The sequence below is a fragment of the Trichosurus vulpecula genome, chromosome 1, assembly GCF_011100635.1.
Source record: "Trichosurus vulpecula isolate mTriVul1 chromosome 1, mTriVul1.pri, whole genome shotgun sequence".
Taxonomy (NCBI): Eukaryota; Metazoa; Chordata; class Mammalia; order Diprotodontia; family Phalangeridae; genus Trichosurus; species Trichosurus vulpecula.
Genome location: NC_050573.1, coordinates 9,785,748 through 9,856,485, shown reverse-complemented (window position 1 = coordinate 9,856,485; position 70,738 = coordinate 9,785,748). Strand labels below are relative to the sequence as shown.

General features: G+C 47.1%; 1 protein-coding gene and 1 pseudogene across 4 annotated transcripts; one reads left to right on the top strand and one right to left on the bottom strand.

Moving 5' to 3' along the window:
• Nucleotides 1-8,133: 8,133 nt before the first annotated feature.
• On the bottom strand, nucleotides 8,134-9,555 carry LOC118849204 (annotated as a pseudogene).
• Nucleotides 9,556-31,890: 22,335 nt separating this feature from the next.
• DGCR8 (DGCR8 microprocessor complex subunit) lies at nucleotides 31,891-66,228 on the top strand. Of its 4 annotated transcripts, XM_036761941.1 has the most exons (14): nucleotides 31,891-32,086; nucleotides 40,836-41,825; nucleotides 42,354-42,513; nucleotides 44,699-44,841; nucleotides 45,086-45,368; nucleotides 51,643-51,840; nucleotides 52,376-52,477; nucleotides 53,162-53,260; nucleotides 55,211-55,293; nucleotides 59,696-59,796; nucleotides 59,923-60,029; nucleotides 60,193-60,320; nucleotides 62,433-62,546; nucleotides 63,666-66,228. In XM_036761941.1, exons 2-14 carry the CDS (start codon nucleotides 41,106-41,108, stop codon nucleotides 63,747-63,749), a joined length of 2,322 nt encoding a protein of 773 aa, XP_036617836.1. In that variant the 5' UTR covers nucleotides 31,891-32,086; nucleotides 40,836-41,105; the 3' UTR covers nucleotides 63,750-66,228. The 4 variants fall into 4 exon arrangements, with proteins under 4 accessions (XP_036617836.1, XP_036617859.1, XP_036617852.1 ...); XM_036761957.1 differs by lacking the exon at nucleotides 53,162-53,260 and having other exon boundaries at nucleotides 31,916-32,086; XM_036761948.1 differs by lacking the exon at nucleotides 31,891-32,086 and having other exon boundaries at nucleotides 40,799-41,825.
• The last annotated feature ends 4,510 nt before the right edge of the window (nucleotides 66,229-70,738 follow it).

Here is a 70,738-nt window from a genome sequence, read left to right as displayed (position 1 = left end):
AAAACCTGAGTGCTCAAGGTCTCACAACTCTGAAACTATAAACTCTGACATCCACTTTCTGTCTCAGTAAATGTCCATAAAAGTTCCTTGTTGAACGTAACTTCTGCGTTAAACAGATACTTTCACTGATAAGCTGAATTGATCCATGTTGTTCTTGACTAACACCTCAATGAGCACAAGGTCAATCTATTAGGTGAATTCTCTGATTCTAAACCGTTCCTCTGCTCCATTGGATTTGCCCCTCAACAGCAACTATAGTAGCCATCACTTCCAGCTTCAGACTTACCAATGCAGTTCCAAAATCTGTCCTTTCACCTCTCTTTTTCTCTTAGCTTTCTGGTTTCAGATTCTAGATCCTTTCAGCAAATGTCCTCATCACAGTTTATGGCTAGGAATCAAATTCTCATCTTCTATGACCAAATAAATTACATTTGTCTCACACCCATCCATATCATTCCCATATACCACTGTTTGTCATGTTCAAAACAAACAATTGTCTCAGAACTCAGAATAACCATGTCTTAGACCTCCGAACCAACTTAACTCAGCCACAAATAACTCCATAATTAAAAGGCAATTCTTTAAAGGGCCAGTTCCTTTCATAAAAATGGAAGCTTTGGTGTCCATCCCCAGCACTTTCTACATCATGACCTTTATTTATTTAGCCTGGGTTTTCCTGAATTTGAGAAGGCCCTGTGATTTGGAAAGAATTTCAGGGGAGAAGTGCCTAGGCTGAGTGATAGAGTTAGAAGCCACATGGGGGAATTAGGGGATGCTGTTCAATAGGCAGCTAGAGCAGAAAGGTTTCTGTGTTTCATGTCTAATGCAAAGCCAAGCCCTGATAACATAGTTCCTGACACCCTCTGATGCCAGGGAGGGAAAATGAAACCACCCACTGAGACAGATTCCCACCTTCTGAGATCTCCACTTAAGGTTGGCTGTATTTCCTGCCAAAAATGTTGTCTTTGTAGAGAAAATGGGAGAGAAGGGAAGGTCTTGGCACACACCTGATGATGAACTTATGAGTCCTAGTTCCAGTGACTGTCCAGCCCTGGGAATAGCTGGGAAATGGAATGTTCCCCTACCCACAGGGAGATGTTCTCAGGGCATCTGTGAATGGTTGAGCAGTGAATCTGAACCCCAGGGGGTATGCTTGCATCTGGGTACCCTAGGCAGCTGGTGACACAGTGGATAGAGTACTGAGCGTGAAGTCGAGAAAACCTGAGTTCAAACCCTGAGTCTGACAATAGCTGTGTGACCCTGGGCCACGTCACCTGACTTCTGTCTGCCTCAGTTTGCTCAACTGTAAAATGGGGATGGTAATAGCGCCTACCTTGCAGGGTTGCTGTGAGGATCCAATGAGATAATATTTGCACTTAGCACCCTGCCTGGCATATAGTAGGCACTCTATAAATGCTTATTCCCCTTCCCTACTTTGTAGAGAATTGCAGTCATGTCTGACATGTTGCTAGAGCAGGCAGGACTCTGGGGGGCTAGGGGATTCACCCAGGGGAAGCTCTCTGGGGGTCAGTTTGATCTCAGACTCAATGGTCTGCTGTGCGTAGCCATGCTCAGACTGACCCAACCTCCATTCTTTCGGCAGCAGCTGGAGCCGCCTAGGGCGCCAGCCCCAGAGCATTGGCAGCAGGGAGATCACCTAGCCCCAGGTTCCTTCTCCTCTTGCCCCGGTGTCCCTAGGCAGTGGCTCCTGGGGAGCTGCCGGGCTCTGTCCTTCTCTGGTGTTTGCTAAAGCGAGCAAACTGACCAGAGCAAGGAAAACACCAGCTCAGCATTCACCAGTGCCCTCTGCCTTGTCTGCTTTCTTTGCCCCATCCTCTCTGCCTGTGCCACAGACAGACTTTGGTCTTCCCTGGCTTAGACTGTTACTGAGGTAACAGAGAAGCCTCCACTTCTCACCTGGTTCCCTCAGGTGGGGTGTTTCCCAGAAGCCTGCAGGAGGATAATAGGCCCCAGGGGAACCAGGGGAGCAGGTGATTACAGGTATAGGCTGCTCCCTGGCAACCAGGGTTCAAGGGTGATAATAATGGTCCTGGTTGAGAAGGGGTGGTGACAAAGGACAGGTTGGATGTGCAAGAGAAATTGATAGGACTTGGGGAGTGAGTGAAGCCATGGGTGGGAGGTGAGGGGGAAGAAGAAGGAATAGGGACTTGAGAGAGGGGGCAACCTCCAATCCCAGGTCCCCTCAATTCTTTCTAAGGCCATTAACCTTGACCTGGCTCCACAATCCTCCCTTCCTCGCATTGATGCCTTCATGCAATGGATAGAGTGTATTAACCTGGAATCAGGAAGACCTGTGCTCGAATCTGTCCTGGTGCATGGTAGGCATTATACAAATGCTACTCTTCATCGTTAACGTTAGCATTGGCATTAACCTCTCTGCAGCCTTTGACACTGTCAATCGCCCTCTTCTCCTGGATCCTCTCTTCTCTCTCGGTTTTCAGGACACGGATCTCTCCTGGCTCTCCTCCTCCCACAGTCCCCTTTGTTTGATCTTCATCCCGGTCACTCCCTCCAGCTGTGGATGTCCCCTGGGGTTTTGTCCTTCCCATCTCCCTCCATACTGCTTCCCTCGGTGATCTCACCAGCCCCCATACCTTCAGCTATCATCTTCATGTGAGGATTCTCAAATCTATTTATCAGCCCTAACCTTTCTGCTAATCTCCCACTTCACGTTTCTAATTACCTACCGTATTGGACATCTGAGGGCAGCTAGGTGGCACAATGCACAGAGTTCCCACTCTGGAGCCCATTCAAATTCAGCTTCAGCCTCAGATACTTACTGGCTGTGTGACCCTGGGCAAGTCACGTCACTGTTTGCCTCAGTTTCCTCATCTGTAAAATTAGCTGGAGAAGGAAATGACAAACCACTCCAGGATCTTTGCCAAGAAAACCCCAAATGGGGTCACAGAGAGTTGGACAGGATTAATCGACTAAACAGAACAGAAATTGGTTATCTCAAACTAGATGTTTTATGGACACCTTAAATTCAACATGTCCAAAACTGAACTCATTATCTTTCCTCAAAAAATCACCCCACTTCCAACTTCCCTATAACTGCTGAGGTCAGCACCAACCTCCTGTCCCCCAGGCTCATGATTGGCTGTATCCTCGGCATCTGACTCTTTCTCACCCCTTCTGCCATATTTAATCTGTCACCAAGGCCTATCCTTTACCTCTGTCACATCTCCCCAGTGTCCCCAGTTCTCCCCTCTGATGCTACTACCACCCTCATCACCTCCTCCTCCCATCCATCCTCCACTCAGCTCAATGATCTTCCTAAAGAGCAGGTCTGACCCCAACACGTTCCTCCTCAATAAACTCCTGTGGATCACTACGCCCTTCAGGATCAAAAAAAAAAATCCTCCGTTTGGAGTTCTAAGCCCTCCTAAACCTGTTCCCCCTCCCACTTCCCCACCCTACCTTCCCGGTGTTTTCATAACTTCAGTCCAGTGTGGCTGACTTAGTCCCCATTCCCAGACCTGTGAATTGCCCGAGGCTGCCCGGACATTATCACCCCCAGCCTCTACTTTACCTGAACTCTCCCCTCCAAGATTGCCAAGCTTTCTCTAGGAACTTTCAGTTGGTAAGGAAAATAACTTTCCTCATAAAACCATAGAATGTCCCAACCCCTGGGCACCTGCAGCCCCTCTCCCTCTGCCCAAATACTTTCTCAGAGCCCCAAGTCCAGCCCCGGGTTGCGGCTCCCCGGCACTTGCTGCTGGGAGGGGGACCCCAGTTGCCAACTCCTTCCCGAGAGCACAAGTTTTGCTTAATTCAGGTTGGCACTAGTTCCACAGGCACTTGGACACTGGTCTCCTTCCTGCTCCATAAACAAGGTAACTCCATCTTCCTTCCAAATCAGAATTGAGCTGATTCTGTGCTAAGAGGTTGCCCAGGTCACACAGGAAATCAGTGGGAGAGCCTAAAACTCTAGTCCAGTGAGAAGGTCGCGACACGTAATAATAAAAACGATCATCATTACACTAATAGTGAGCCAAGTTAGGTGTCTGGTCTATATACAGTTTGATGGGATGACGGAAGGGGAGCAGGGGAACAGGAGCAGGAGTAGAGGAGGGGCGTGCTGCTCCGGAATATCACATAGTCCATACAGATAAGCAAAGAGAACAGGAAAGGGGAAGGGAAGGGCTGTTCTGGAATGGCAGGTAGTTGGGAGGTGCTTTGTGAAAGCACACAGATAAGCCCAAAGTGGGGGGCTTCGATGCATAATTTTGGTCACTTTTCTGGCTGGCCACACCCTGCATCCTTTCCGCTATCTCACATCCCACGTCCTGCTTGCTCCATCTACCCAGAGTACTTCTTTCTATCTCATCACTCCCTCTAAACACAGAGGGATATCTTCAGTTGAAGTATACCAAATGCAATCGATCAATAAGTTATCAGTGATGTTCTAGGCCACCATGGTAGGTGATTTGGACACGCTCAGCAAAGCCCAGTTAGATTCTTGCCTCCTGCTGGAAATATTTGCCCTTCCTGGCAAAAATTCGGAACGGTTCTCTGGGGTCTCTGGGGAGGTCTAGACAGCAGTGTCCTCCACTTGCAGCCCCGGTACCATGTAAGAAAGAGTAAAAACAGTAAGTGTTGTGTGGTTGTTCGCAAGTGGTGTCATGGAGCCCACTAATCCAAGCATGAGGATCCCTTCAGGCCTCATAATGACTTAGTTTTCATGTGACATATTTTCTACATTTTATCGTATTTTAACTTTATGAGATATTTCCCAATTCCCTTTTGATCTGGTTCAGATCTCACTGCGTGTTGCAGCTGCTGACACCTCTGACATAAGATCCCAATGGCACACACAAAAATCGCAATTATCCATAAGTACAAGGTTTTTCCAGACTCTGCAAAACAAGAAACATTTCACAAAGTTCACCAAGAATTTCTGCTTGTTTAGCCTTAAAAGGTGCCTCACGGAGCCTTTCTCAACCTCCAAACAAAAGACAGCAAAGGCCAAGAACACTTGGTCCACACTGACCTTTCCCTGCTACTCAGAGCTCTCGCCACAGGAATCTGAGCCTTGGGGTCACCCAGGCATCTCCCTTCTCTGAGGAGAACAATGTCCCGGGTGAAAACTCTTCCACATTTCCCTCCACGTATACACAAGTCCATCCTACTGGGGTCTGATGAAAAAGTGTCCCTTTCTACACAGGACACACCAAAATTCCCTAGGGATCTACAGGCAAATGCCATAGAAGTTGTGGAGGAAATAGATAAAAGCTGTGCTGTGAGTTTGGGAGAAACATCTTTCCCCAAGAAAAAATAACCTTCAAGGTCAAAGAAAGGGAGCTACAGGAGCTACAGTATCCCCGCATACTAAAGTGCTTAATAAATGCTTGTTAAATGGTTGAATGAACAAACAAATGAATGCCAAGAGCAGTAAAGGGAAACTCAAATCACTAAGCATTTATTAGGCTCCTACTATGTACCAGGCACTGTACTAAGCACTGGGGATACAAAGAAAGGCAAAAGACAGTCCCTGCCCTCAAGGAGCTCCCAATCTAATAGGGGAGACAACATGCAAACAAACATATACAAAGCAGGGGATGTATAGGATGATTAGGAAATCATTAATAGAGGGAAGGCACTTGAATTTCGAGGAGATGGGAAAGGCTTCCAGTGAAAAAAAGAAGAGGTCAAAGGCGCTTCTCGTGGCAAAGGTGCTCCTACCTAAAGGTGGGTGCCTACGCTCATGGACGATCCCAAAGATGCAGAAAGAATAGGTAATATACTGTATGCTGCATAGGCCTACAACTGCCTTCCCAAGAAGCCCATGCTCAGAGCCCCTTGGAAATTCCAGTGTTTTTAAGGACATGGTAACGCACTGCTCTTGCCTCTTGAGGGCAATGAGTTTCTTGGTTGTTTCTGGTTACGAAATGGCCTAGCACCAAAAGGACTTGGAACACCTTAACTGGTCCCTTGATCTTCCCCCTGCCCTATGAGAATGTCAGGGACCTGGGGTGCTGCTGCATCTGTTAATAGCCAGGGCTGCCCCCAGGTGGGCTTCTTTCCGCCTCTATCCTCCAGGTGACTCCAGAGAAGCATAGAGAAATACGGGCCCTTCTCAACCACAGTATCATGACAACCTTGCCCAAATGACAGATATGGAGTGGCCAAAACTAAGTTTGACCTGGGCCCCAGATATCTTCGCCTCCTTTGTTTGTGCTTTCCTGATCTTAATTATTCTAAGGCAGACATTTCCAGGATCTGAGAAAACCTTGTGGTTACTTTGAGAGGTCCCAAGGCCCTGTGAAAGGCTGGAGGTGAATGGAATCAGACGAGAGTCCCCACCACTGTTCCAATGTTCTCAGAGAGGATGTTCACCAATAAGAGAAGGACTGGCCCACGCCTGGATATTTTATCTGCAGAGTTGTAAGGATAGTGCCAAGCTAAAGTGAAATGTAAAAGGGCTTATTTGCCGTATGCAGTGTGCTCTGATAAAGTAAAGTATCAATCTCCCACCAGATTGGAGCAGTACTTAGAAGCTGTTACGGAATTCTGTTTAATACATTCTGTGAATGCACGCTTGGGACTGTTCTGTGTTTGGCATTCTTTTTGTGTGTAGCAATAAATTGCCCTTGCCAACCCTGATCCATATCGCACAGTGAGTACTTCTTTGGGAAGAGCTAGACACGAGCAACAGCTCTAGCCTTAAGTAGATTTTCCCAGGGGTGCTGGAGTGGGGGAATGCCCAAGTAATATAGTAAGTAATCCCCTTAAAGACAGCCCCTCCCCCAGCCTGGATAGGACCTGATCCAAACTGCATGCCTGCTTGGAGATGGGGGGATGGCTACTAGGTCTCAGCCCCGTGGGCACAGTGGCAGCGCCTCAAGGGTAGAGTTATGTAACCAAAGAAAGGATGCGATTGCCCCATGGGTGCTTATGACTGATGGCTGAGATCACATAGTTCCCTGAAAGGATCAGCCAAGTTGGGTTAGTGTAGGAGAGCTCGCAGAGTGCTGAATAAAGGTGGCTCCACGTGTTAACACCACAGAATGTCTTCAAGAGGGTGGCCACTGGAGTGATTGGGGCACCCCTTTAATCATGCCACACCCGCCTATCTACCCTCTCGTCCTGGAAAACTGTCAAGCACAAGAGGAAATAGCTTCAGAAAAAATTTAAATGACACACAGCTAGCTATTGCTGCTGCTTTAATCAACCCCTGCTAAAACCTGGTTAATATTGGCAAGGCTAAGACAGAAAATGAGTCCATTATTTCTTATTTTTTTTGAAAGAGCAATTTTATTAATGTCCTGCTGCAAAGTACATTAATAATTTGTAACCGAGCAGTAACATCCTCATCGTGCGTCCTAAAGAGTTTTCTTCAGGGTGCATTACGTTTTACTGAATTTCTTATAGGGGCTACTGACAGCTCCCCAAGATGCCCGATGGGCAGGCCTATTTGCCTAAACCGGTTTCTTTGAAGACAGCAAAATGTACCAAAGTATTCTCCTCCAAATGCAAAAGCTTTGAGTTAGAAAGGTGTATAATAATAGTATATATTCTTAACTATTCCCCCTCCTGAATACTAAGAGTAACAGTTCCTGCCTTTCTGTTGTTCACTGATGAAAGCACAAACCTCTCAATCACAATGCAAAGTTTCAATCATTGAAACAGACACAAGATCAAGATGTATAGTGTTACATGCATAACCTACTCAGGGGGGAGAGGGGAGAAAGGAGGGGGGAAGGGCGAGATAGAGTTTGGAACTCAGAACTTTAAAAACAACAAGTTTTAACATATAATTGGGGAAAAAATAAAATATTATAAAAAAACCGGAAACAAAAGATATATGGTGTTAGCAATCTCTTTAGTTATAGTTTGTTTTAATTGAAACTTATATTTTAAAAAAAGCAATTAGAAATAATGCTTCTGGAATGTAAAAGCATCTTCAACTGAAATACAAGCTTGTTCTCATGCTGATATCACATGGTCGGGTTTAAAAAAAAATCTATCTTCCCATAGCATCAAATATCAACATCATATTAAGGAAATACATTTGAATGAAGAGGAAGTGTCTATGATCTACAGAAGTCACTTGAAGAAGAGTTAGTTTGGAGAAAGTGGTGGTAGGTGGTGGAAGTAGCCAAGGCTACTCTAAGTACTGCCCATTGGGCTGAATTCACCAAGGGCCTGCACAAGATTCAAATGCTTCTTCTGAGATGCCCACTTGATTTATATTTCATCCTGCTTCTCTCTCTTCACCAAGAGCTTCATTTCTGGGGTCTTCATCTTCCAGAACACAGCAGAAAGGGGGAGGGAAGCCATTCTCTGGGATTTCTGGTACTGGGTGGAGGTCACATAGCGTGCCTTCACAATCTGTGCCACAGCATTCATCAGGTGCTCGGCTGCCAGGCTGGGGACATTGCACCGTCCACCTCCAGAGACAACAGGGTCCCCACCCAGGTTCTGACCTTCTGCTTTGACTTTATTGCAGATGTTGAGCTGATGGTGGTACAGAACAACATGTTGGAAGTACAAAAGGAGGTCTGGACAATGGTCCACGATGGTTCTTCCCAACTTATCCATCCTTAACCCTGACTCAGCAATTTTCTTAGCTGAACAAATTGCATCTGATGTATTTTTAAGTGGTCCTTTGCCTCTGGTGAAATCAGTCATCTCCATCATGATTATGTACATCTGTCTGGGCAGGACAATAATATCATAGCCACCATCATCCCACTTGGATATTTTGGCATCCTTGCTCTTCTCTTCCTGAAAGCTGGCCATTATTCTTGGGGAAGCTCAGCTCTAATAGCTCTTTGACTATCCCACGTGCCATCATAGATCAATTGCAAGGCATCAATAAATTCATTTTCATCCATTGGTTGGGAAGGATTAGAACTGAGAGCTCCACTTGTTCAGTAAAACATGGCCTGACTGTATTAAGAAAGCATTCTGATGGCCTCCAGAAGCATTTCAGTCTAGGCTCCAGGGTCACAGTTATCCATTTCTGAAGTGAGAACATGAATGACTGGCTGCCCAACCCCAAATGGCATCAGCAGAATGGTCTAGAAGATCATTAACAGCTCATTCTTGAAGAATAATTACACACTTTCCATCTTCCAAAATGGGATTCTCTGAGACGACCAGGAAATTATCAATGGAAGTTAACGCTATCAACGGCATCTGTTAGAACCCAGACTTGCTTTTCCCCCTATTCTCTAAAAAGATGCATGTTCTCCTGGGCCAGTTTACTTTGTGGTTTTACAGCCAGAGCCGATGCACAGTAATAAACTGAGGACCAAGGGCTTCCGGGTGGCTTGCTGATGTGGGAACCAGCTTCACACCTTCTTCATTGCGTGAAATAGAACCAGCTACGTTAGCAATCTCGGTTAATTTGTTAGCATGTTCATGGAAAACTTGAGCGTACTCATTAACTTATTTCTCATTTCCATTCTTTGCAGACTCACTCAATAACGCCAAAAGTGGCACATTAGTTCCCAAGAATGAATCTGAAATGTGGTCCATAGCAGCTTTGTGGAGCTGTCTGTGGAAATCTTTGGCCTTTTTTGTCATTTTGTGTGTTGAAGAATTAAGGGCATCATTTCTTTCTTTAGATCCAGCATTCCCCATGTATTCAGAAAGTAGATCCTGTAAGGCCTATCACACAACATGAGTACCAGATGAATCTGTCACTAGGGCTGCTCCACTGATGATGTTCTCCGGGTGCTCCTTAAGGGAAAGCCTGAAGTGCCCTTCACTGAAGCCCAGAGGGTCAACAGTTCCTTGTGTATCAAGGTCATTGAGTGCACGTGCCAATTCTGCTTCTCCTCCACCCTTCGATGTCATCAGAAACTGTGGCCTGGACTGCATTGGAGATCGCAGGTAAAGCTTGTTGCAAATGTCTGTACATCGAGTCCCTGTTGGCTTTATGAGCAGCTACATTGGGTGCTGAAGGCAGGCCTGGACAGCTGTATATTGTATTGGAATTTTGTTGGTAGTTTTCCTCTGGCTGCAGCCCATTTAATCCCGATGGCCCATGTCTTTTAGTTCCTTTTGTCTCCTGGCTGCCATAATGTTCAATTTATCCACTTCAAGTTTTAGGGATTTATACAGTATGCCTAAATCTTGCTCTGTGCCCCCATTTCTAAGTTTCAAGATACCATTTTCATAACTTAAAGCTGAACAAGGACTTTGTAGACATCTGCCATGTCCACCAAAATAAGTAATTGGGTAGCAGCTGAGATCAAGGAGCAGGCAACTTATACCAGGTTGCCATGCTTCTCCAAAGAATAGGGGTCATCTGCAAATTCTCCAGAGGCACTCTTCATCAAATCACCTTGTTTCCAAACATCTACAGCAGCCACAAGTTCTTCCTTGAGAAACTGACTCTCTTTGGCAATTTTATCTCTCTCCAAGAAATTCTCAGTTGTTCTCAGATCTTAGCTTGTCTGCCTAATGGGTTGGAGGCCCATAGATGCCAAAATGGGGGTAGGACCAGCTGAGTGTTCAAACAGGACCAGTATAGTGGCTAACAGTGCCACCAGCTGGCAGCCAATAAATGGGTTTCCTTAGAGCAACCTCTTTTCTCATTAGAGAGTCCCCTGTTACTAGTGGTTACTAATGTTGTAACCTGAGTAACCAGAAGCTCCAAAAGTCTTTCAACTACCAGAACCCTTATCTCCAAACTTTTGGGATCTCATTTGAAGTTCATGTTGCCTGTATGTGAATCATTTCTGCAAATGAAGGGAGTGGGAACAGAGGAGGAGAAGAAAGAGGATCACAAGGCCACAAATTCAGGTGCCCCTGTGGCTGCTTTGTCTCCCATCCTGATTGTATTTAAGGATGCACTTAAAATGTGAAGATCCCTTTAGAACTATCTTTAAGGTTTCAAATCATAAGGCAATTCTTTCTTCCTTTCTTTTGCTCAGCAGTAAATGAACCCAGCTGCAATTAGGGGAATGATTCAGGATGACTAAGGGGCAGGGGGCAGCAGCAACCTTTGTCTGAAGAGCTGAACAATTAGTAACCAGGAGAATAGAGGCAGATTTGGTGACACAGGGAAGGCTACATGGACTGAGGGGCCCAGCAGCCGCCATACCTTATGCAGCCCCTCAGCCTTAAATAACAACCCTACTCAGAGGCACAGCCTAGACTTGGCTAGGTGAGGCTGGGCATTTCACTTGAAAATCCCTAGATCGTGTGGAAACCCAAAAGGAAAGAGATCTACTGGGTTCAGCATCGTCATGTAACATCATAGGTTAAATCATTCAATTAAGAAGCCTTAATTAAGCATTTACTATTTACCAGGCATTGCGGTAATCACTGGGAGCACAAAGAAAAAGGAAAAGCCATCTCAAGGAGTTTGCATTCTAATGAGGGAGAAGAAATGCCACAAACAACCCTGTATATACACAAGTGTAATGGGGGGACTGGCCCATGAGCCAAATCCTCATGAGCACATACTGGGTGCCCAGTGGTATTGGGGATGTGACCGAGGAGCTTGCTTCCAAGACAGTCATAATAACATGGAATGGAAAGCGTGCCGTAGAGAGATTTGGGAGCATGGTTAGATATTGTGTAATTGGTCCGAGCCTTCACTTTAGGGAAACCATTTTGAAAGCTGTCTTAGATTGGAAGGGGAAGATACTAGATACTAGAAAAACACTAGATACATAGAAGGTAGTGAATAGAAGCCTCTTTGATTGGCTTTCAGAAGCTCATTGATTTTTCTTTGCTTCTCTCTCTTTCTGTCTCTCTCTCTCCTCTCTCTCTCCTCTCTCTCCTCTCTCTCTCTCTCTCTCTCTCTCTCTCTCTCTCTCTCTCTCCTCTCTTCTCTCTCCTCTCTCTCTCTCCTCTCTCTTTTCTCTCTCACTCTCTTTTTCTTTCTCTTCTCTCTCAGTTGTACCTCTTCTCTCAATTTGACTCTGCTCAATGTATCTGGTGCAAGATATTGCTATAAGGGAAGAGTAATGAGGGTCTCTTGAAGGCCAGCAAGTGGTCCCATAAATATGGGCCTTGGTGGTTTCCTTGCCTTGGTATTTGTTATTTCATTTTTGGTGAAGGAGAGTCATCTGGAGGCTCTGATCATCTGCAGGCTTTGACTTAATGAGCTTCAAAAGGTTAAGAGAGCATGCCTGGAGGAGCCCAGCCACTTAGGAGTCCAGGAGTCAAGTGTGTACCAGGTTTTTGCAAGGAGACCAGCATCAATGCCCCAAGATGTAAAGAATGACCTTTAGGATCCTTCCCAGCTCATGAAATTGGTGAGACCAATGCTATATAGCTAAACACATGATTCAACCTAAGCCCACTCTCCCCAGAGAAGGTCCTGCCAGGTGTTAGAAAGAAATATCTGTAGTTTTGTTCTTGCTAGGTCTTAGAAGTAAGCACCCCTATTTAAAAGCTGATTGATTAAAATGCTAATTAGTTGAGGGGAGGGTGGGGGAAAATATTTGAAACTCCAAAGCTTGTGGAACTGAATTTTATAAACAAAAAAATAAAGAAATAAATTTTTTTTAAAAAGAGGGAAAAAGAAAAAAGAAACAATTTACTTGGTTGTGTATTTAAAAGGAATTGCAAGTTGTACATAGTGAATGTAGTTTCATGCACAATCATCTTTTTATCATACTGTTATGGAAACACCTGTTTTATTCATAAATTTAAAAAAATTTAAATAACCACCTCAAAAATGCTGATTGGTTAAATTGACCTGGGGCTCTAGTCCCTGGTGGCTAATAGTGGGGGGACACAATAGAATGGGGCCTTGAGCTGATGGCATTAGAGAAGAGACCCCCAAACCCTGAAGGAAGATGTAACAGCCTGCTTTTGATATGGTGAACCCAGAGAGACCTCCCTACCCAAAATACATCCAAAGCATTCTAACAGAAGGATGCAATCACAGATCTGGAGCTTGAAGGATCTCTGAAGTCCCATTAGATTGTGAGCTCCCTGAGGGCAAGCACTGTCTTTTGCCTTTCATTTGTAACACAGAGCCTGGCACATAGTGGGCCCTTAATAAATGTTAACTGACTGACTGATTTGAGGTCATCTGGCCCAACCTCCCTCACTTTACAGTTGAAGACAGTGAGGTCTAAAAAAACTAAATGACTTCCCCAAGGTGCCAGAGGTGGAAAGAGACCCTTGTCTTCAGATTCCAGACCCTCACTCTCTACTGTTCTTCATGATTGGTTGGTTGCTGTCCTTCGTTCTAGAAGAGGACCAAGATGACATCACTATGCCAGAGTCAAGTTTCAATGTGTCCAGCTGTGGCTGATCAGACCAATAGGAGCTCAGAATGCTCTACCACAGGTCGGGAACAAATAGTCTGTGTGAACATTTGGGGTGGATCCTCTAAATTTGCACAACCTGCATTTCCTTTGAGCTGTTTCAATTCTGCTTTGCTCCCGGAGCACAGCAAACAGGGCTGTGTGCTTGCTTCCATGCTTTTTAGTGTGATGTTTTCGGCATGTTGTCAAATGCTTTCAAAGAGGATGAACATGGCATCAAGGTCAGCTACTCCACTGATGGTAAATTCTTCAACTTGAAAAGGCTACAAGCCAAGACCAAAGTGGAGGGAGTGTTGGTGCATGATTTCCTGTTTGCAGGAAATTTCCTGTTGTGCACTCAATGCAGCCTCTGAAGCCAAGATGCAATGAAGTATGGCTGACAATTAACACCAAGAAAACACAGGTGCTCCATCAGCCAGCACCACACCATCCATACGTGAAATCATAGAGCAAATGGAGAAGTTCTGAATTCTATGGATAAATTTACTTTCCAGGGATGTACACGTTGATAATGAGGCTAAAGCACACATTGCCAGAGCTAGTTCAGTGTTTGGGAGGCTCTGAAGGAAAGTGTGGGAGAGAAGAGTCATTAGACTGACTACCACATTGAAGGTCTGCAGAGCCGTGGTGCTGACCTCCTTGTTGTACGCCTATGAAACCTGGACAGTCTACCACTACCATGCCAGGAAACTGAATGACTTCCATCTGAATTGTCTTACGAAAATTCTGAAGATCACCTGGCAGGAGAAGGTACCGGTACCAGACACTGAGGGCCTTACTCAAACTAAACTGCCAAGCATTCAGACTCTGCTTCAGAGAGCGCAACTCCGAAGGGCCGGCCGTGTTGTTCAAATTGCAAAACATACGCTTGCCAAAAAGACTGTTTTATGGAGAACTCGCACAGGGCAAGCATTCACATGATGGTCAGAAGAAGTGATACAAGGACACTCTCAAGAACTTTGGAATTGATTGCGTGACACAGGAGACACTAGCACAGGACCAATCAGCAAGGCTTGTCCACATAGACAGAAGGTAACCAGTATTACTGAGGAAGGTACCGGCCCTAGAAGCAATGGGGAAGCCACTGGACTTTACCAAGGAGAGTGAGGTAATTAGACCTTCACTCTAGGAAAATCATTGACAGTTGAGATGGGTTGGGATGGGGAGAGTCTTGAGGCAGGGAAGCCAATTGGAAGGCCACCATAAGAGTCTAGGTGAGAGTGGAAGAGGGCCTGAATCTGAGTGGTGGCTGTGTGAGTGGAGAAAAGGAGAATGTCCAAGAGAAGTCACGGAGGCAGAAATGATGTTTGACAGATGGTTGAGTATAGCAGATGAGTAAGAGTAAGGAGTCCAGGATGACTACAAAGATGACAGTGTCCCCAGTAGTAGACTTCTACTGACCCTTTCTCTCTGGTGATGTTGTCAATGGAGGGGCTGGGGTGGGGAAGGGGAGGAGAAAGAGAGAGTAACTGTTTCTTTTTCCATCTCCCCCAAGCAATTCATTCCTTAGCAGGAGAACCTAGAGTCCCTCCCTCTGGGCCTGTCTAATGATTAACTGACTTACCACTAAATTGACTTCTGTCTATAGTCTAAGACATGACGTGGTCTTCTCAACTAATCATGTTTCCTGTGTGGCCTGTCCAATAGCCCACTGTCCTATGGTCCTTTCAGACAGATGAAGGCTCATCCACATGTTTTGAGGAGATAGTAAAAATAAAATTACTTATTATCTGATTTACTCAGCCTACGGATGGATTGTAGTGCCTGTCCCTTTTGTGATTACATGAATTGGGGCTGGGGCAGAACCTTCAACATTACAAGCCAAGACCAAAATAGAGGGAGTGAGGAAACTGAGTCATAGGGGTGGGGTGTCAGGTGATTAGGGAGAGAATGTATTGCCTTGGGGCCTCAGGCTAGCCCAGGGATGTTTTCTCTGTAGTTAATCTCATCAGAATGTCAAGTCACATAGAAGTGGCCTCCATCTAGACAGCCCCAGTGGTGGTGCATGAAATTCTGTCTGAGGGTCAGTCTCTCTACAACCTACTTCTTTGACCTTGAAGGTTACTTTTGCTTTTGGGGGAACATGTTTCCCCCAAACTCACAGCACACAGGTTTTCTCCATTTCCTCCACATTTGATTGACCAGGGCAGAGTGAAATCAGGAGGTTATTTTCCTCTGAATGAATGATAAGCATTTATCAAGCTCTTACTATGGCCAAGCACCTCATAAGCCTGTCCTGACCCTCTGGGAGCTTATCTTGCCAACACATATAGGGATCGGTGGCCGGGGAGAGGGGTTTGGTGCAAAAAGTCCCTTTACCCAGAGCTCAGGCAGCTGGGCCCCACATAAGTATCTGCCAGGGAAGACATACAGAACAGGGACAATTCTGTGCAGACACTCGGCATTCCCAGGGAGGGGCACAGAGCAGAGTTTTTTCCTAGTTCTCCTCTCCCTCCCACATTCTAAGAGTCAGCTGCAACAGAAATTCCAAGGGCTGGTCACAGCCCAGCTTTCCCTAGCTCCTCGCCTCCAGCTGCAGACAGTCAGCTCTTGAGTGGGAGGGGGAGGGTGCCGCCGGTCAAGGTCTAGGCTGGGTCAGATGTCCTCCCAGTTACATTCCCACTCTGAGATTCTGGGATGCGGGGCCTCAGCTGTTGCCTTTCACCTCATTCTCCCATCCCAGCAGCTCAGGGCCCAGCCAATCTTCTTCCTCGCTGTGCTAGTGACTGAAGGCTTTGTTAATGCCCTAGTGTCCTGGCTCTACACCCCACAACTCTTGGCTGTCTCTTTGCAATTCCCACCCACGTCTGGTCCAGAGCACCCCTGGAGCTCCTGACGTCATGCCCTGGTGTCTTAACCCACTCAGCTTTGGAGCCTCTCCCCCAGGCACAAAGCCACTCTGCCTGGCCAGCCCCAGACCCTAGACCATGCTTGACGTCTCACATGACCTCCCCACAATGCTCTTGCTTTCTGTCTCTATCTGGAAACAGTCATCAGAGCAGTATTAGCACCCAAGCCTGGTGATGTACAAATGTGACTTGTCATAGGAGAAGGCCCTTTGTCCCTGTCTCTGGATGCTTAGCCAGTGCCACTGACCACCCCTTATAAGCTCCAAAAAGTGTCCAAAATGCCCTCTGCTCCTCACTCCAATGATTGAGAAAACACATGGAGTGTACAGACCAGGGGTGGGAAATCTCTGGCCTGGAGACCACATGTGGCCCTCTAGGTCCTTGTGTGGGATGGATTTTACGAATCCAAGAATTAAAAACAGAGGCATCTCAAGGTGAAAGTAGAAAGGAAAATTTATTACGATCCCGCGGGAAAGGGCCACCCCGATACCGAAAAGACTGGGGGTCCTCTCAGTGTCAGAGCGCACTGGACACAGAAAATTGGGGTGTTTATATAGGTCCCTAACCGCAATTCCCCCTCCCAACCTCCTTCCTCTCAGCTTGCAGACATAAGCTTTGAGGGTACAATCTGGACGCGATAAATCTACCCAGGGACAATGGCAAGGAACAAACAGTACGGTTATTTTTGACAAGCAGGTGACGGACATAACCTTCCCACTATTCTTATCCCATTCTACTATCAATCTCAAGGTAGTAAATCTGTCTTAATGACAATGACAATGACGATTGAACAAACAGCTCGGTTATCGGTGACAGGCAGGAATTAGTTGTTAGTTACCTCATCTTCACATCTGTGGCTACGACGGATATCCCCAGCACCCTTACACCTTGTCTCCCATCATTCATACCTGACTGGTCTTGCACGTCTACATTGCACCTGGCTTTCCGGCTTTTCATTCATTTTTCTGCTGAGCTGAGGGTCCCTTATCCTGGGGTCAGTGCACAGGGGGTGAGCATCCTGTGTCCTATCCTTACTTTCAGAGGATTTTATGGTTGCTGACTTATTCACCTCAACCCTTCTTTCTTTCAGGCCTCTCGCCATTAGGTAAATACACAGGACCTGTTCTTAACCTCGGGGGGCCTTACGGTCACTAGCTAAGCTTGTGGAGGGGAAAACATCTAAGGAGAGATGGCTTTACAGAAAGGAAAATATCTAAGTAGAGAAATGGGACTCACTATCCTACTTATTCCTATTTATCTAATTTGTTCCCTTTTTATGAGAGATCTTCACTCGTCCCACACATCCTCGAGTGTGGCCCCTTAACCGAATCCAAACTTCACAAGATTGTGAATATGTGGCCTCGACACTGCAGGCTCCCCACCCCTGGTATAGACCTAGTCTCTCAAAGAGGACATCTCCCCTTCCTGGTGGTGGTGGAGGTGGTGGGGGCCTCTTCTAATGCCATTGGCTGAAGCCTGCACAAGCAGAGTGCCTCCTTTCCTCATTGTTAGGGGTCAATTTCAGTTCCACTTAACTATTTACCATCAATTAACTTACACAAATGGATCTTTACTTCAAAGGATTAGGCAAAAGTACAAACGTTTCTCCCAAAGCCTTTGGGCACTTCCCCCACACTAAGTCCCTAGTGAAGTCTGAAGGCTCAAACTTAGCTCGGTTCCTACAGAATATCAGTCCCCCCAAATTTATGTGCCAAAGGCAGCGCCTCTGCCACCACACAAATCCTTGTTTTAGGTTTTACTAGCATAATCACAGAAGGTCACTCTTTGTTCCTCCGTCCATCAATGCTGGGGTGGCTGCCAGAGACCCAGCCTTTGCAACACTGGGAGGAGCCCCCTCTTGACGGCAATTTGAGCTTCTGGGGTCCTGTCCTGATGTTCTGCTCCCTGTACCTAGAACCGACAAAGCCCAAGCCACATGGCGAAGGACCATGGCCTCACAGGGGACGGTGTGATTTCTTACCAGATGACTTGAAGGAAGGCGTGACTGTGCTCCCACAGGTGCAAAGAGCAGATTCAGCTTTTTTGAAGGTGATGAGCGTTCCTGCTCCTCCCAATGACATGGTTGGCCAACCAGAACAAGCTCTAGAACATGCACACATGGGTCACAAGGCACCTCTGCCATACTTCATCACCCTCCTGGAAGCAGCCCCTCAGTGTCCTCCATGTAGAGAAGTTGTATCAACTAAAGACACTCCTGGCATCTGAGTATGTGCCAGATCCCCCTCCTTACATATATGTTGATAAAAACCTCGCTATAGATGCTGTGGGCAGCTAAGTGGCTCAGTGGATAAAGCGCCTGGAGTCAGGAGAACCTGAGTTCCAATCTGGCCTCAAACACATACTAGCTGTGTGACCCTGGGCAAGTCGCTTAACCCCGTGCCTCAGTTTTCTCATCTGTAAAATGAGCTGGAGAAGGAAATGGCAAACCACTGCAGTGTCTCTGCCAAGAAAACCCCAAACAGGGTCACAAAGAGTCAGACACGACTGAAATGACTGAACAACACGAACCAAAACTAGAGGCTGTGAATTTGTATTTTATTTGCTACAGCAGCACCTACACAGACTGAATCTGGGATTTCACTAGCATAGGGAAGTCCCAGATAAAGAAACCCCCTCTACTAATGTAGCTCCATCCTCACCTCTTTTGCAACTTGTAGCCTCAGGGTGCTGTCTGCAGCATCAAACAGACAGGTGACTTTCCCAGGGTCACACAGCCACCCTGGGTCCAAAATCAATCTCAGGCTATTTTGCCTTGCTGTCTCTTATAAGACTGAAAAAATAGCACCAATAAAGAGATGTGTCGGTCATTATTTACTCAGTCCACAGAAGGAATGTTTGCTTATTTCAGGATTTGGGGTTCCCCCACATGCCCCCTACAGCCCACAGCTTGGGAAGCCCTGTCCTAACACTGGAGATAGAGAATGATCTGGTCAGAGAACTTCAGAACTGGGAAGAGACTTCAGTGGCCCCTAGAAGAAATCCGCACCATGATATCCGTAACACGTGGTCATTCAGCCTTCACTTGTAGTCCCCCAGTGGTGGAGACTCCCCTCCGTTGAGGTTTTGGGGTGCTGGGCCCCAAAAATAGCAACATAGGTCCTGCCTTGAATGAATTCAACCCAAGCCTTCTTTCAGCCAAAGATAAGGTTTATTAGAATACCAACGGGGGGGGGGGGGGGGGGGGAGGGGGGGGGAGGGGCATGATTCTAAATATCCGCCATATTGGCCAGACTCAAGGAATCTGAGCATTTGTGACACTTGTATTGACAAGCAGGCCAGACTGAATCTGAGCGATTTAATGGGAGGCAAGATGGACCTTATATACAGAAAGTGGTGGTGGTGGTGGTTGTCCTTTGTTCTCAAAGAGGACCAAAATGACATCTCTACGCTAGAGTCAAGTTTCAGTGTGTCTGACTGGCTGGTCAGACCAATACAAGCTCACAATGCCCTACCACAGGTCAGGCACAAAAAGTCCACGTGAACATTTGGGGTGGATATTCTAAATTTGCACAACCTGCGTTTCCTTTGAGCTGTTTCAATTCTGCTTTGCTCACAGAGCACAGCACCTTCTCTCATGTGGGCACCCCATGCTGAGCGGTCTCGTGCCAATGTCTCCCATGTCACACAATCAATTTCAAAGGTCTTGAGAGAGACTTTGAGAGTGTCTTTGTATTGCTTCTTCTGACCTCCATGTGAACGCTTGCCCTGTGTGAGTTCTCCATAAAATAGTCTTTTCGGTAAGCATCCGTTTTGGTGTTCAGCCCATGGGAGTTGCGCTCTCCGGAGCAGAGTTTGAATGCTTGGCAGTTTAGCTCCGGTAAGGGCCTCAGTGTCTGGTACCTTATCTTGCCAGGTGATCTTCAGAATCTTCCTAAGACAATTCAAATGGAAGCGATTCACAATCCTGGCATGGCGCTGGTAGACTGTCGACATTTCACAGACATACGACAGTGAAGTTGGCACCGCGGCTCTGTAGACCTTCAGTAAAAACCCGTGGGAATAGAGAAGGGGTCTAGATAGAATTAAGGTAGTGGGGATCGAGGGTGTGGGGCAGTTAATTAACTGGGAAGGGCTGATTACCCCAGGCTAACACCAGGGACCTGGGCTACCTGGGAAAGTCCAAGGGCTTTTCCTTTTTGGGGTGGGTCCAGATCCCAAACACATGGTCTTTTCCTTTTGAGGATTCAGATTCCATCCCCATCACCTCCAGAGTAGGGGACAGGTCGATAATGACAGAGTTCATTCCGGCCTCGGTGCCTTGAATCAGCTCCTCTGACTTGGCCCACCTCCACTCTCTCATAAAACTTCCGGCCCTTGACAACGGCCTGTCATTTTAAGCAGCAGCCTGACCCTGCCTCTGATCCTTGGGGCCTTTGGGTTCCTGTACTTCTGGATGCTTTGGGATCCCCGGTTTGCCCTACCCTCTGGCTGTCTGCTTCCTCCTGGGTGGGATCCTTTATGTGGAAAATATTATACTATTTTATATCATTTCTTATTTCAACCAGACCCAGAGCCTGTATTAATGAGTAACTGGATGAAGATCCAGGACCCGGGCTTCTTTGTTCTCTCTAAAAGTTTGCTCAGGCAATACCCTTACCTCTGTCAGCAAGGCCAGATCATTAAGGACATTACCCTAACCCCAAGAGACATTACCTTGCTTAATATTCTACAGGTATATACTGTGTTATGGAATGTAATGAGACACAGAGACGCTGGGCTGTAGTCTCAACTGACTTTTGTCAACATCCTTTACAACTCTATTCCATTAAGGAAAATCCTCTTCTTGTATCATGGTTAAACATACATGGGGGTCATAAAATGAGGTCATACAGGCTTGCTAGCTCTGCTAAAATAACGTATATAAGTTTTCTCATTGCTTTGTTCAGGCAGCCAGAGTTTATACTCTGACTCCTTGTACGTACAAGTAAGCTAGATTCGCTATGCTTTAAGGGAAAATAATAAACAACATGGATTTTTCTATCACCTAGCTCTGTTGTTTCCTTCAACCAAATTTTCAGGTTTAACACTACCCAGTGGTTACTGCCACCTCCCTGGCCTTGCCCTCTGCTATCCTAGCTCTCTCTGCTCTGCCTCTCCCCTCCACTGCCCATAGTAACAGCTCTGACGTTAGCTAGCCTTGGGAAATCCTCTCCCCTCAACAACCATTAGCTTCACAATACAGTTTTATTGGAACTCAGTGAAGATGGGTTGAAGAGGCTAACCAGAACATTGCCTGAGGGAGAGCGAAGAGCCTGCTCCACTGAGTTTTATGTAAAGGTCAAATCCAATTATCCCAGTTGTCCACGTGGCTACTCTCCATGGGGAGGGGCTTCCTAAATGACTTTTGGTCCTGACTGCCAAGCAATCGAATCACAAACACTTGTCCGTGCAAGAGAGACAGAGACAAAGAAGCAAGACAGTCCCTGTCCTCAAGAAACTTACCTTCTAAGAGAGAAGACCACATTTATACATCCAAGTAGATGCAGAATTAAAATGTAGGTGAAGAAGGGAGGAAGGGTACTAATAACTGGGAAGATCATGGAGAAAAAGAAGTAAGGGATTCTGGTAGGCAGAAATGAGGAGAGAAAGCACCCCGGGCCCAGGGTACGGCAGGGGGGAAATGCCTGGAGTCGGGAGATGAGCATCATATATGAGGACCAGCAAAGCAAGTAAGCCAGGATGGCTGGACCATGGAGTGTATAGCAGACTAAGAGGGCTGGAGTGAGCACTGACCTGGCTGTGAAGAGCTTTAAGCGTCAAGGGAGCCCCTGGAGTTTATTGAGTAGAGACGTGATATGGTCAGAGCTTTGCTTCAGGAAAATCCTTTTGGCAGCTGTGCAGAGGACAGGTTGGAGTGGCACAGGAAAAGGAATGAGAAGCCTATTGCAACCGAGCAGGCAAGAGGTGATGAGGGCTTGGGCTGGAGTGGGAGCCCAGGAAGTGGAGAGGAGGGGATGGGAACAAGACCTATGGCGGGGAGCTGCAATCGGCCAGACTCTGCCAGTTGACTGCTTGGAGGTGGCCATTGGGCAAAAGGGCTCTGAGGTTGAGAACCTGGGTGCCTGGAAGATGGCAATCCCCTTAACAGAAACGGGCATGTTTGACAGAGGAACGCTTGGGGTGGAGGGCAGAATCACGAGCTCTGTTTGGGATCCCAGATTTACAGCTCTAATGGTTCTTAGAGGTCATCTGCTCCAATCCCTTATTGTATACATGAGGAAATTGAGACCCAGAGAGGTGCCTCCCCCCTCAAATCCACACAACTGTCCTATTAAATCACAGACAATATTCTAATGTCCTAAAGGCAGCTAGGTGGCTTAGGTTGAGGGAAGAGTCTGGACCTGGACGCAGGGAGATCTGAGTTCGGGTCCTGCCTCACTATCCATGTGACCCTGGGCAAGGGACTTAAATTCTGCAGGCCTCAGTTTTTTCATCTGGAAAGTGGAGATAATAATAGCCCCTTTCTCCCCAGTTGTCATGAGGATCAAAGGAGATCCTCGGAGCCCAGGAACTCTACAGTGGCGGTTTCTTTCCCTGAAAGGGTTGGATTGGGTGGCTGCTGAGGTCCTTTCCAGCTCTAAAATGATGTAATTCTGGGATTTTTATAGATGAGGAAATAGAGCCTTGGAGGCAGGAATCCCACCTCTGACGCTTTCTAGACCATGACTTTGGGCAATCCCCACCTATAAAATGGGTGCCTCTGTACCCCACTGGCTGGCAGTCTGCGGAGAGGACCGTGGAGAGATCACCTCTGTCTGCCCCTTCGTTTGATATGTAATAGGGGAGAGACTGGTGAGAGTCCAGCCCTCCTGAGCAAGCCCAGCCTCTGGGGCCTCAGGCCTCCAGCCATCCCCAGGTGGAGGATTCAGAGTGCTCCCATCAGAGGATGAGAATGCTCCAGAAGCCTGCGAACAAACCCCCCAACCACATGACCTTTTCCCCTCTTAGCCACTCCTAGCTCAGGGGTCTTTGGGTTCTGTTTTGTTGTGTGTGTTTTGTCCTGTGTTTGGAGGTGGGACAGAGTGGGCTTTGACCCTGTGAGCTTTGAAAAAGGGAGCGTGCGAGGGGTGCAGGAAATGGAGTCTGTCCCACAGTCTGGGGCAGCTGAGACTAGAGAGGAACGAGCTGGACCCAGCCCGGAGAGGCCCGCTTCTGCCAGCAAGGGACGGACTTTCTCAAGTCTTTCATTTCTGAGGCTCTGCACGTGACCTTGCAGGGTAAGAGCATTGTAACAACGGCTGAGGTTGAGCCCACTTTCCCCAGGAACCAAGGAGGTAGAGAGAGAGGTTTTCTACTTCTGCTTTTGCAGTATCTTCTTGGTAAATATCCTTCGTTAAAGCTAAGAGATATTAATCACGTAAATGAGGCTGGGCAACTATTCACTGAGTTATCAATCAAGCATCTTAGAGAGATACCAGCTGTGACCATCGACGCTGGGGAGAACACATCGGAATGGCAGCTCCAACCATCCAAGGACATCCCCAGAGCCCTGAGGGGAAGGGACAGAGCTAGCTCAGTGGACCTGATTCACCAGTGAGAGGCAGGCAGAGCTGAGAGAAAGCACCCCAGAGCTTGTACAGGCTTGTACAAGGAGAATGGAACTGAGGCTCCCCTAAGGAGGTGACTTGTCCAAGGTCACATAGGCAGCAAGTGGCAGCAAGTGGGAGCAGGGAGGGAGTTTACAGAAGAATGTGACTCTGACAAAGCCTGCGGCTGCCCTGGGCTCATTGCTTCCCAAGCCAGAAGACAGGCTTGGGATTTCTAGGGGAGGTGGCGAGCCTGAGGTTCAAGAGAGGAGACTGAGTCCTGGCGAGGTCCTGAGCATGGTCTGAGCCCACACAGGTTCAGCTATTGACAGAGCTGGAATGCAAACCTGGCCTTACACTTCACATCCTGGGCTCCTTCCAAGGGGCTTCCTCATGATCCAGGCCCTACGTCCTTAGCCCAGTGACCCACGATTCACTGCCCCGTATGACCAGGGACATTGAGGACAGCGGTGGGGAGGCATAAAGAAGGGGGAACTGGGAAAATTGAGAAGACTGGTAGGAAAACCATTCAATTTGTAGTCAGACCAAGTGTGGAGGAAACATCCCTCCCTTCCTTCTTTGCAGAGGTGGTGGACTATGAGTGCAGAACACTGAATACTCTCAGACTAGGTTGAAGTGATGGCGAGTTTTTCTGAACTTTATTTCTTTGTCCCTTTTTATTACAAAAGATGACTTGGGTGGGTGGGTATGGGGAAGGGACACATACATATATATTTGTGGATGTATGTATATATATATTTTTATATATGTATATTGTATATGTACATATATATAAATACATATATATGTGTATATATCTATATAATCTCTCCTATGATCCTCACAGTGGCCTTCAAAGGAGGTGCCAGAGACATTATCATACACCTCTCACTCTCTCTCTCTGTCTCTGCCTCTCTCTGTTTCTCTGCCTGTCTCTCTCTCTCTGCCTCTGTCTCTCCTCTGTCTGTCTCTGTCTGTCTCTCTCTGTCTCTATCTACCTCTCTCCCTCTCTCTTTCTCTCTCACTGTCTCTCTACATCTGTCTGTCTCTGCCTCTCTCTGTTTCTTTGTCTGTCTCTCTCCTTCCATGTGAAAGTTGTATGAAAATAAAAGATAAAAAAAGACCTGAGTTTGAATACTAGCTCTGCCACTTGCTGCCTATGTGATCTTGGATAAGTCACCTCCCTTTGAGGACCCTCAGTTCCATCATCCATTCCCAGCCTTCAGAGGTCAAGTTTTTACAGGGGCTGGGCTTGGATTGGGGAAATAAAGGAGGAAAGCCTGGGTCCCAGATTGGTTAGTAATATGATAGTAAAATTAATTGATAGTAATTAATAAAATTACTAATAAAATTAATAAAAATAAACAATAAAATATGATCATAAAGTAACTTCTTTCACCAGGGGATCAGGACACAGCGCACCCGCAGTCAGGTGCCCAGTGGAATTGTCAAGGCTGAGTCAGCACTCAGTTAGCGAGGGACCGAAGGAGATCCCTATGTCACAGACCTTTAATTTCCTGAGGATTGCCTGAACCTGAGGGCTTCACTTGAGGGATCTGGATGGGGAGTCCAAGGGCCTGGATTAGAAGCCTGGTTCCATACTGCATGTGACTTAGGGCCTCAGCATCCCCGCCTATAAAAGGACAGGCTTGGACGAGGTCATCTCTGACAGTCTGCGAGTCTTTGAAGGGCCTTGCCAAGGCCTCAGTGTCCCTATCTGCCACATGGAAGCTCTGAGGCTCCGCCCAGCTTGGATGGCTATACTTCAGGGATCCAGGATGCTGCTGCTGTGAGGTGGAGGGTGGTACAGGGAAAGAACCATTTTAAAAAATCTGTTATCCTGCAGCCCATTTGGTGGTGAGCTCCTCTGAACTTAGCTGGGCTGGTCCTTGGACAAGAGACAGCCCTTCCTCCGAGTCTTCCTAGCTGTGTAAGCCAGGAGCTGAAGAGGGGACCTCTGCCCCATGCAGACTGGACTAAGCTTCTGAGGTTCCTTCTACCTTAGAGATTCTGAGTCAGATAGATTTTTCCCCTTCTCTTTGCCCAGTCCTGTGATTTCATCAATGATGGGAACTTTCGGGTGTGAGAACTCCTTCCATCAGTGCAGACGCAGATAGAGAACTCCTCAGTAACTTACCTTCTTAAGAGAGCTGCCTGGGGTACAGAGAGATAGATGACTTAGCCAAAGTCACTCAGCCATAGGGGTCACAGGCAGAACCTGAACCCAGACCCCTAGGACTCCCATAAGCAGCTGGGCTACCCCGTTCTCCACCAGGAGAATACTCATAGTAAAAAGGTGGGCCTCAATGGGAAGGAACAGCCAGGAGTCTTCAAGGCCCATGGGCTCCCAGAAGGAATCTGACCCCTTCTCTTCTCTTTTCTGGGCTGGCTCATCCTTTGTAAATCATGGGACCGCTCTGTTCCTGGTTTCCTAAGGATCTCGGGATTCTGAGCTGGAAGTAACCTCAGGAAGTATCTAGCTGAGGGGTTCCCAGACTGGGGTCCTTGACTTGTTTTTGTTTTTTTAACCCTTTTGATCATTGCACTTCCCTCTAATTAGTTTCCTTGCTAGTCCTAAATATTGGAATTACTGGCCTCTCTTCCCCCTATGGAACATTAGACAGAACTGTGGCTCTGAACAATTTTAAGAAAATAAAAGGAGAGGAGAAGGAGACCCATAGCAGGAGTGGAGAGGGCAAAGGACCAACATGCCTGCCTGTTCTTGACCCCATCCCAGAGATCTCTGAGCCCTCCACCCAGTGCCCTCTCCCATTTCCAGCTGTAAGATCCAGAACCTCAGATTCCCTGTCCCTGGTCCCTCTAGGGAACCCCATCTGAGGAGCCTCCAGCTTCCCTTTGGGCAGGAGAACCCCCCTGAGCCTCAATTCTGGGAGCTGAAGCAGAAGCCCAGAGGGAGCTGCCACCCGCTTCTCTAGCTATGCACTGGAGGTGGGCATAACAGGGAGGTTTGTCTAGTCTGGTAGAAATAGCCAGAGGCAGCTCGGCAGCAGGAGCCCCATTACATAGATGGGAACTTAGAAGAGGGTTAGAGGGTTTCCCCAAGGTCACACAGAGCCAAGACTTGAAAAAAGGTTTTCTGACCTCAGGACCTGAAGGCTCAGGCTCGTTCTGCTGGGGAGTTTTATGGTCCAGGCCAGGAAGTTTAGCTCTCCTGCTGAATCCCTTCTTTCCTCAGCTAATTTCCTTGGAAAAGCTGTTTACACTCAGCAACTCTCCTTTCTCAACTCTTTGGAATCTGACTTCCCAAACCATCACTCACCTGAAACTAGTCTCTCCAAAGTCACCAATGGCCAATCTCAATGGCCAAATTTAAAGGCTTGTCCTCAAGCCTTTGTTAGCCTTCCTGCAGACTTTGACACCGTTGCCCACCACTCACTCTGTCTAAGCCTTTCTTTTCTCTCTGAGCTTTTGTGACCCTGCTCTCCTGGATCTCCTGTCTGTCTGCTGCTCAGTCTCCCTGCTTGGATCTTTCTCCCAACTGTGGAGGCTGTCTTTTCTTTCTATGCTGTCTTACTTGGTGATCTCATCAGCAAACCAAAGGGTCAGCTATCATCTCCATGCAGATGACTCCCCAATCTATAGATCCAGCCCCATCCTTTCTCCTGAGCCCAGTCCCCCATCATCAACTGTCTTGTGGATATGTTGGACTGAATACCCCATAGGCATCTCAAACAGAACACATCAACACCATCTTTCCTCCCCCTCCCCAAACCCATCCTTCCTCTACATTTCCTTGTTACTGCTGAGGAAACCACCCGTCTTCCCAACACCCAGGTTCACAACCTTGGTGGTGGTTGTGTGATTAGAAGGACAAGAGCAGGAGGGAGAAATGTTGTGGAAATAGAAGTGAAGAGGCTTGGCAGTAAGGAGCTGTGGATGAGACCAAGGTTGATAGCCTGGGAAAACTGGGGGAGGATGGCGGTAATAGGGAAGGCTGAGGAAGGGCTGGCTGGGTGGGAGGGAAGGAGGGAATTAGTTAATTATTCGGTTTGGGGCATGTTGCATTCTAGATACTTTTGGTAAACCCAGTTCAAAGTGTCCAATAGGCAGTGGGGGATTTGGGACTGGAACTCAGGAGAGAGACTGAGGCTCCTAGGAATCGATTTGGGGCTTGATTACAGAGATGATAACCAAATTCATGCGGACTGACAAGACCACCATGGGAGACCGTAGAGAGAGAGACAGAGACAGAGAGAGAGTGAGAGATGTCCCCGGACACAGCAACGGAGAAGCAGGACTAGTCAGCCAGGTGGGAGGAGGAGCGAGAGAGAGCAGAGTCAGGACAATCCAGAGAGGAGAAAGTTATCAGCCAAGTCAGATGCTGCAGGAAGGTTAATGAGGATGAAGATTATCAGATCTGGCAATTAGGAGATATTGATGACTTTGGAGAGAGCCATTTCAGTTGGATGAGAGAGTCAAGGGAAAGAGGAAGTTGAGAAGCTGGGAGCCCAGGAGCAGGGAGTATAACTCTCCAGCCTCAGCCTGGACGTGGACAGACTGATACTACGGCGGTCTGGGAGAATGTCCTCTGTATATTCAGGGGTAGTAGCAAGGAGGGTTGGGGGGGGGGTTGGCTTCTGTGCTGCATGGATCATCAGCATGATTGACAGATGCAGATTCCCCACATGGAGAATCGTGATGACGTGTAATAGAGGCTTCAGCATGTGTAGACATTCTGGAATTGGTTCCAGTCTGCAAACTACTCAATAAGGAGAAACCTTTTTCGACTGGCTAGGTAGTTGGCATGAGAGGCATTTTTAAAAAGGCCTGAGTCAGCCTTGGCCCCATCTCTTTAGCTGCATTCTCTTGATTCGACTCCTTTGGGGACCATTATCCGGAGAAACAAGAGTGTAAGGGAAGAGGCCTTGGGGCCTTCTGTCCATCAAGGCCAGGTGCCCTTGAGAAACAAATCCTAGTCCTTGGTCCATTGGTTCTTCTCCATTTCAGGCAAAGGGGTTGGAGCCTCTGACCCTGTAAGTTCCAAAAGGACAGGAGAGCGAGGCTCTGAGCTTTCCGGCCCCTGCATTTTGTGGCCAGCTCAGAATAGGAACAAAAAGGAACCTTCGACACCCAGGAGGAGGACTCACCTGCCAGCGTGCCTCATCCCGCTGTGAACTTGGTGGCGCTAATGTCAGATAGGAACTGAGTTCAGTTTGAGCACATTTTCCCTAAAGACTGAGGTGCTATAGGGAAGGTGTCGGGAATATTTTTGTCCTTACTTTATCTTTGAAGTAAATATTCCTTCCTAAAAGCTAATTTATGCTGAACATAAATGGAATTGAGTCACTTGGACCCAACAGCGGAAGGAATACATCTGGTAGGGGCTGGGACGATCGGCCCTAGAGAAGAAATACCCACGAAACCCTCAGGGTTACTTACCCTAGAACCCTGAAAGATGATGGAGCAAGCTTGGCTCCAGGATAGTGAGGCCAGCTAAAAGCTCCTACACAGGTATATACAGAATGAAATAAAAGATCATTTGAGGGGAGAAGGTACTAGCATTTGGAGGTGGGGGTCCAAGAAGGATTTCCCATAGAACACAGGTCAGATACTAATGAGTTACATGACCGAAAGCAGGACACTTCAGCATTATTTTCCTCACCTGAAAAATGGTGACAAAGGAAACCTCCAGTCCACAGAGGCTGTTTTGTGAGGCTCCAATGAGATGACGACTCGAGGGTGTTTCACAAATACTACCAACATGAGATCAGGCAGCCACAGGATGGCTGGAGGCGTTAAGAGGAGGAAGAGGAGGTTTATACAGGAAGTGACGTGAAGAGCAGGAGGGAGAGGGGGAGACTGGAGGCAGGGAGGCCAGTGCAGAGGTTCTGCAATAGGGAATTGATGAAGGGAACCGATTCCATATCATCAACCACTGTAGCTGGGTCTGAGCTCCTAGTTCAGCCCAGGGACCAGTGCCCAGAACATTCTAGGCCTGATTTCAAAGGACCTCAGGATCCCAGAGGGGGAGTTGTTGGGGACCTCAGGGGCCGTCTGGTGCAAACCTGATTCTACAGACGAGGAAACCGAGTCCCAGAGAGAGGCCTTGTAAGACAGCAGGCTCTCTGGCTCCAAATCCAGCACGCTTTCCGTCCCTCCCATGACCTTCCATAAATCCTATGGGGAAGGTGTGCCCAGGGTTGCAGGTTCTTAACCTGAGATCCACAGATTTTAGGGAACCCACAAAGCCAGATGGAAAAAAATACACCTTTATTTTCTGTAAACTTTGGTTTCCTTTGTAAATCTATGTTTTATTCATTTAAAAGTGTTCTTCAGAAGAATGGGCATTCGCAGCTTCACCAGACATAGGAGAGTGGAGGGTATCTGCCTCAAGCGCATGAAGACTTCCCCTGGAGGAAGGGGCGGATGAGAGCAATTTGTTCCAACACCAAGAAGGGGGCTTAGAGCTTGGTCACACATCAAAGACCCCAAGGTCATCCACCCTATCCCCGGGCTACGCTGTGGTCTTGGAGTTGGGTGACTGGAGGAGAGAATGAGGCTGACGATTGTGTCTCACTTAAATCCCATTCACAGAAAAGTCAAGGCATGCCTTGGATCCAAGGCCAGGGGATGCTAGGGTCGGGTGTCCCTGTCCACTTTACTAGGCTGGGCCAAGGGGCTGCCTGGGAGGATAGGGGGTGAGGCTGGGGGTCGTCTGGTCCTCCTGAGCACCCCCCTCCCACTCTGACAGGCTTCCGAATCCTCTCGGGCTTCTTGGAGATGGCAGGAACAATATCTCGAGGCAGCACGTCATCCGCTTTCCTCTTTCCTCCGATGGAGGCGGTAAGAGGATTATTAATCCTCACTCCATAGAGAAAACTTTGGTTTTAGAAGGGCCGTGACTTGACCAGGGTCACGGTGCGGCGGAGAGGCCTCTGCCCCCATCCACCAGGACCCCGAGTTCTAGCTACGGACGCCTATTTGTTCATGGGGAGGGAAGGAAAGGGGGATGGAGGAGAGGGGAATGGGGTGGGAGGAAGGAGAGAGGAGAGTGGGGAGTGAGGACAGGGAGGTTTCCTAGCTCAAAATAAACAGGGCTCCAGTCACAGCCTGTGTCTAGACTCAGCTTCCCCACCTATGAAACCGGGATGGAAACCGCAGGGTGTTAGTTGAGAGAGGCTCGAGGCCTTGAGAAACCATGAAGCTGCAGCATTATAGAGGGAGCCGAGGGTCACCAGAGAGACCATCTGGGAATGGAAAGCAAGGGACTTGCCCAAGGTCACTCAGCTACCCGAAGGCCAAAGGGAAGATTCGAACTCAGGGTCTCTGACTTCAGGAGTCTATGGATTACCGGCCTCCTTGCCTGCTTCCATTCTCCTCCCTCTTCCCTTCTTTTTTCCTCTGTCCATCGGTCCTTCCCCCTCTCCCCTCCTCCCAGCTCTTTTTCTGGGAGCCAGGGACCTCCCCACGTCCCCCAGCCTGGAAGTGACTTAGTGCTTTGGGGTGATGCTGGGTGGGACGGGCACAGAACGGGAAGGGAAGGAGCCTTTAAGCACCTGCTGTGTGCCTGGCACTGTGCTCATAGGGTCCTCACAGCAGCCCTGCAAAGTTGGGGCTGTTATCCCCATTTTACAGTTAAGGAAACTGAGGCAGACGGGTTAAATGAACTTGTCCGGGGTGACCCAGCTAATGTCTGGGAGAGGCAGGAGCCATCAGTCATTGGCTTTGAGATGGAAGGGACCTTCATTTTACAGAAGAGGAAACTGAGGCCCAGAGGGGTCAAGTGACTTGGCCAGGGTCACCCAGAAAGTGTTAGAGGTAGGATTTGAACTCAGGTCCTCTTGACTCCAAAGCCACTGGTCTTCCTTCCCTCCCTCTCCCCCACTCGGCGGCTTCTTTACCTTCTTTCTATTCTTCTCATGCTTCGCCTTTCTTCTTTGTCTTTCTCCCTTTCCCCCCTTTTTTCCTTTCTCCCATCTTTTCCGCCCATCCCCCTCCTCCTCCACGCGTCCTCCTCCCTCCCCCTCCCTTTCTCTCCTTCTCCCTAACTCCTCCTCCTCCTCCCGCCCAACGGTCCACCAGCCCCACCCCTCTCCAGCACCGGCCCCGTCCCCTCTGCAGCAAACCCGCGCCCGGCTCCCCCACGGTCCCATTGGCTACGTGGCCTGCCACGTCTCCGAAGAGACCAATGAGGAGCGGCGGCGCGCGACGGCGGCTTGCTATTGGCGGGCTCGGCCCTGGGGGCCCGGTGCGTCTCCCCGGAGGTTCGAGCGCGCTCCGCCTCAGCCTGGCTGGCGGTTTAAAGATGGCGGCGGCGGCGCTCGTGCCCCGCGTTCCCTGACGGACGGACGGACGGACTGACGGGCGGGCGGGCGGCCGGAGGGAACGACGGACTGACGGGCGGGCTGACGAACGGAAGGAGCGAGGCCGCGGCGTCAGCGGGAGCGGAGCGGCTTACGCTCAGGTGGGCGGTGGGAGCGGCGGGAGCGGAGCCCGAGGACGGGGCGGGGAGGGGCGGGAGCGCGAGCGCGAGGGGAACTGAGGGGGGGCCGGGAGGGGGGGGCCGCGCGCTCCGGGATGGGGAGGGAGAGAAAGAGGGGGACAGGGTGGCCGCGGCCCGGGGCCCGCGCCCCTCCCCCACTGCGGGAGCCCGGGGCCAATGAATGGTGGCTCCGCGGGGGGTGGGGGGAACTCCGACCCGCCTAGGGTTTCCTTTGTGGGCCCCCCAACTTCCTTCCCCTGCCCGGGTTCGGATTCCCTCTTCTTCCCCCCAGAACCGTCTCCCCCTTCCGTCCTGCTCCCGTCACCCCCTCCCCCGAGCGTGCTCCCTCCCCTCTGTGCCCTGCCCCCATCGTCCCTCCCTCCCCATCGCCCCCCCAGTCCTGCCCCCATCTCCCCCCTCCCTCTCCGGCCTGCCTTCCTGACCCTCCCCTTTCCTCTCTGCTGCCCCCATCGGCACCCCCTCCCCGCCAGCCTCCGCTACCCCTCCCCCCTCCCGCATTCCCCCTTCTCCCCTCCTCCCTTCCCTTTCTTCGCCAGGACAGACTTAATAAGTGTCCGGTGAATTGATTTGAATTTAAATTAATTTCTCCGGCCCGTTTCCAGCGTGGCCTCCGGGTGGGCGGGAGGCTCCCCGGGCCGGGGCGGGTGGGGGTCGCCGCCGCGAGCCGGGGTTCCGGAGGTCCAGACCGGCCCGGCACCTTTGTCTTCCCTCAGCCCCCCGAAGTTAGGAAGTTGCGGCGGAGAGGCCGGGCTTGGGCACGGCCGGAAGGTTCCGTGACCCAAACTGTGCGGAGGCCGGGCGGAGCCCGATCGGGTCCCGGTGCCAGCCCGGCCCAGACGGGCCGGCGGGAGTGAGCGGGGAGAGACGGGGAACGTCCGGCCCCCTCGTTCCCTGCTGATCAAACTATCATCTGTGAAAACGAGGGGGACCCGGGGTCCTGCGGGGGCTTCTCTGCCCGGACACTAGTGATTCCCCGAGACTACCTTGATCTCCCCCCGGGCTAGCTCCAGTCCGGGCTGAAGTCCCACTTGGTGCTCCAGACTATCTCCTATCCGTCTCTGCCTGCCTTTTGTTCGCCCTGGGCTCCTCTCGGGTCCTCTCTCCCTTAGATCGCCGGCTCCTCCGGGTCTGGCGCCGGCCCCCAGCTCTTTGCCTTGTGCCTGGCGCATCATAGATTCCGAATCCAGGCTTATCGGCTGACCGACCGAACATCCGGCCCTTCTTCAGCCTCTGTCATTCTCTTTATTTTATTCTCTTTCCACGTCGCCTAAGACCAGGGTCCTGGGAGTCTGGATGCCTCCATTCTGCCCTCCTTATTCCGCTTGGCAATGGAGTGAGCAAGCAGCCTCCTCATGCCTCCGTGTCCTCATCTGTAAGATGGTAGGCTAGGTAACAAAAGGAGATACTTGAACACTTTCCCCATAACAGCCCCGTGAAATGTGCTGTGCGCCCATCAGCTCCGTATTTTAGAAGACTTGGGATTCACGTGAAGGCACTTGCCCGTGGTTACACAGCCAGGAAGTGGTGGCACTTTGAGGAGGTCACTGAATGGAGGACAGACTGGACTAGGGAGAAAGTCGAGGCAGCCAGGCTAACAGCAGCTGTTGCGGTGGTCCGGAGATGAGGTGATGTCTGTATTGGCGTTAGAGGAGAGAAGAGGCACATTAGGGGGGATGTTACAAAAGTGAAATTGACAGGCCTTGGCTCCGTGCTGGATATTGGAGTAAGCTGCAGAAGAATTCAGGATGCCTCCTAGATTTGGGAGCCTGAGGGAGTGGAAGGATGATGGAGATGTGAGATTGGGGGTCGGCAAGATAGGCAGACTTGAGAATCCTCAGCATAGAGATGGTACTTAAATCCATGGGAGTTCACAAGATCACCCACTGAAGTGGAAGAGAGAGGGTCCAGGACAGAACCCTGGGGATGCCTGTGCTTAGAAGGCATGAGACGGTGAAGTGTGTTCAGATACTTAGGAGGAGAACTAGGAGAGAGGGGTATCCCAAAAACCTAGAGAGAAGAGAGTATCAGAATGATCAGCAGTGCCACAGGCCGCAGAGAGGTCATGGAGAAGAGGCTGTTGGATTTGGCAACTAAGAGATCATTAGTAACTTTGGAGAGAGTAGTTCCAGTGGAATGATAAGGTTTAGAAGTTGTATTGTAGGAGGTTAAGAAGGGAGTTAGAGGAGAGAAAGCGGAAGCTCCTATTGTAGGCGGCCTTTTGGAGGATTTCAGCCGCAAAGGGCAGAAGAGATAAGGGAGGCCAGGGCTCCTGTCTCCTGATCGTTAAAGCCAGTGTTCTTTTTACATTCTACTTCTCCAGTTGTGTTTGTTTAATGAAATTTCCAGTATTATTTTGTTCTGCTTTATGCACATAAGGTGAAGGATCAGGGTTTTAGCACCAAATCTTGTGTCATTTCCAACTTCTACAAAAGAAATAAAGCCCTTTTTTTTTTCCCTGAGCTCCTTTAATGAAAGCTGTGTCTGTCTAAATTAGGGAAGGCCTGCTGGGATCATTGGTTCTGACATAGGCTAAGCAGGATAAAAAGATCCTTTACCTCTGTGAGACCCTAGTAAAATATAATTTTAAAGTCACCAAAACATAGGTTTGATGTTTGTGGCATTTGGCATTTGTGTTAAGCTGCTGCTTGATTTGGAATGGCCATTTCTACATAGATACCTCTCTGTATTGGGTAGTGACCGATATGTATATAAGCTAGTCTTCCTTATATCTGTAGTGATATGGCTTTGCAAAAGGTTACGTGTTGGCTAAATTATTGAGTCTTGCAGTTTGTATTGCTAGGCTTAGAGAAGATGATATGTGGTTATTGAAGAGAATGGCAGAGGCTATAAAGGAGGGGAGCCTGATCTGTTCATCTGTGGGAAATCTTTGGAAAGGTGTTTCTCATTTAGAGTAACATTCCAAATTACTAATGTGAATGGGGGTATTTTGTATGTGGGGTTTATGTTAATCTAAATCTCACTTTGGTGCTAATGAGGTGCAGCTTTCACAAATTTGTCATTTGGCCCAGGTAGGGGATTCACGTAATTCAAAACTCTTTTGCTTGATTCACATCTCACTTGGAAAAGATCTGTGTGCTGATACAGAATTGCAGCCCCTGAAATAATCTTTTTGAGTTGCCCATGGGGAAAACAGCAATCATTGCCTGCCTGATAGCTAACCTGGCAATAAGCTTCTCCCACACATACTTTCGGTGGGTCGGGAATTACTTGCAAGCAGTAATGTTGAGGGCTTCACTTTGTGTCAGCAATGAGCTTGCCACTGCTTCTCCTGACACTGAGCTGATTCAGAAAGGCTGTTCTTGATCAGATGAAACTGGATCGAGCTGGTTTCCCACTCTGAGTGAGTTCTCTGTCAGTTGAGTGCTGTATTTCTTGCCATACACATGTTTTTCATTCCTCTTGTGTTTTTAATTCTGTGGTTTTAAAGAAAGGCTGTTACTCTGGAAACATGCAGCAGTTACAGCTCTCAGAGCACACTTCTATGACTGTAAGAGATATCACAGCAGCTGTTGGTGGGGGGAAGGCAAACATTACCAGAATCATTCACCTAGCACAGTTGAAAACAAAGAGTGCTAAAAACTGACGTTGTTGTAAAACAACCTGATTCTCGGAAAACCGGTGAAGGACCTTTCTAGGGACTGGGATGGATGTGTATATGTATATGTATCTATATGTATAAGCGTCTCTGCAGTGTGGCTGTGGCATAGGTTTCTTGAAGTTGGAAGAACATCAGGAAGACCAGTGTAAATAACTGCTAACCAAGGGAAAGAAATGTTTGTCTTAGGAAAGACAATACGAAGACTGGAGTACTGATGACTAGAAAAAAGGTAGTTGACCAATAACTGGAAAAAGAGTAATTTTCATTGTGATAAAACTCATTTTTTCATTCAGGGTCGTACCAGAAACCTTTGTCAAAAGAAGTCCAGGTGGGATTGTAAGATCTAGTAATCTTTAGGCTCCCAGGAAGCCTAGAGATCTCGTCCCCATGAAAGGAATGATGACCTCAAAGAAATACGTCCGTGTAATTCCCGAGAAGCAGAGCGTATCCAGGATATTCTGAAAGAGATGGAACAATTTCAACATGACCTGGAACCAAGCCATGTGTTACACTTCTGTAGTACTTACTGTGTTCCAGGAACCATGCTAAGCATTTTTACAAATATTATTTCATTTGATCCTCAGTACTCTTATGAACCCCATTTTACAGAAGAGGAGACTGAAACAGACAGGTTAAGGGACTTGCCCTGGGTCATGTGGGTAATATGGCTGGATTTGAACTCTGGTCTTCCAGACTCCAGGCCCAGTGCTATGTCCTGTGCCACCCAGCTGCCTGCTTAAGAAATTTATCCAGGAGATAGAGACATGTGTTTCATTGGCCTGGAAACTCACCTGATTTGAAACCCATTGAACACATAGGCAACACTTAGGAAAATAATATACCTGTGTTCCAGAAACTGTGCTAAGCCCTGGAGATACAAAGAAAGCAGCAGACACCCGTGGATCTCCCAGCCCAATGGAGGAGGCAACATTCAGACAACCATGGACACAAGCGCCAGACAGGATTGGAGGAAATCCGCAGAGGGAAGGCCCTAGGATTAAAGGGCACTGGGAAAGGGTTCTCAGAGAAGATGAGATTTTAGTTGAGGTTCGGAGGATGGCCAGTGATGCCAGGAGGCCAGGATCACTGTCAGAGGACTGGAAAGGTGGGAGAGGGCCACTCGGAACGCCACAGAGGGAGATTCTGGAGGTGGTAGGGAGCCAGTCTTTTGACAGCTGAGAGAATCATGGCAGGCACACGCCCTGCAGCTACTGCAGTAGTCTAGGCATGAGGTAAAGGCCTGCACCAGGGTGGGGGCAGTGCCAGAGGAAAGAAGGGGGCATATTCAACTGATGTTGGGAAGGTGAAATCAACAGGCTTTGACAATAGATTAGAGATTAGGGGTGAGAGAGCTTGAGGATTCCAGGATGACACCTAATCCCTGGATTACAAACCCAGGTCATGGGGAGGATGTTGGCTAGGATTATCCTGAGGAGTAAGGGAGAAGTTAGGAAGAGGGGAAGGTTTGGGAGGAAAGATGAAGTCAGTCTAGTTTGGGACTTGACAAGTTTAAGGAGTCTATAGGACCTCCAATTTGAAATGGCCAAAAGGCAGTTGGAGGTAGGAGTCAGGAGGTCAGGAAGGAGATTAGGCCTGGACAGGTCAGTTTTGAGAATCACCAGCGTCAAGATAACTAAATCCGTGGAAGTTGATGAGATCACCAAGTGATAATCTAGAGGGAGAACACAATAGGGCCCAAGACCAAGCCTTGGAGGACACTCACGGTGCTAAGGGCGAGACCTGGATGAAAGTGCAGCAGAGGAGACTTGGGAAGAGTAGTCCTTGAGGTGGGAATAGAACCAGGAAGGTGTGGTGAAATGGAAACCTCGAGAGAGCAGAGAGTATCAAGGAGAAGAGGGTGATTACCAGTGAACTGGTCAGGAGCTTGGGATAGAGCAGTTTTGGGTAAATCCAGACTATAGTGAACATCTAATGGAGATGGGCTTTTTGAGGAGTTGAGTTTTAGACGTTTGTAGATATCCACCTTGAGACAATCTTTAGGCATTTTGGAGGTGGAACTCTCAGGGTTAGGACTGAATAGGTAGATCTGAGAACCATCACTGATTGCAGATCACAGCAAAATGAGGTTATTGTTACTCAATTTTTTTTTAAACATAAAAGGCAATCCTTTCAATTAGTTTACTTTGTTCCAGTCTCTTTCTGGTCTCTATTTGAAGCCTCTCCAGGTTGATAGGACCTGCCAGTGTCTGCTTGCAGGATAGGCTTGAAGAACCCAGGGCCACTTTCCTATCATGGTTTGTCCTGGCTCATTAGGTATGGGTTATGAGGCTGTCAGTTACCCAGGCTTCCTTGACCCTGCTCTTCTATCCCTTGTCTTATCCAGATTCCTAGCCTTGCCTCCTTGTACTTCTCTCCCTCAGTTCTTGGCGGTGTGGCTTACCATCTGATCACTCACATGAAACTGGTTTTTCCAAAGTTACCTGTGATGTCTTAACAGCCACTGCAGAGGAATCATGGATTTAAAGTTGGAATCGAATGGCTTATTTTCATTGGCATCCTTTTTCTCTTGACTACCTATTTTTTCTGGATACTGCTGGGTTTTCATGAGCCTGCCCCTATCTTGTTGTATTCCTAAGTATGAGTATCCCCCAAAGTTCTCTCCTAGCCCTTTTCTCTTTTTATGCTTTTTGGCTTGGTGACCTCATCACCTCCCATGGATTCATCTATCTCTTTACCATGGCCCTTAGATTTGTAGACCTAGCTCCTGGGCCTCTACTGAGATCCAGCCTCAAATCACCATTTGCCTATTGGGCATTTCCCTCTGGATGACTGAAGGCATCTCCTACTGACCGTCTCTAAAACAAAATTCATTATCTGTCCAAACTCACTCCTCTTCTGAACTTCCATATTTCTGTAGACTCTGTACTGGAGGTAGCCTAGGAACCTGGGAATCCCAGGATAGCTCCTAGAGCCACCCTCTGGGAAGCAGCAGCACCTGTGGAGATGCATCCTGGAAGGTGCCACTGCCTGCCTCCTCCGCACCCGCCAGGACTGACGATTGAGCTAGGAAAGAAGGTTCTTGGGCCTGGCGCAGGAATGGAGTGACAACCAGGAGTGGATCCAGCTTTCTCAGTGGAGATGCTCCCTCAGGACTGCTGGGCCTTGCCCTCTGACTTGGAGCTGAAGCCTGTGGCCTCCCTAAATTAGTGAGCCCCTTGAGAGCAGGGTAGCACTTTGTACTGACTTGCTGCATTCATTCCAAGCTCAGGCTTATTCTGAACTCCTTTTTCCTTTTCCCCATCAATCCAGTCAGTAGCCAATTCTTATTGATTCTACCTCCTAGCACGCTTGTTCATGCCTTCCTGCCCTGTCTATCCTCCCTTCACACCCACTGCCAAAGGGCTTTCCTAAAGTACCTGTCGATGTCACTCTGCTTGTAACTTCCCCTAGCCTCTAGAATGAAAAATAAACTCCTATTTGGCATGCATAGCCATTTACAGGCTAGTTTGAGCCCGCCTTTCCAGGCTTATCACTTCCCTGCATGCACAAGGTGGAGCCCACCTTGTTGTTCCTTACACATGATGTTCTGGGCCTGGAATGGGCTGCCTCCTCAGCTCCTTCTCTTAGAACCTCTGGCTTCCTTGCAAACTCAGCTGACACTGAAGTACCGCATCCTACAGGAGACCTTTCCTTATTCTCTCCCAGTCTGTTCCTCCCCCCGTTACCTTGCACGTACTTTGTACATATGCTGTATTTATGTGGGTTCACATCTGTCCTGCCCATGAAAGCCCTTTGAGGGCAGAGGCCTATTTGTATCCCAGTGCCCGGCATATAGTAGGTACTTGAAATGCTGTGGCCATAGACTGTACCCCAAGTTCATTGGAAACTGAGTGAGAGAATGGGGCTGGGGCAGCAATATTTCACCTCTGGTTGGCTCTAGAGGAGAGTGCCACCCAAATGAGGCACATCCTTGTTTGGCTGCTCCATGCTTTTGCTGAGCACAGTGATACGAACAGTGGGGAAACACAGAAGGTGTGCTCCCTGCTCTTGAGGGGTTCCCCCTTAAGTGGGGAAGCCAACAAACTCATTCCTTATTCCTGTTTGTAACTCTTTCGAGAAGGGCTCCTTCATAAGTGTCAGATTCTCTCACAGTTCTCTCAAGTTGAACACATTTATTTAGTGGCTGCCGCAGACCACCTCCTTGCTAGGCATTGGTGGGCAGTATGAAGGCTTCTGTAATGATCCAGATGTGAGTCCAAACTCTGGCTTGTATAAAATCTGAGTTTGGTGTGGGCTTACGGCTCTTTTTCTGTGCGCAGGGGAGAGAGCTCATTTTGGCAGTGTAGCGTATGTTCACTCCTGCCTTCAAGCTTGAGGTCCGGCCTGGGAGACGAACGATAGACACATAGTCAATTGAGTTGTAGTTTAAGAGGGATTAAATGCCAGGGACCAATGCAGTCATGAATGAAATGATAAGTGTGCTCATTTTTAAGTCTTCCGGGTGCCATCCTGCTGACCTAGGAAAGAGTCAGTGTGCATTACTTAAACCAAAGGCTTGACTTGGCTTATCAATGATATGAGTCCAAAATTTGTCTTAACCTGGAAAGAATGAATTTTAACCACACCCCCCCCCCCCAGTTGTTTTGTACTGTTATCCCAGGGAAATGTGAAGTATGACTTCTGTGAACTATGACTTGAGACTTTCTGCTGATATCTGCATTAAGCTCCGGGAACATTTTAATGACATATTTTCTCTTTCCTTCTCTAAAGTATTCCAAGGCGTCCTAGAACCAGCGTAGTATAAATCAATTCTGTGCCTTGTGAGTAAGAAACAAAGTCATTATAACTTTGGACTTTGGCTGTAATCTGTGTTCTGGAGAAAGAAGAGGGAGGGCTTTCTAAAAATACTGAACTAACACCAAATGCTGTGAGCGTGTCCATGTGCCCAGAAGAGTGTTAGAAGGTGCGAATAGGCTTCTTAAGAGAACAGCTCGGACAGGGAAGAGGTTAAAACACAAATCCTTTGTCATCGGCAAACAGCAAGTACCTATTGCAATTGTTGGTTGTGTGGCATTCCTTTTGTTAACTATTTCAGCAAATTGGTGACATTTTTTAACAATTTCTTTGCAGGTTGAAAGAAGAAAGGAACTTAAGGACTGAAGACCGGCTACCTCCACCTAAGTCTTCAGCTGTTTAAGCTGAATGCATTGTGATTTCCAATAATTGAGACAGTGATTCTAAAAGCTGTCTACATTAATGAAAAGAACAATGTAGTCAGCTTAGCTAAGTCATCAGTGTTGCCATTGACTCACTTGATGGATTTTTGCATGTTAGGAGAATAGATTGGTATAACTTAAGTTTTTGTTCTTTTAAAGTGGTCATTTTAAGAGTATTTAAGATATGGAGACATTGGAAAGCATAGCTCCTCTCCAACAAGAGTTGACAAGAGAATTGATTGTGGAGAACCACCTTTATCTCCCGCCACTGCCTCCTAGCGAAGAGCCTCCACCACCTCCCCTGCAAACGTCCAGTGACGCAGACGTAATGGACGTTGGCTCTGGTGGTGCTGGACAGTCAGATACCCCCGCTGGGGACATGTACACCCACTTCGGACCCCAGCTTCTCACCAAAGGATCTGCTCCCTACAAAAGCCGCCTCTGCATAGACCCAGACAACTGCGACTTAAGCCCAAGAACAGCTCGTCATGCCCCTTTAGTTCGAAAATTCATCCCTGATCTTAGGTTGCTTAAGGATGTCAAGATTAGCGTAAGCTTTACAGAAAGCTGCAAAAGCAAAGACAGAAAGGTTCTCTATACTGGAGCTGAGCCAGATGATAAGGCCGAGGCAGCTTTTAGTATAAATGATGTCAAAGGAGATTTTCATGTGTGTCCTTTTGATGGTAGTCATGGGAACATAGTAGGAGTAGTGGGTGAAAGTGTAGACAAGAGGGATGAGGAAAATGAGATTGATCAGGAAAAGAGAGTGGAGTATGCAGTGCTGGATGAGTTAGAAGATTTTACTGACAATATGGAAATAGAGGAAGAAACAGGAGGGTTCACAGCTAAAGCAATTTCTCAACGAGATAAAGTGGATGAAGACACCTTGAATTTCTCCTATGAGGTATGTCTAATTACTTTTCTGGCTATTAGAGATATATGGAAAAAAATCATTTAGGGTTTGTAGTTACCTTTCAGAAGCCAATGCTGCAGAGGCAGGCAATCACATTTTCCCTACTCTGCATGATGGAATGATTTCATTTTGGTAAAAGAAAACTGGAGGAAGGATTAAAGTTTTATCAAAACTCTTAGAAAAAGTTGTCACTAATAATTTTTCTTTCTTGGGCCAGTTTAGACAAATAACTGTTTCAGAAGGTGCTGCTGTGGACTGTGCATCTGTGGTGTGTTTAACCAATTTGTGGCTTAAGTGTATAGTGAGAGATTTCATTCAGTTTGTTTTTCAGATGATCTTGAACCATTAAATGGAGATCCAGTGACCATATTTGAAAACTACCCGTTTATTTTTCTCTCATTTTGCTATGGTCTTTTAAGAGTGATGTTACATTTGCCAACGGAATAGTCAATAGTATCTGTTCTTGGGGAGATGATAGCTCTGGGATAGAATGTCTCTGATTGATAGAGTGTTTTGCAGGATGATTTTGACAATGATGTGGATGCGCTCCTAGAAGAGGGTCTTTGTGCCCCCAAAAAGAGGAAAATCGAAGAGAAATATGGAGGGGAGAGCGATCACCTGTCTGATGGAGAAACGACTGTGCAGCCAATGATGACCAAAATAAAGACTGTCCTTAAAAGTAAGCTGTTTCTTAGGTTGAAAATCTCTCTTCTGAAGGTAGCAGAGAGTACTAAATTGGTTGTAATTAGAAATATTCATGGGGTCGTGTTTACGGTGTGCTTTTACTATGTTTAGTCACATTAGACCAAGAAGACTTTTATTTCCAAAATGGTGCTCCAGCTAGGTTGGAAGGAGGATCACAGGCTCCAAGACTGAACGTTGATGGGCCTCAAAGTCCAGCTAGTCCAACTCATTTTATAGGTGAGGAAACAGAATGCCAAGAAGAACATTAAACAGGTCGTAGCAGGAGAAAGATTGGAGCATGGCTTTGTGCTTTTTTCCATTATGCCCTACAGTGCAGAGATGGACTTGAGGCAATCTAGCCTCCTTATTTAGGAGAATAAACTCCACCCTTGGGGAGCTGTTGGAGGCTCCTTAAAGGTCCTTAAAGAAACAAGGCACTTTTTCCTCTAACTGGGATGCTGACTCATAGCAAACAGGCTCGTTAAATACTCTTGGCCATTGCTTTTATGAGGTCTTGAGAGCAGCTACCAAAGTCTGAATTGCAGCCCACAGATGGAAAATGGGTCCAGAAAAAAAGGTTCCTCACATTCATTCCCTGAAAGGAAGTTAAAGCTAGGGAGGATGCAGTTGTATGGGCTGTCAGCTGATGGGTGTGGGGGTGGACTGAAAGGCCAGCTGGAGTGAGAGGTGAATCCTGCCCATGGATCTTAGGGTTCTAGACCTGCCTCTGATTTAGCATATGACCTCAGTGTTAGCTGCCTGATCTGCACAGAGGTTCTCATGGTCACTGGAGTCATCAGGGGATACCAGGCTAGCTAAAAGTGTCTCTTGTCTTGTCCTTTGGCCCCAATTAGGGTTTGTACTTGAAAGCAAGACCCTTTCCCTTATTGGCCTTTTACAGTAAGGCAGGTGATCCTTAAAGTCTCTCTTGCTTACCAGATCCTAGACTTCCTAACCTCATTTTGGAAGCACATCCATATCTTCTTGACCCAAATGACTACGTGTGATGTAAGCATGCAGGAATGACAGCTTAGTTGTTGCAGATAGCTGCAGGTGTGGTTCTTGGGCCTGCGTTACAGTGAGCCTCCATTCAGTGCAGTGGGCTTTTCTTCCCACAGTTATTGTCCTAGTGACAAAGATCATCAGAATGGCACTTTAACTGAAGCTTTCTTAGGAGGTTTTAGATATTTTCTGTGCTTCCGTTCATATCCTTTGCTATGCCAGTGGAACTCTGGCCCATCTGGAAAGGCTTAGCTTTGGTGTCCAGATTTTATATTAGGGCCTGAAAACCTAAGTGATGAATTTTAAGTGATTACAGCAACTCATTCAGCTGTCTCCAGAGGTGTGGAGGGATGCCATCTGTGTAGTAAGTAAAAGGGGTATTTGCACTAAGGAAATCACAGATTCCCCTGCCTGCCCCTACAAGCAGCAAGTTTTAGGGAAACCTTGACCTGGTTCATGCTTTTCCTAGGAACCTCTTCTACTCCTGGTCCTTATACAGAAAGCTATTGGGAGGGATTTGGTTAGCACTTTATTTTTGATTGTCCATGAAAGTAGGCATTTTTTTTTTATCCTAAATTGGTCTTTATAAATCAGTAAATTGAGATGATTTTCAAAATTGTAAGATCAGGAAAAAGTATTATCAGTAAAATACTGCCCTTCATCCTAACTTTGAGGATAAAGTGTGTGTTAATAGCAGAAACATTTGAATGAAAAACATTATGGTTTAGAGCAGCGGTGTTAAACAATTCCCAATTACATTTTAATGTGGTTGGAGTTTTGCCTGAAGATGGGGGCCTGGCTGTGATTCTGACACCTCTGGCTAAGGGCTACAGGGCAAACCAAAAGAATGCTGAGATTGTAGTCAGAAGAGTTCCAGTTCTTTGCTAGATGCTAGCTATATGGCCTCAGTTTATGCCTGTCAATGAAGAGAGTGATGCTTGGGTCACTTATCCTCACTGGTTTGTCAGGTGAACACTTTGTAAACAGGGCGCTCAGAACAGGAAGACCTGTTGTCAAAATCAATAGGTATAGGTTTGGTAACGGAGGGGGGTGGATATTTTTGTTGAGTCTCTATACAAAAATTTTAAAGTTCTTTTTATCAGATTTAATTAAATGAACATTTTCTTAAAAAGATAAGGCTTCGAGTAATTCCAGGATTTTCTTGTCTTTTTATAAAGGCCGTGGCCGCCCGCCTACAGAACCGTTACCTGATGGATGGATCATGACATTCCATAACTCTGGAATTCCTGTCTATCTGCATAGAGAATCTAGAGTTGTTACCTGGTCCAGACCATACTTCTTAGGAACAGGAAGCATAAGGGTAGGGGGTTCATTGGTCATTGGTAATGTAAGAATTTACTTTGAACTGTTTAGAAAGACTTAAATCATCTTGCTTAGTTTTGGAAGTGAGATCTGTAAATGCTCATACTTAGAATTGCATGTCTTGGAAAATTTTCATTTATAGCTAACCAGAGTCCAGTAAGAGAAATCAGATTTTCAGAACTCAACTTCTGCAGGTTATGTGCTGGAATTCATGAAGCATCGCTCTTTTACTGTCTGTCCAGAAACATGATCCTCCCCTGAGCAGCATTCCTTGTCTACATTATAAGAAAATGAAGGACAATGAGGAGAGAGAACTCAGCAATGACATCACCCCCATTGGGGATGCCTCCCCAATGAAGTCCATGGAGAAGGCTTCTGAGCTGGACAGCCAGACTGAGGAGCCAGACTCCACAGCAGTGGACTCTGGGTCCCTCGATGAGAAAGAACCTCTAGGGGGAGACACAGCCCAAGGAGCATTAGGCCAAGTTAAGGCCAAAGTGGAAGTGTGTAAAGATGAATCTGTTGGTAAGTCTTGCATTAATAAGGGCCTGCTTTCTTCAAGGCACTGTGCTAAGTGCTGGGCTTAGAAAGAGAGGAAAGGGAAGCTGCAAGTCCACAGATGTTGATACAAAGTTATTTGTGGGGAGGGGTGGGCCAAGTGGCAGCCTTCACTGAGGTGAGGTTTTGAAAAGGCCAGATAGGAAGGGCAGAGTTACCCAGATGAAGGCTGTATCATGAAGGCTGCACCAGAAACGACCTGGGTGGGGAAGAGTAAGCACCCTGGGCTGGGAGGGGAATAATGTGACATAATCCTAGGAAGGTGGGCTGGAGTTGAGTATTGAAGGAGTTTGTGTTTGAGCCTAGAAGTGATAGTGAGCAAGTGGGGCAATATGGTATGATTTATACAATACTTTAGGAAAAGAATTTCAACTATATAGAGAACAGAGTGGAAAAGAGAGAGATCAGAGCAAGGGAACAGTCTTCATTAACAATGAAAAGCAGCAGCAGTCTAGGAGAGATGATGAGGGCTTGTCTCTTGGTAGGGAGTGTAGGTAAGAGGTGTTGCAACTAAGATTTGGTAACTAGATGAGTTTTGTCAGATTGCTTTTTCTTCCTACCTCTTTTATTCTTTTATTACAAGGAAAAGCTGGTAGGTTAGGGGAGAGGGGTATGATATATTTGGAAAAAGAATGCATTCATTTTTATTTTTATATCCAAAAACTTTTTTTTAGTAATGGGATTAGGAGAGTTGAAAGCTTCAAGATTGTATACCTGGGTGGGTGACTTGGAAGGATCTTGGTACCCTTGCCAGAAATTGGGAATACAGGAGGAGGGATTTGTTTGGCAGGGAAAGGAGTCCTGTTTTGGACCATGGTAAGCTTGAGATGCCTACTGGATCTCTGGGGGAGTGGTGCCCAACAGACAGCTAATGATGCAAGACTGGGATTGTACTGAGACACGGTAGCATCCATGAGGGAGAAGCCCTCAGAGAGGGCCTTGGAGTACACATACCCACAGTTAGATGGAGCAAGGATAGTGAGAGGAGAATTAAGCTTATGGGCAGCCTATTAACCGTTAGGAGCTGATGTGGTGGGTGTAAGTCATATTTCTCTAGGGCTGTGGAGTTTACAAAAAGCTTCCTTCATAAACCTCTAAGTTGAGTAGAGGTTTTGTGGATGCCAAGGTTACAAGCAAATGTCAGAGGCTTCATGGCCAGTGATCTTTGCACTCTTTATTTACTATGTCACCTATCACTTGAAAGTGTCAGACTGTTGATTGGAATAAGATCGTTGTCCCTCCAGGGAGGGACTCTCATTCTGATGTAAGGGTGATTCTGGATTCTCAAATGTGGTGCCAACAGAAGTCAACTCTACCATTATGGCAAGGTGTTGAGTGTGGTCCTGGCAACAGGAGGTGGGTGAACTTTTTGAAGACCATCCTGCTGATTGTAGGCATCCATGAAATAATAGAAGAAAAATACAGGATGCCCTTGCTCAATCCCTTGTTGAGACTCGAGCCATCTCAAGAAGTACTATACAGGGGCATCTAGGTGGTACACTGAGTAGAGCACCGACCATGGAGTCAGGAGGACCTGAGTTCAAATGCGGCCTCAGACACTTGACACATGTACTAGCTGTGTGACCTTTGGCAAGTCACTTAACCCCAATTGCCCAGTCCCCCCCAAAAAAAGAATTATTATAAAGGTGGTTTAAGGATTAGGCATTCTCATTGTGACCTTATCTGGAGGTACCAACCCATCAGTCTTGACAACATTGTTGCTGTCAGTGAAACCAGCAGAGAGAAGGGAGTTGTGGCAAACCAGAAAGAAAGATGGCGTATAGCCTCTCTTTGGAGACAAGTGGTAGGAGTTGGCAGAATTGGTTTGTTCATGAATCCAAAGGCAACAAGAAGCATTGTTTCATGGGACTCCTGAAAATCTTGTTGTGTTGTAATGCTGATGACAGATATTTCCAAAACACCATAAGGTAATTGCAGCTTATGTGCCAATGTAAGTGCCAGACTACAAGAAAGCAATGAGAGGATCAGTTGAGATATGCTGTTAAGGCAATCCCAGCTCGACCTGTGTAAAGAATATGTTGATGCTGAAACAGGAAATGGACAAAAGAACAGACACTGACAAAATGCTCGTTTCCTAAGAAGTTTAATAGTTCAGTTCAAGCCAGGGTCAGAAGAACGTAGAAGCCGCCACTAAATGTTTATTCCTCTCTCCAAGTGGAAGGATAGCGGTCAAGGGCAGCAAAAGCTTAAAGCATGAGCTTGGTTATTTAATCTTACAGAGGAGGACGCTGAAAGATTATGGGCACTATGGCCTCATGAAATAACTCGGCTGAAGGCAGCGGTGGGGAAGGCAAGTGTAGAAAGCTTGTTGTTCAGTCATTTCAGTCACGTCCGGCTCTTTCTGACCCCATTTGGCGTCTATGGTGGTTGTTTGGCAGCGATATTGGAGCGGTTTGCCATTTCCTTCTCTAGCTCATATATAGATGGGGAAACTGAGGCAAAGAGGGTTAAGTGACTTGCCCAGGGTCACACAGCTCAGGAAAATGATGAGTCTTCCTGACTCCAGCCCTGGCGTTCTTGCCATTGTGCCACCTAGCTGTTCCCAAAGACATTTAAGTATGAGGTGGAAACAAAACAAAAAAATTGGAAAAGATCTGCAAAGAGCTCTATTAAAAAATATATTCGTTACCGGCAGTAGAGCCACTATTTATGAACAGAAGTAGAAGCAACATTAAAGAAAAGAAAGATGAGAAGAGCAGCTGAATTGATTTGACCAAATATGGAGGAAGAAGGGAGGGGGTCCCAGTGGGATTGATTGTTCAACTTATCTGAAAGAGGGAAAGGGCTTGGAAAAGATTATAAACCAAAAAAGGTAACCAAGAACTACTAACTCCCAAACCGTATGTCTACTTTTTCATCCCCACAAAGTCTTTGAGAATAGTCTTCATGTATCAAATGCATCCTTGATAAAAGCAAAAGGAGGGAATAGACAGGTTTTCACAAGCAATATTTAAAGCATTTGACCAAGGGTCAGAATACAAGATCCCATTGGGCTTATTTAACTATGAAAAAGAATTTGTTTCTATGGAACAAAATGTCCAATAGAAGACCCTCCAATAAGGTGTCTCATGCGTAAGTTAGAATTGTACAAAGTCTTTGGAAGGTGTTAGAATAGAGAGCCTTGTTTGGTGCTCTGCTCATGAACATCAGTGGAAGGATAGAACAAGGAGATCCCTGTTTGCAAAGAGAGTGTCTGCAATACAGTCCACGTTCCTTTACCTTCTCGAATCTAACAAAAATGGGTCCACCCGGATCTTTCTGTTAACAGAGTCCACTTGTCTGCATATGTCTCTTTAGATACATACCTGCTTGTCAGATAACCCTGAGTTGATAGCTGTGTGCTGTGTAATTTATAGCCTAAACAGGGCTGTCCAAAATGCAGCCAGCAGTGCAATTTATGGGGCCCACCTACAAGCATAGAAATTTACATAAATGTTTTAGTAAAGGAAGCCCAGCTACCACAGAGCCCTCACTAAAACGGCAATTCAAAATATGTTGTCTGCTGTTTCAACTGAAAACCTAAGGTTGGACAGCCCTGGCCTATTGGATTATTTTAGGTTTGGTCTCTGACCTATTAGGGTTAGTGGACCTTGGGATGACCTCTCTTCTTATTCATTCCCCATTTTAAAATGGTAAAGAGGGAAAAGTGACTTACTTGAGAGCCATCCTGGTTATAACATGTTTGTACCACAGAAACTACTGCTGTTTTCCTTATTTTAAATTTTTATTGATAATTCTTCTGTCTTTATGTAATTTTCACTTCCAGATAGTCCTCTCCCTTTCTACTACCCAGTGAGACCTCCCTTAGGACTAAACTGACCTGCATCCACATGAACAGAATTGGACAAAAAAATGCCATTGCCAACATGTCCTGCCCCCCAGCCCTGCAGAGAAGAGGGGCCAGAAGTGCACTTCTTTTCTTGTCTCTTCCATAGCTAGCTTGGTCATAATTGCAGCGTTCCCAGGTCCCTTTGCTTCAGTTCATAGAAGACTCATGCTTCTCTGCGTTCTTCACTTCTTAACAGCATAGTGATACTGCATTCAAGTCTGTTTAGCCATTCCCCATTCAGTGGGCATCTCCTTTGTTTTCAGTACTTCGCTGCAATAAAGTATCGCTAGGCTATCAACATTTTAGTGTATACAAGACCTGGCTGTTTTTGTCCTCCTTGGTTGTATAATCTAGTGGTGGGGTCTCAGTGCTGTAAGACTGGACTGCATGGGCTTTGCCATTATGAAAGTCTCTCTTTAAGGGAGGCTGAAGCTCGTAGAATATATCTGTGGGAACCATTGTTTTGCCTCATGATCTTGAGGCTATTATGACAGTCTGCTCCTAAGGGAGAATGTAAGCTTACAGCATCTGTTCATGGGAAAATACTGACAGTAATGTTGTAAGGTTAATGTAGCTTGTGTGCCCCAAATAAGGTCTTGTTATCTACCAGTTTGTCTTTTTTCCCTGTACCTTTGTGTCCCAAAATCACCTGTGTGCCCTGAATTAGACCGTTCTGGGGGGTCCGCCGTCCGAAGGGCACTTGGAAGCCCATCTCCCTTCGCTAGGAGCACGCCTGACCCTCACGAGGAGGCCTTCCCAACCTCATGGGCCTGTGTCCCTATGCTCCCCGACACAGCATCGGCCTTGTGAAAGTTTTACTCCGTATACATCCAAGCTGTGTATCAGATCTCGGTCTTCCTTGACCTCTTTCCCCTTCCCACTCTTCCTAGCATTTGCCAATAAAGTTTTATATTGAACTGATCTCTTGTTACTACGTATTCTTGGCATCTCAGCTCGTTAAAGGGTTTGTTTTCCCCAGTGTCTCTGGCTGACCCATGGGCCTGCCTTTCAGACATTACCTGGCTTCCCTGGACAGGGACTTTGCCTAATGACACTTGTACCTTTGGTATGGAAATTGGGCTCTGTGAGCCCAGTCCTAGAAAACAAGAGTCAATGGGGATCAGTGTTATTCCAGGGGAATCTCCCTTGATTATGCCAGAGGTCTGGCACAACACAGGATCAAAGGTCAAAGATGTTTTCTTAGCATAATTCCATATTGCTTTCTAGAATGGAAAGCTCATTGCATCACCAACCACATGTGAGTGTACCTGTCTTTCCATAGCTGACATTTACTGTTTCCATCCTTTGTTACCTGTTCTCGAGTTGTTTTGATTTGCATTTTCATAATTATTTGTGATTTAGAGCAGTCTTTGATTTAGTGAATAGTTTGTAGTTCTTTTTAAGAACCAATTTTGTTGATAGCCTTTGGACTTAAGGATACGTATTAGTCCCCATAAATCTTGCATTATCGGAGTTAAGCCAAGACTTTTTCCTTCTTAACCTAGTGGCATTGGTTTTGTTTGTATAAAACGTTTCCATTTCATGTAACTACAATTATTTTACCTTTTGTGATCTCCTCTGTCCCTTTTATGGAAAAGAACTCTTCTTAACTCTTAGTTAAAAACTCTAGCCATGGCTTTGAGAAGTATCTCATCTGGGTCTTTCCTCATTTTTTTGTGGTGTGATCTTTAATACTCAGTTTGTGTCTCTATAAGATGAGTCTTCCCGACTTCAGGCTTGGCACTCTACCCATGTCACCCCCGTATAAAATAGTTTTTTATTTTAACTGTTTTGTTGTAACTTGCTGTCTGGAAGAACTAGTTGCCACTTATTCCTCCTCCTACTTTTTTCCCTCTTGAGATTGTAAATCTTTTGTTCCTCCAGATTAATTTTGTTGTTAAGTAGCTCTTTCAAGTATCCCTTTAGAAGTTCAGTATAGCATTAAGTCTGTATTTTCATTTTTATTGGTATAACCAATCAGCAATTGAAGATCCTTCCATTACTGAATTTTTTCTTTTTATGTTTTAGAAATGGCATTTTGTAAAAGCCTCCAATGTACCTTAGTAGACTGACTCAGTTATTTTATGCATTTGGTAGTTGTTTTGAATACCACTTCCTTTCCTTTTATTTCCTCTTAGATTTTGTTGCTTCTTGAGTTTTGTGGGCTTATTTCGTATCCTGCTACTTTACTGAAGTTCTTAATTGTTTATACTAATGCCTTTATTATTTCTCTGGGGTTTTCTAAGCAACCATCATTATCAGCAAATGGATGTATTTTTTTTCTCCTCTTTGCCTCCTGTTTGTGCTTTTAATTGTTTTTGTTTTCACCAAATAGTCATTCATAATTTGGTAACTAGAAACAACAATGTTTCTTTGGCAATTCCTGCACAGATCTTGAGGACTTTCGAAACTATCTGGAAAAACGTTTTGATTTTGAGCAAGTTACTGTGAAAAAGTTCAGGACTTGGGCAGAAAGACGCCAGTTCAACCGTGAAATGAAGCGTAAGCAGGCAGAATCCGAGAGGCCCATCTTGCCCGCCAACCAGAAACTCATTACTTTGTCTGTGCATGATGCGCCTACAAAGAAAGGTTAGTCTTATGTTTTTAAATTTTAAAATCAGCAGAATCTAACCAGGCTGACTGGGGTTGGTCAATTTTGTGTTGTAAAATGTGCCTCTGAGGACTTCCTTGATGGTCTATGTGTGAAATAAACAATTTGTGCATGAAACATTTCCAGTCTAAGTAACAAAATACTTAGATTATTAAAGCTTTACGTTCATATGCTAATTTGTTTCTGTAGCTGACATTTACATAGCATTTTAAGGTTTTAAGATGATTTTGTACACATTTTCATCTAAGCCTTATAAAGTTCAAATATTGTAATGCTTGTTTGACAGATAGAAAAATGAAGCCCCTGAGATTTCCAGTCACTTTGTCATAATGGTCATTTGGTTAAGAAGTAGGAGAGTTGGGTCTCTTGAGATGCCAGGGCTCTTTCCTACCATCCGCTGCCTCTGGCTTCCTAAGTGTTGATTTGTCTGACTTCGGTGATGGCCCTCGTCCACTTGTGGGGATGAAGGAGTTTAAAAGTCTTGTAATGTCAAATATTTCTTCTTTGTCACAGAATTTGTTATTAATCCCAATGGGAAGTCAGAGGTCTGCATACTGCACGAGTACATGCAGCGAGTCCTCAAGGTTCGCCCTGTTTACACTTTCTTTGAATGTGGTAAGTTTGGTTCCCTTGTTTCGGGGCTGTGTCTGCAGCCTGTTCTTTGTTAACTTGGGAGACACAGAGTTTGCATATAATATGGGACCTAAGGGAGCTGACCTTAGTGCCGACTCTGCTCTAACCTGTCCTGTACCCGCTGCCCCTAGGTAGGATCCTAGGAGTTAGAGATCCTGTAAAGCTGGACTGGACCTTAGAGATGTCTCCTTCAAACACCTGAGACATCATCAAGGTGGGGGCGGGGTGGGGAGTGACATGCCCAAGGTCACCCCCACACCCCCACACACAAACGCACACACAGGGTCAGTAGTAGAGGTGACATCTGAACCCCAGATCCTCTGGTTTTCTTTCCACTGGACCTTGCTACCTCCTCAGTAATCTGGTCAGCCTCTTATCAGTATAAACGCAGTTTGTGTTGATTTACACTTGGTGGGGTTTGTAAAATTTTCTCTTTGTATCTGTCCCCCTTTGCTGGATTCTAAATTCCTTCAGGAAGAAGAATGCTTTTTTTCCAGTGCTTTTTTGCTTTTTTTCTAAAAGTACCTTATAAAATGCTATACATAGTAGGCACTCATAAATGTTTGACTTAGAATTTAGTGCATTTAAACCCTGCATTGTGTTAGGGGGTTTTTTGAGTGCTGTTTCAGGCTAAATATTTTAAAGAGAATGTTTTCCATTTTTTAGAGAACCCAAGTGAGCCTTTTGGAGCCTCAGTGACTATTGATGGAGTGACCTATGGGGCTGGAACTGCAAGCAGCAAAAAGCTTGCAAAGAACAAAGCTGGTAACGTGCGCGTTTGTAACTCCCGCTGCCCCACTGCCCATCTGTTTTACTGTCCCCGCCTCTCTCTGTCTGGGGTTAAGGAAGGCACGAATTCATAGCAGCAGTCTTGGGTATGGAGAGAGAATGCTGACACCATTGGATAGCTTAAAAGTGGTAAAATTCCAACACACTTTGTTTTAGTCTCGGAATCAGTCATCAAACTGTATTTTCACATTTCACAGTGGGTTTTTATTGTGTTTTGAAATTTGCTTTGCATTGTTGAGCTTTTTTCACGATGATGGAGGCCGCCATGGCCTAGTAGATAAAGAGCTGGCCTTGAACCCCTGAAGACCCGAGTTCCCAGCACCCCCGAAGCATCTTGGCTGTGTAAGCCTGGCCAAAATCACTTTTCCTCTCAGGGCTAGACGCAGCTCCTTAATGAAGTTGCACAAAAGGGGCTGGCCTGCATTTGTAGGGGGAGTTTCCTTACTCAGGAATTCCTGGTACCAGTCACATTCACGGGCCAAGTCTTTCTCCCTGTCCCTTTCACAGTGATGCCAAAGTCTGGTCTCTAGAGCAGTCCCTTCTTGACTGTCCTCCTGTAATGCAATCAGAGGATGTTTGATCATGCTGGTTAAGCATGCCCATCCCATATCAGGTTTAGCAGTGAGTTGGTCATATGTCATTATTTCACCAGCCCCACCCATGAAAGGGCAAAAAAGGCACCTGACTATACGTATACACCCATTGGTGCCAACTAAGTGTGCTTGACCCTTTGGGGAGCCCTGCAAGCTTCTCTCTTGGGAGTCAGTTGAGCCATTTCCAGGCCACAGAACTGAAACAGCAGCATGTTTAATAGAGGGGGCAGGTGGGGGCAGGACAGTTGTATTGACCACAGTGACAAAAGGAGAGATGACAGACAGCCTGGTGGGAGGTGGAGACAGAAAAACAGAAGAGTAGGCACGAGAGTTTTTATGATACAACAGACAAAAAGCCATTTCGTGAAGGCCCCAAGAGCCTTGTGTGCCCCAGTCACCTTTGCAGAGATCATTTGTAGTTCACGAGACGCTGGTGTTGTCACCACAAAAGGGCTAAATTGGGCCCAGGACCAATTCCACAAACGTTTAAGTGCCTACTATGTACGATGCACTGTGCTGGGTAGGCACTGGGGGTAGGAAGATGAAAACCAAGATGGTCCCTGACACCAAAGGCCTGCTTACAAAGCTGGAAAAGTGTATGGTCCAGCTTAAGAATGTGTCATTCCAGAATAGTTGGCAAACTAAAAGTTTGCCCAGTGTTGCAAGGAAAGAGATTGAGTGAGTCTCCTGTGTCTCGACTGGTTTCTTGGCCAGGAGGTATGTGGGGCCAGCCTGCTTCTTCTTTGCTGCCGAGTACCTCAAAATGGCAGTTTTTGTTCCTTTGAAATTTCAGCATCAAGCAAACTTGGACCAGTTGAAATAGTGGAAGGAGTGTGGGCCTTAGCTTGAACTCATGACTGCCACTCACTAACTTTGTGTATGACCTTGGGCAACTCACTTCCCACCTCTAGGCTTTAGCTTTCTTCTCTAAAATGAGAGCAGTGGCCTAGATGATCTCTAAGGTCCCATCCACTTCCCAAATTCTGAGATGATGGCGAAGACCCAGACCCAGACTACACAGTGAATGAACACCAGAAATGTAGAGGGGAGGAAGAGTGGGTCCAGTAAGGAAATGGGTGACCAATGAATTGTAGGTCAGGGATTAAATCCTTTTCCTTAGATGGATACGTGAGCATGTAGAGACGTGCACAGAACAACAACCCGTTTTCTTACATTTTTAATCGTTGGCTTGTTGGTGGGTTAGCGATAAAAGAGCACGTGTCCCAGCATTGGGGTGTTGGCTGCCCCAGTCCTGCAAGCCAGTCAATTTCGAGATCTCTTTCCTCTTATGATCATTAAGAATGAGCACAAACTAAAATGATTACTCTTCTAGCCCGAGCCACACTGGAAATCCTCATCCCTGACTTTGTTAAGCAGACCTCCGATGAGAAACCCAAAGACAGTGAAGAACTGGAGGTAAGCCTGCTCAGCCCACCTTGTCCAGAGATGTTGGCCACCATCCCACAAGTCTGCTTCCTGCCTAGATGAAGGCTTGGAATATTAGTCCCCTATCCTTGGTGTGGAGGACATGTGGAGCTGGGTCCCCCTCATGGTGCCAGCCCCCTTTTCCAGCACATTCTGGGGGGTTCCACACTCCCTAGGTCCTTTTTCTACTCTCCGTCTTTATCAAAGGAGAGTTCCATTCTCACCCCTTAATTCCTTAGTGGGCCCTAGAGCCATCTTCTGCAGGGTCCTACCAAGGGGCCCTTTGTTCTTTCCCTCTGGCCTTAGAGGTGCTAAAAGTGTCAGAAAGCAAAAAGGGTCAGGGATGAGGCATCCAGAAGTGCAGGGTTTGCCTGGGGAGAAGGGTGGCCTTGGTGAACATGGAGAATGTGGGAACTGGGAGCCAACCTGTTTGTAGGGGGAGAGGGGACTGCAGGCTATTGGACAGAGACAGGGAAGTCAGAGAAGCCTTGGTCTTGGCCAATTCCTCCCAGGGAGTGTACGAGGAGGGAGTCATATCTTGGGTGATAACACCGTGCAGGGCACTTCTCTAAGAGCTAGGGAAGGAAAGAGAATTGGGAGGTGGATACCCCCCCACTCTCGAGGAACACATTCCAGCAGAGAAGATTCTAGCTGCAAGTCAGATGGAGAAAGCACTTGGTCATATGAATCTTCTCAAATGTTCTTTCTGCTGATAAGGTCATAGCAAATTATGTCAGGAAACCTCTTTGGGTCTGCACGGGCTGTATCTCCTGGACCAGCTGCGGAAATAGTTACTGTTCACATTTCCCCATGGTTTCTGTCCCTAATTGTTCAATGATTGGTGAGTGGTGGTGGTGGTGAAGTCATTTCCACAAACATTTATTAAATACCCTCTGTGCCAGGCACTGTGCCAAGCTTGGGCGATGTAAGGAGAGGCAAAGCCAGGTTCTGCTCTCAGGGACAGGGTGGGAAAACAGTGAATACCAAGAAAACCTATTTCATGTCACTTGGAGGTGACTTCCAAGGAAGGCATGAATGGGGGAGGGAATCAGGAGGGGCCCTGACAGATGTTGGGGTCTGAGTGGAGGCGTGAAAGCGTCAGGAGGAAGGGGGAGCAGGGCCAGATGCCAGGCATTGGACAAGGGAGCAAAGGGCTCACTTGGGAGATGGGGATGTTGTCTGAGACCAGCATCCCTTGACCTCTGGGAATCTGTGTATGAATGTAGAGAAGAATAAAGGAGAAGATAGGAAAGCGCAGAAGGGGCCGGGCTGGGAACGGTGCGTGGGATGCAGGAGGGCCTGGATTCAAATTCTGTCTCTCTGAGCTAACTTGAGCCTTTCTGGGCCTCCGTTTCCTCGTCCTGTAAAATAGGGAAATAAGAGCCTTGAATTGAACAAGATGACGAGAGCACTTTCTAAACCCGAAGTGCTCCCTGTTAGCGTCTTACCTTGGGTCTTAGAGGCAATAGGAAGCCATTGGAATTCACTTAATAGGGCCGTGACTTGGGTCACACCTGTGCATTATGAAGAACACATGCAGGTGAGTGAAGGAGATTGGAGTTGGATTCGCCAACAAGCTCCTGCCATAGTCCAGGAGTGAGGTAATGAGGACCTGCCCCAAGTGGGGGTGGGGGGAGTTTCTATAAAGAAAAGGTGTATCCTGAGAGTAGGTTTGTAGGCCTTGGCACTGATTGGATGGGAGGGGGAGGGAGGTTGGGGGCCTGGGTGACTGGGAGGGTGATGGCAGTCCCAACAGTAATAGGGAATATACAGGCTTTGTGGGGAGAATGGGGAGGCAGCAGGCCTACTGGTCCAATAGGCAGTTGAAGGTGTGAGGCTGGAGGTGGGTCCATCAGAAAGGTCAGGGCTGGGAAAATCTGAGAATCACATCCCTGGTTGCTGTTGATGACTGTGTGAAAAGCTTGGGAGTGTGCTTTCAGTGATGGCCTGAGGGGCGTTGTTCTTGCCAGGGCTTCTTGAGCAATAGCACTAAAAATGCCTAGTTGGGTGACCAAGTGAGGACTCCGTGGCCCCTTCCCACCCAGAGATGTGGTGGTCCCCTAGTGCAGGCTCCTAGGAGCTTTCAGAGCAATCTTATGTGAATGACGCCTTCAGCTGGTGGTCAGTCTGCGTTTTCCAGCCTGCTTTGAGGGGTCCTTTTTGTTTGCATTTTTCTCTTTTTAGCCCAAGTTGTAGTGCTTTGTGGAAGGTCTTAGGGAAAATAGATGATGACTCTCAGTAGGGAAGGTTGTCTGGTCTGTTTCATCATAGCTTTGAATTTCTGTGATCCGTACTAGGATATATCTGTAAGCAGAGGTGCTAAATTCAGTTCATCATACGTTTGTTAAGTGCAGACCAGGAAGCCTCACTCGTGTGGCTCACCCTAATTCCTTTTCTCAGCACCCGGTCACTCTGAGGCTGCAGAGAAGGTGCCAACCTGTGCAGTTGGAGCACCACATTTGGGTGTAAGTGTGGGTCGGTGCGTGCATGCGGTGCACTTGGTGCTAAAGATAGCGGGTATTACTGAATATGACTTCCAGGTTTTATGGCCGTCTCTAGGTCATTAATAAAGATTTCGACTGTAATGAGTTCCAAGGGAGATGTCTGGAGAATGTTTCCCACCTTAGTTAACTGTCCTTGGAAAGTGGCCCTTAAATCAGTTGTTTGTCTATCCCCCACCTGAGAGGTTCTTCCATGTCTGTTTCCAACCTGGGCCTTGCAAACTTGTCTCACTTGCTTTCCCTCAGCTCTTGGTTCAGTCCAAGAGAACCTTTTATCACCACAAACAGAGCTTATGCATTCTTCCTCTAAGCTGAGGAGGCCATGGTCTCTTTTCCTCCTCTCTTCTTCCCCTTATTTCTGTGGACACCTTCCCAAAGTCCTTCAGGCTTGAGCTCAAATGGCCACCTCTGTGAACCTTGTCAAGATCTCTCCAGTGGGATGTGATTGTTCCTTCCAGGGGTCTCCACAGGCTGCCCTGGTACCTTCTTAAGCAGGTTTCTACCTTGTTCTGTTTCAGTGTTTGGTATTCATTTCCTCCCTTTTTCCCATAGGAATGGAGACTTTATCTCAGTATTACTGTGTGTGCTGCATTGTGCAGGGGAGGTGCTTAATGAATGTTTTGAATGAAATATTTAGAATTGAATTACTATCTTCTCTTCAGGTGACCTCTAAGTCACATAGTAAATTTGCCCAGCCTGATTTCTTCACCAAGCTTATGGTAGTCTTAACTAAGGAAGTCCTTGGTGTTAGAGCTGCTGTCTCTGAAGTACTGATGTGAAGCTCCCCAGCATTGATGACACATCTGTAATGGCCAGGGTCATTCTTGGTGCTTTGTTAAGGGCAGAGCTAACTGCCCTCTTCCACCTGCAGAGAAATCTCATCTCCTTTTCTCTTTAATGTGTGGCTCCCCTCATCCTCCAGACGGGACCATGCTCCCACAGGGATGCTTCCCTCCCTAGCTTGTCTGCTCCCTTTTGTGTGGTGTCTTCCCCTGTTAGAATGTAAGCTTCCTGAGGGCAGTCACTGTCTTTCTTTTTGCTTCTGTCTGTATTCCCAGCCCCCAGCACAGGGTCTGACATGTGACGCCTTCTCTTTCCCGTCCCCAAGTTGGTGATTCTCACCGATGGTGCAGCTGTGGGGGCTTTAACTGCCTGAAGATGCCACTCTTGTGCTTTGCTTGAAAGACTTCAAGTTGGGTTGGTTTTTTTAAATCAGTCCAGGTTTAAAGTCACATTTTAGAGTAGATGTATCCCTGGAAAATGGGGGACTTCAGTGTGTCATTCGATATACTGGGGGTTTGTTAGAACTTGTTCAAAGGTTTTTGTGGTTCTTTTGCTTCGTTGGAGATTTTTGCTACAATTGGCAGGGGATATAAAGCCTCCCTGAGTTCCCATCAGACTCTCAGGTTTTTGGACCTTGCCTTTAGTGGCCTGCCTTAATTCCTGTTTGTCTTTTGTAGCCTTCTCTTTGTCCTCCACCTCAGCAGGTCGATCCCATCGGCCGTCTTGATGACGATGACAATAAAATCTCTTTATTTTATTGGCAGTCCTCCCTTCCTTCCCCCTTAGGATCCCAAATCTGGTCCTCCAGTGAATGCTCTCTTCAGAATTGCGATCCTCTCCCTTTCCCCCTCATTTGATGGACAAGTATTCATGAAACTCCTGCCCAGAGAGAGTTCACAGTGACTCGCAAGCCCAAATCTGCCTCCTTGCGTTAGGATCTCTGAGCACAGATGCTTCACAACGGACAAGGGGAGTTTTGATTTGATAGGAAACCTCACAGTAGTGCTTGTGGTGTCCTATCTATCCTGTTCAGTGTTTTATTAAAGCCTCGTGTGTCTCTGCCGGTGTAGAATTACAAATTTAAGAATGGCTTTACATTTTTTTTGTAGTATTTCAACCATATCAGTATTGAAGATTCACGGGTGTATGAACTGACCAGTAAGGCGGGACTTTTGTCGCCATATCAGATTCTCCATGAGTGCCTTAAAAGGTAAGAGGAGGATCTAGGCAGCTCACACATATCCTGTTTGCTCTGGGTTCCTGGGGCTGCTGCATCTTAGTGTCTGGAGCCTGTCACTGACTCACAGAGTGACAGAAGTTTGTCTTTCTCTTAAAGAAACCACGGAATGGGCGACACAACCATCAAGTTTGAAGTGATCCCTGGGAAAAACCAGAAGAGTGAATATGTGATGACATGTGGGAAGCACACTGTCCGGGGCTGGTGTAAGGAGAGCAGACGTCCCTTAGGCCGTCTTACATTTTCTCTCTTTCTGCTCTTGAATTAAATGATATCTTGCTTAAGGAGCTTAACCTCTGCTGGAGTGTCCAGCTTGTGCTTTTTGTCTGCTAATGTTTCTTCCCATTTTCTCCTTCCCTTTTTCAATAGGTAAAAACAAGAGAGTCGGGAAACAATTAGCCTCTCAGAAAATCCTTCAACTTCTGCACCCACATGTCAAAAATTGGGGCTCTTTATTGCGCATGTATGGCCGGGAGAGCAACAAGATGGTGAAACAGGTGATTGGGAGCTCTCTGTTCACTTCTGGGACATCAGGTTTCATCTTTGTGGCTTTGACTGAAAACCTGTGCTCCTCTCCTCTCTGTGAAAGCACATTCTTCTGTCCACATTCTTTCCTGCTCCTCCTAGGCCGAGAGTTCTTTTTCTTGTCCCCCTGTGATACTGAGTGTTAGTCGAGTGTCTCAGTCGAAATAGATTCATCAGAATCTCAGTGTTGAAAAACAACGATCTTAGTGGTTCATTCCAGCCTCTTCTGGCAGCAGGAATCTTTCCTGCAACCTCCCAACAGCTGTTGACAGAGTGAACCTCCCCCAAGGTAGTCATGGAAATGGGAACCTGTTCAAACGCATTCCCTCTGGCCTGAGGAGGGCTTTTCTAGGCTTGCCATCTTCTCCATCCCACAGTCCCCCATTTGATGAGCCAAACCAAAGCCTTTCTGGATTGGTGATTTCCTATAGCAGAGACTTTCCTGGCTTTTTGTAATTGTGAGCAGTCTTTGAATGTTGCTATGACTCCTCGGGGAAATCCTCTCATGCTTGACAAACACCAGGGCAGGGAATCAGATGGTCCATGCAAGGAAGCATTGGTGGATGGTCTTCAGGGAGTTTGTGAGTGTGGCTTAGGCAGACTTTCTCTGCCAAATCCCAGGGTTGCAGGGCTCCACCAAGGTGGGCCTTAGAAAAGGGGCTTTAGAGCTTTCTTTGACTGCCTTCCCCTGGGGATGATACCAGGTAGAACTGACTGAACATGAAGGGATGGTGGGCAGAGAAGATCACTCCGGACAATGAGGGAAAGTTTCCTAAATTATTTCTAATCAGACTGATTAATTTGGGATAAAGGCTGAATGAGGTTTTCATGTGAGTTTACAAATATATAAGGGGGTTTATACATCTCTGCTGAAGATATAACTGGAACAAGTTTTCATTCAAAAAATGAGGATTTGGGATAGATCCTTTAAAGTCTGTTCTAGCTCAATTATATGAAATGATGAAATTAGCCTTTTGGTATGTTAACCTTTAGTGTCTGATCTTGATAGGCATTTTCTCTCTACTGCGTCCCCAGTTAACCTTTTCTGCTTCTGCTCGAGGACAAAAACAAGGTTGTGTGTCCTCGTGTGTCTAGTGTTGGGATGATAGCCATTGGGACGGGTTGTGTCAGTTGTAGAATTCCTTCTTCCCCCCTTTGTGGGAAGGGATCTGCCCAGTGTTGGGGCAAAACTTTGCTTGTATTTTCTCGTTTTAAGGTGGCTGACTACCTTGGAGTGGAATGGAGGGGAGGTCGCTGTCTTCACAGGTGTTGGGGAGGGAGGTTGTGGGGAGGATTCCTACTTCCCTTCCTTTTCAGTACTGAGATTCTGGTGGAGTCCACTTGTGCACACAGCCTAATTAGGGAGAATCTTTGAACCGTCCCTAACGCCTGAAGGAGATACAGACAGCACAAGGCTTCTCTTTGATTTACCAATGAGACCACTTGGACTTAAGGAACAGCCTTCTGCCTCCATGTTCCATGATGTTCTTACTAAGTGCTTCCCTCTACTGTCAACCATCACCTCCTTTGTTGTCCCCTTGGTTCCTTTCCTTGTCTGAACTCAACCCCTTGGCCTTCATCCCCCCCTCCCGCATTTGAAACTTCTCTGCCATGAGTCCACTGGAAAGCAGTGCCTGGAACTTGTCATAGAGCCAGGTGGCAGCAGCATTTAAGAGGTGCCCTGCGTTCGCCTCAGCACATGGCCTACGTGACCCCTCGGTCCACCTCTGCTCCTAGCATTGGCCCTGGTTGGCCACCGCCATCTGGGCCCTGACATTGGGAATGAAGAGATGACAAATCAAACAGGGAAGGAACTGAGGCCAGACATGTCAGTCGGAGTCAGAGGACAGTGGAGGCTGCCCATGACCCACATTTCTCTAAGTCCTTTGATGCAGAAAGCATGGAACTTTGCTGAAACTCAGTTTCCTCATTTGCAAATTGGGGCCAGTCCCTCTAGTAGTCGCTGCAGCCTCCCCTGCCTTAATTGGGCAAATAACACTTTTCTGAAATTAGTCCTTAGCCATTCTTTGACCAGGAAGGGAAGGCTGTTTGACATTCCTTGTCACTGTCATATTATTCAACAGGAAATGTCAGATAAAAGTGTGATCGAACTTCAGCAGTACGCCAAAAAGAACAAGCCAAATCTACACATTCTGAACAAACTGCAGGAAGAGATGAAAAAGCTGGCTCAGGAAAGGGTAAGCAATGGGGCAAGGCCAGGGGCAGGGGGTGCTGGGCACACAGTCCTTAGGCATGCCCTTCCCTGATTCCTCCAGAGCGGAGGAACCTTAAGTGTTGGAGGCCTCTTTAGGTGGGGGTCACCTTGTGCTTGGGTGGTCCTTGACTGTACTTTGCTTCTGATCCCCTTTACTCCCACCCAGCAGCAAAGGGTGTCTTCCAGAGACTTACCCAGAAGCCGGCACCATAGTAGAAGGGACTGTGGTCACCTAATCTCAAGAGCTCCTTTTAAGTGAAGAAAATCGAAGCCCACAGGACTGAAGGGGCTCACCATAGAGGCTGATCTTAGGCCAGGCCCAACCTCCCTTCTGCCACCCACTCTCCCCAGATCCATTCATTCCAGTTCAGCCATGGTGACCCCAAAGTTAGCTACAAGGTCACACAAGCTGCCCTAAGGCTCTTGGGACACTGTTTTCTGCAACCACACATGCACTGAGTGCTGTCCTCTTGACCCACCCCCCCATCCCCTTCATTCCCTTTTATTTGCCTTCTTTCCTCCAAGTCCACTCCATTTGTTGGCCAAAACATGGCCTTTGCCTTTCCTTCTTGCTTGTACCCAGAAAGGAAGGAACCCTAAGTCCTTAGTTGGAAGTGTGCAAAGGTCAGCTAGATCTCTGCAAAATCTCCATAGCACCTGTTACCTTCCCCCAGCCCACGATTTCTCTTTAGGGGGCATGACATTTCTTTGAGGGAGGTTTAGGATGGTCTGGAAACAAACTGAAGGGAGTCACAGGGAGCTTTCCCAGAGCAGGCCCACACAGGAGTCTGACTTTCTGTATTCCAAGTGCCAGGTGATGGTGGTGGTGCTGCCATGTCTCACTTTCTTATTTGATTTTTTCTGGGCTTTTGTGGTTTTTTCCTGGGTTCCCTTAATGCATTCTGTGCATTTCAGCCACATTCAAAGCCAGATTGGTTCCTCATCAGCCCCGAGATAATGGCTTCTGCCAGACAAAGCTCAGGAGGGCCAGCCTGGCTTTGTGAGAGTCTGTGTGTCTGTAAGTGGTTTTAGGCAGCTTTGAACTGTCTAGTGAATTACCCACCTTGTGGTTGAAAAACCTCTTTGCTTTACCTGTTTGTAGGAGGAAACCCGGAAGAAGCCCAAGATGACCATAGTTGAGTCAGCTCAGCCCGGCAGTGAGCCTCTGTGTACGGTTGATGTGTAACCAGCAGCCCAGGTGGGGAGCGGTGAGACAAGCGGCCTGCGGCCCCTGGGTGCCATGCGCAGCAGGCTGCTCTTCAGAGATGCATCCTTCTGTTTCTGCCCCATCGGGCCCCTGTCATTCACCCCCAACTTGTTACCTCTTAGGAGTCATGTTTAAATGATTGATCAAAAAGGAAAAAAAAAGGGGCTCTTTGGTGGGGGGGCCATCAAGCAGAGATGCTAACAAACCACCCTTCACTACAGACCTTGTAAAAGCAAGCACTTTGTCCTTGACAGTCATCCATGGTGTCTGCATTGGATGGGTGTTTCCAGATCAGATTCAGAGTATGTACAGTTTGGAGCAGATATGTTAGAGATATATGAAGAGATACAGGCTTCTGTGTATGTGCCTCAAACTATTTTTATGGAAGGTTTTGTTGCATTTTAGCTTGTAACAGTATGCACTAGGAGAGACCGTTTGGTGCCAGAGAAAAGGACTAATAATAAGCAAGGAGCCTTGTTCCGAATCGAGGCTCGAGCCCATTGGAGAGCCTCTCCTTGCTGGAGGCCAGACCTGGGCAGCAGGACAAGCTTGGGTCTTTAAATCCCAAACCAAAATGACTCACAGTAGGAGTGAGTGACAGGTTTGATTCTTCCCCACCCCTCACCTTGACCCTTTTTTAAAAAAACAGTTGGAGAAGAGCTGTGATGACTAATTAATTGTAGCAGTGAAACTCTTGGGCCTTTTGGGCATGAAAGCCACATTTTGGATCTTGGAGGATAAACATTAACTGATGACAATGATTATTCTTTTAACTGAACTCCTCTGCCAGTGCATAACAGTTACAAACTGAAGCCGGGATTGGCAGATTTTAATGGGTTTGCTGCCTTGAGTGCATTTTTATTTGTTTTTCTACCCAAGTCTTAAAACCCTTAAAAAAAGACTTTTTTAAAATACCAAGACTCCCCCTTCTCTCCCTCTTTTCCTTCTGGGCACCCAGCAGAAGTTTTTAGGGAATTGGTTTTTCCCAGTGTGTGGCTGGCAGTGAAGCTGTGCTGTAACACTTTGGTGAGATTTTTGTAGCATTCTTGAAAAGCAGCTTTGGCCTTGATGTGTGGCATGTGTTAATGACGATGAATTAAGCTATTCAGGGGTGAGAGGAAGTCCAGTCTACTTTGACATCCAGCAAAGGGCTGGTTTGCATCTTAGGGAGTGGTGGTGGGGCTTGGTGGCCTGCCTCCTGTGCCTGCCTTCAGGGCTCCATTGGTTTCTTTGTTGAACAGTGGAGGTGTTACACCTTCAGTAGCCCCAAAGTCCTTTGTCATGGTGCTTGTCTGAGCAGGGCCCCCTCTTGCCAAGAGCTGGGGGCAGACAAAGGCACAGCCTGTCTTCTCCTGGGAAAGGTTGGCCTGCTCTGGTTTCCAGACTCCCCGCCCTGCAGACACACAGTGCCAGGCTGTGCAGGGTCCTCATTTGGAGAGGCTCGGAGTGTCCTCCATCTCCGCTAGTGGACAGGCTGTGGGCCACTGAGTCCCATCAGGTCTTAGAAGAAAACAAACACGCTTATTCAGTTCAAGTGTCATTACGATCAGTGGAATTTTTAAGACTCACAATCTGTTTTTCACTGTAGAAAAGGAGAAAGGAAGATTAGATTTCTCAGCCCTTCTCTAAAATGGCCTCTCTTAATAGAGCTTTAATGCAGGAGGTGGCCACAGTCTTAGGGAGAGACTTGGTGATGTATCGAGCAGCCATCATTCTTGGCAAAGGGCTTTGCTGTCTTCTGGGAAAGGCAGACCTGACCTTTACCTTTAGGCAGCACTGTCCACCCCACCATCCCCAAGACCACCCCAGCCCACCTGGGCCAAACACCCCAGTAGATTTGCTTCTCCCCATATGCTGCCAGGGCCCAGAGCAGACGCAGACCCTGCCCCAGAGGTCTCACTCACACAGACCTGATGTTGTTGCCTTGGAAACAGGTTGAAAACCACAGGCACCACCTTGTTGCTCTAGCTGGCATGTTGCTTTAGTCTTCCCTCAGCCCCTAGCTCTGAATCATGTGAGGGTGACTTTTGCCCTTAGCAAGTACAGGCAGAGACTCATGACCCAAAGCTCCATTCATATTTGGCGTGGCCACACACTCAGCCTCAGACTGCTGGACTCCACTCTGCAGACTGGGTGTCAGCTCTCATGCTTCGGGTTGACTTAGGGGTTAGTCTCACCTTTAGACAGTGCTAGGCTAAAGGCTTGTAGCAAGTCAGTCAGTTGGTCATTGAGTGAACATCTCCATTTGCATGATAAGATGCATAAGCTTGGCCATGAGCATCCATGAAGTGGACATGTGTGCCAGGTGTGCCAGGAATCAGCTGTGGACTCGCTGCCTCAAGCAAAACTGTCCAGAGGAAGCTGCCGCCCCTGCTTGTCCTTGCTCTTGGTTGGGTATGTGTCCTGGGGTGGTGGGCTTCTCAAGGTACTGTGTCAATAAAGTGGGACCATCCTCTTTGTTTGTTTGCCTTTGTACTTTTCAGCTTAGTGGTGAAACAAATCCCTGTCCTCCTGGAGCTTAGTTAAGTGGGATAGGACATGGAAGAGTAGTGTTACTCCAGTTATCTTGTCGTTGGAAGGCCTGGGATGACCAGGAGCATGGAAGGACCCTCCACATTTCTGTGTGGATTCTGTGGGCTATGATCATCCACCATTGGGCCGCAGGGGCTCACTTGCTTACTACAGTCACCTTGGCTCTGCCAGTGAAGCTCCTTGTGTCCCGTCTTGCTGTTCTAAGAGGGTGGCCCTGCAGGCATTGACCAAGTGCCCAAGAGTGTGTCTGGGACTAGGTAAACAACGCACTGCCTTGGAGGCTGGCTGCAGATCTAAGCTCTGAGTGCCTCCAGCTGCAGCATCTTTCTCTGCCGGACCCATCAGAAGGGCCGGAGAGAAGTAGGAACACTGAAGGACACTGGGCCAACAGGACACAAGCACCGGCAAATGTGGGGGGTGGGGAGCATTCGTGTGGGGAGAAGACCTGGCTGAGTTGTGAACACAAGCTCAGTGCTTGAACTGGACCTCTCTGAGCCTCTGTTCTTTAGCCATAAAATGAGGGGGTTGAAGCCTATCAGTTCTCAGAGATCCAGCCCTATAGCTCTGATCCTCAGAGGTTCAAGAAGGTTCAGTAGACTCTGCAAAGATGCCACGGTGCCCCATGTAAGTTAGCCCATGGTTTCAGGTTGCATGCATTCTCGGAATGCAGGAGCCGAGTCAGTTCCTTCTGGCTGCTAGCTGGGTCACACCTAGATTAGTGTGCTCCTTTCTGGGTTCCACAACAAGGGGCCCAGTGATCAGGGTGAAGAGCCAAGAGACTAATGAAGGGTTGGCAGTGCTCATCCTGAAAGAACTGGAGTGTTTTCAAGTTGCTGTCTCTCCCAGTGGAAGTGAGGGGACCACTCACCTGAAGACTTCAAGAAAGGCTGATGTTCTTTAGGTGGAATTCCTCAGGCATTTGTTGAGATCCTTCACCAGCCTGGATCCTGTCGGAGGAGGTGTGACCTGAACTGTGCACAGGGACAGTGAGAAGGGGTGAGCCAGAGAAACTTGATCAATATGTAGTCTCCATGGCTCAGGTTCTTTCTGTGTTAATTATGTGTGTGGCACAGTACCAGAGCTGGGTTTGAATCCTGACTCCCATTTGGAGGGCTTGTTTTTTTAAAAAGGAAGTGTCTCATCCTTACATTAAACCAGAACATACTGTGGTCCCTTGAGGGCCAAACTTCAGCATGACAGCCCTTCAGATGCCTGAGAGGATCGAAGATTGAGATGGAAGGGACTGGAGCCATCTTCTAGTTCATTTCTCCATTTTATACATGATGAAGCAAGTCCATAAAAGTTGATGGGTTGTCTATTGAGATGTTGCAGTCAATACTGAGCCTATAGTCAGGAAGACTCAAGTTCATATCCAATCTCAGACACTTAATAGCTGTGTGACCCTGAGCAAGTCACTGCTGCCAGCCTCAGTTTCCACATCTGTAAAAGATAATCCAAGACTGTTTTGAGGATCAAATGAGATCCTGTTTGTGAAGAGTTACAAGCCTAAAAGAGCTGTTCCTATCCTATGCTGGCTGTTTTGAAGTGTCCCATGGCTCTGTAGTCTCCATGCTGCCCCCTGCCTTTGGAGGCAAGTCCAATCCCAACTGACCTCTGGACACCCCCCATGTACCAGTGCCCTTCCTAACTGGTGCTGGTGTTCAGTCTCCTTTACAGAGTCTTCATCTTTATCGCACCCCCCACTAGTTTGGTGTCCCCCAACTTGTCTTGGGTTTCTGTGCTCTTCATACTAGCTCTCAGTGATCTCATCACTCTTAGAGGGTGGTTGTCTTTGTGCAAATGATAACTAGGTTACATATCCAGCCTTAGGCTCTCTCCTTGAAATGGTTATTCCACAACTTCCTCAAATTAGGCATAACCAAAATGGAATTCATGCCTCACATCACCTCCAGGGCCTTGGGGTAGGAGGGTGCTTCTAAAGGCCCTTGTTACTAGTATTTGGACCCTCAGTTTCCTCCAGGATCCCTCTTACCTGCCTATCCAACCCATGAGCATCTTGATCCCCTCTCCATTCAAACAGCCAGCATCCTAAATCTAGCTGGTACTGTTAAGATGACATTCTAATTGGCCTCCTTGCCTCTAGGTTCTCCCCACTCCAATTGCCACACTTTCCATGGGATTCTTAGTAGCATTTCTTGGTAAATTATATGTTCTGAATTTGGAATCCCAAGAAAAACCAGTTGAGAAATTGGGGGAAGGTATTGTAGTTTTGTGAGACATTAATCAACATTGAAATACCACTGGCTTGAAGAAATCCACTGACACCATTGAAGGTTAATGGATGTGTCCAGTTCAGGAGCACGTAGGAGAAAGAAGTAGGAGCCAGCTAGTCCAATCGGGCTTGCTTGTCACTGTTGTCGTGTTCGAAGTCTGTGCTTGTGGCCCTGTCTGCTGATAATGGTGAGTCATTCTTAGAATAAGTTCCTGTACATAGTATACTTTATGCAAATCCTGTGAGTGGTGTTCCAAGGAATAATTACAGGAAGCGAAAGAAGTCCCTAATTGGCGATCTTGACCCATGTTCCTGTGTAGTGGTTAACCTTGAAGGAGAGCTGAATGGTAGCATTTGAGTGTCAGTCAGTGTTTGCTGGCCTTTTCCAGTGTTTAAATATTTGTTATAGACTAGAGTTCTTTGTAGATGCTACTGAACTTAATATTTCTTAGTTATCAAACAATTTTCAAGATCCACAGTAATAAGAGTATGAAGAGTAAGAAAGATATAGCAAATTTCCAGATGCTTTAAATCAGTTACAATATGTTGGTTCACAAAAGTAATAAACTATGCTTAATACTATATCTTTTTTTAAACAGAAAACTTGAAACTTATCACAGAAATGATTCGTTTATTATGGTCACTCATTTAAAACATATAAATAAAATATTGCACAAAGTATCGAGTAACTGACTTTGGGAATTCCTGAGAATGCCTGGGGATTCCAATTTCTAGTTTCCAAATCCCAAAGATTAATATCTATTGGGAATTTGGAAACAACCATCCACAAAGCTGCCTAAAATTCAAGTCTGACCATGCCATCTCCTGCTCAACTAACTACAGTGATTCCCTGTTACCTCCAGAATCCAATATGAATTCCTCTGGAACTTTTACCTCTTCAGCCTGGCCTTCTTACTCATTTTCTGGTATCCCACTCCAGGCCTCGCACAACTAGTTGTCTAGCAAGTTCTTGAAAATAGCCGCCGTCTCCCAGCTGTTTGTGTTTGTATTGTCCGTCTCCCACACCTGCAGCGCTCCGCTCCCCCTCTTCCCCATCACCAGACCTCTTACGGGCCACCTTCCTCCCGCCCTATGTACTTTCTGTGAACTTACGTACTGTCTCCTCCGTTATACAGGCTTCTTGAGAGAAGGGATTGTTTGTGGTTTTTTATTCCAAGCACTTTGCAAAGTGCTTGGCACATAGGTGCCTAATAAATATTTACTTACGGACTTTAAGATGAAAGCAAGTTTGTTACCTATGGTGTAGGCATTCCAGAGAGCATAGAGGAAGGGGTGGGTAACTTTAGAGTGGGACATTGGGGATAGAAGTGTATTAGGAGGGCAGAGTTTATAATCTCAAAGAGGATCATAAACATGTCTGAAAGGTTCGGAACCGCCGGATATAAGAAACTCTCAAAGTAGAAGGCAGAAGAATCAAAACATATATTTAGGCTCCACAGTAACCAACCCATGAACCAGCAACCCCATTTTGATATATTGATCAAAAGCTTCCAGGCCCAATAAGTACGCCTTGAAAGAGTAACCAGGAGGCTACAGAGAAGCATGATTGTGTAAAGCAAAATCATGCTTCCCCCTCTATGGTAAAAAGATTACCCACTGGCTTCAAGTCCTTGTTCAGCTTCCTCCCGTAGGTCAGCTTTGCTACTGGCAGCTCCTGCTTCAGCTGTGGCTGTGGCTATAGCAGCCTCTGGCTCCAACGGGAGCTGCTTTTAACCATCCGGCTTCTGCAGAGGTGTAAGGTATGCCGGGGAAAGCACAGGTTCTTTCAATCTGCTTAAGCAAGGTGAAGGGGTTGACCGGGAAAGCACAGGTTCTTTCCATCAGCTTAAGCAAGGGAAGCAAGGTGAAGGGGCCGACAAGCTTACTCCAGTCCAACATACAAACAGCATTCAGTTCAGGGGAAAAAGCCAAACTAGTCAAGGCCACTTGTTGACTAAGTGCTAAGGAGCTCATTTTTGGTTGCCAACATTAGAAGGTGGGAATAAAGGAGTGGGCAATGGGGCAGAGAATAGGGTTTTAAAAATAACTGCCATGGGTTAAGCAGTCACTGGCAGCAGGAGAAGGTGGAGGGGAATGTGTTAATGATTAAGGAATGAGTTCCACTAGGTTATCCTCATCCCAAGGGGACCAGGACAATGAAGAGTGAGCAGCAAGGAAGTGGAGTGGGCCAGGTAACTGACAT

Coding starts and splice junctions, on each gene's coding strand:
- DGCR8 (XM_036761941.1), top strand. CDS start 41,106: ATGGAGACATTGGAAAGCATAGCTCCTCTCCAACAAGAGTTGACAAGA. Junction 52,478..53,161: donor TTACACTTTCTTTGAATGTG/GTAAGTTTGGTT, acceptor TCCATTTTTTAG/AGAACCCAAGTGAGCCTTTT. Junction 60,321..62,432: donor GCAACAAGATGGTGAAACAG/GTGATTGGGAGC, acceptor ATTATTCAACAG/GAAATGTCAGATAAAAGTGT.